The 72,089-nt window shown below is 43.5% G+C and overlaps 2 protein-coding genes across 3 annotated transcripts in view; both read right to left on the bottom strand.

The window, feature by feature from the left end:
* The window catches only part of NEK9 (NIMA related kinase 9), a 48,991-nt gene extending 21,566 nt beyond the window's left edge, over positions 1-27,425 (bottom strand). The window contains exons 1-16 of one of the 2 annotated variants that reach the window (XR_014780819.1): positions 27,043-27,425; positions 24,335-24,512; positions 22,615-22,670; positions 22,042-22,112; positions 20,748-20,853; positions 19,580-19,711; positions 16,206-16,316; positions 14,338-14,402; positions 11,185-11,235; positions 10,063-10,255; positions 6,998-7,142; positions 5,918-6,118; positions 5,756-5,802; positions 3,943-4,098; positions 2,389-2,497; positions 1,221-1,382 (exon numbers count right to left, since the gene is read on the bottom strand). Coding sequence is in view for 1 of the 2 variants with exons in the window: in XM_084791164.1 (XP_084647290.1) it covers positions 1,221-1,382; positions 2,389-2,497; positions 3,943-4,098; positions 5,756-5,802; positions 5,918-6,118; positions 6,998-7,142; positions 10,063-10,255; positions 11,185-11,235; positions 14,338-14,402; positions 16,206-16,316; positions 19,580-19,711; positions 20,748-20,853; positions 22,042-22,112; positions 22,615-22,670; positions 24,335-24,512; positions 27,043-27,258 (1,999 nt within the window). In the remaining variant the exon portion in view is untranslated. The remainder of the gene's footprint in view (positions 1-1,220; positions 1,383-2,388; positions 2,498-3,942; positions 4,099-5,755; positions 5,803-5,917; positions 6,119-6,997; positions 7,143-10,062; positions 10,256-11,184; positions 11,236-14,337; positions 14,403-16,205; positions 16,317-19,579; positions 19,712-20,747; positions 20,854-22,041; positions 22,113-22,614; positions 22,671-24,334; positions 24,513-27,042) is intronic. The other variant, XM_084791164.1, reaches the window with a different exon arrangement.
* Positions 27,426-32,091: 4,666 nt separating this feature from the next.
* TMED10 (transmembrane p24 trafficking protein 10) lies at positions 32,092-71,761 on the bottom strand. Its single transcript, XM_084791173.1, has 5 exons — positions 71,474-71,761; positions 51,076-51,187; positions 46,221-46,294; positions 35,581-35,707; positions 32,092-34,963 (listed from the first exon to the last, which is right to left on the bottom strand). Exons 1-5 carry the CDS (start codon positions 71,696-71,698, stop codon positions 34,842-34,844), a joined length of 660 nt encoding a protein of 219 aa, XP_084647299.1. The 5' UTR covers positions 71,699-71,761; the 3' UTR covers positions 32,092-34,841.
* Between the last annotated feature and the right edge of the window lie 328 nt (positions 71,762-72,089).

Genomic DNA, 72,089 nt, shown 5'->3' with positions numbered 1-72,089 from the left:
CTCACTCCTCATTCATCCAAACAAGTACGACAATCTACTTCATGGCAGGTGTTCCTCAAGGTGTCTGAGTCAAGATACAAGCCAAGTCCTTGTTCTGGTGAATTCAGTCAGGAGAATAACAACACAAGACCAACAGCTATCTCATGTTTCATACACTGGTCAGTGCTATGGAGGAAGGGGAACGGGGATGAACAGGAAGGAGATGAGGAGCAGCAGGATGGCATTTCATCATTTTAGAGAGAGTGGTCAGAGAAGTACTCTTTGACACTTGAGCAGGGATTTAGATGAACTGAGGGAGTTTTCAGGCAAGAGAAGGTTGCACAGGTGCAGCTTTGCATAAAGGGAACAAGGAGAAAAGTATGAGAGGGGCAGGGGGTAGGGGAGGTCCTGGTCATATGGGGCCATGCAGGCCTGACTGATGTACCAAACCACGAGAGGCTCCGGGAAGGAGGTACTCAAGAGGCCCTCCGAGGCTATGCTGAGAACCTACTGCAAAAGAGCAAAGGTGGAAGCAGAGAGCAGCTGATGGACTGATGAAGGAAAGAAGCTGTTGGTGTATTCTGAAGAGAGTCAATAGGACTTGCTGATGGGCAGGATAGAGGGTGCAGGACGGGGCTGGCAGAGGTAAGAAGTCTACAAAGGAACAGGCCAACACTAGAAATCTGACTCTTATCCAACTTGGGCTGGCACGCTCTCTTCTAAATGACAGGGCATGTAAGTAATGGTCGTGACAGGACAACAGACACGAATCAGAGTGCATCTAGAGTGCATGGGCTGTCTTGCCACTTTAACTTCTGCCATCCACAGTGAGGGGCTGCTGACTAAATGTCTGAAGCTCAGAGATGACAGTACAAGCTGCGAGGCACACAGGGGAACTTAAAGGAATGAGCTCCTGGGGAGAAGAGGTGAGCATTTCTACCACAGCATTTGGAAGACTGTCTGTGCGTCTTTCCACACACCCAGCCAGTGCTGATCAGTATGTGGATGGATGCTGGTAATGAACCAGATAGAAGCACTAGTTCCAGAAATATCTTATCAAAAATGTTAAAATGAAAATAAAACCGGGTAAACTTAGAATAGTATTAACTTGCCATTATCTAGAAATCGGCCTTTAAAAAGTTACTACAGTGGACATAAGAACATATGCCAGTTAGACAGAAAGCACTCTTCTAATCAAGAATTAAAACCTGTCTGGGAGGCTTGAGAAACAGCAGACTCACCATCGGTGGCAGCGATGGTGAACTCATCGCCACAGGAGACCCGGATTACTTGCTTCCCACCAAGGGGTCCCCCCAACAAGTTGATTCCCAGGCGCTTCTTATAATTTCCAACACCCAGCTGCCCACACTTATTACAGCCAAAAGTCAGCAACCGGCCTCGTTCTGAGAGAGAAGCAAAAACAAACACCTATTCAGGTGATGGAACAGAGAAGACATTGCAACGCCGACTCCAGGCACTAGAAGATATAAATATGAAGCTACCCACATGACCTTGAGATGAGGACATCTAAGAAATATGACCAACTAGAACCTTAATTTAGGATACTTAGAGTGGGTGCCAATTAGAGCCCATCGAAGCCAGATGTTATAAATATGGTGAGTTTTGTTTTGTTTTTTAGAGAATATTTATAGCTGGGTGTGGTGGTGCACACCTTTAATCCCAGCATTGAGGAGGCAGGAGCAGGCAGATCTCTGTGAGTTCAAGGCCAGTCTGTCTACAAAGTGAGTTTAAAGACAGCCAGGATTACACAGAAAAACCCTGTCCTGAAAAACAAACCAAAGATTATTGATTGACTTTATGTATATGTGTCTCTCTGTGTATATGCCATATGGGTGGGTGCCCTTAAAGGTCAGAAGAGGGCATTGGATCCCCTGAAGCTGAAGTTATACTCAGTTATGAGCAGCCCAAGGTGGGTACTGGAAACATAACTTGGGTCCTCTGGAAGACCAGTTAACACTATTAACCACTGAGTCATCGCTCCAGCCTGAAGTGTGGTGTTCTTATTAAAGTACACATTTATCTTGTATTTATAAACATAATTTTTAAACATCTGTGCTTGAATGCCTAATTTGTTACTGAGGTAACACTGAATATTAGGGAAAAGTCAGAAGCATACATGTATCATTAAGGAAGCTAATATTGACCCCAGGTATGGTGATGCACACCTTTAATCCCAGCACTTGGGAGGCAGAGACAGGCAGATTTCTATGAGTTTGAGGCCAGCCTGGTCTACAAAGTGAGTCCAGGACAGCTAGGACTATAAGAAAAAGAAACTCTATCTCAACCACGCCCCCCCACCCCCCCCAAAAAGGAAAGTTAATATTGCCCAGCACAGCACAGCACAACCTGAGCTCTGAAGTCATGCAGTGCAGCTGAAAGCCAACTTACCATCAATAGCAGCTGTATGAGTCTTGCCTGGGGCAATGGTACGAATTTTGTAAAAGGACAATTGTTTGGCCAAGGTAAAGGAGGTCGTGTAGGGAACTTCATGGTATGCCTGAGACAAGTAAAACACAGAGCAACAGACTCATGAAGCAAACAATGGTGGTGGTGGTGGTGGTGGTGGTGGTGGTGGTGGTGGTAGGAACAGGCTGGAGATGGAAAAGCTCTTACTAACAAATTCTGCTACTAAGACAGGGTGCCATAGAGCTCCCATCTTCAAAAGGGCACAAGAAACAAGCTCAACACAGACTCAGAGAGTTTGGTGTAAGAAGCAAGATTTTCTGATTATAAAATCTACATTCCAAATTCAATCACACAACACAAGAATTCTTCATCTACGAGTATAACTGATATAAAGATTGAATAATTGACATCTGTTTTGCTTATATACTCTATCTAACAAGGGCAGGGCAAAATCTCTCCAGCTTATAAAGAAACCGGTTATTGTAATCTAATTTCACCTACAAAGTAGTGTATCACAGAAATTCTCTACACACAGTCCTCTAAGTGGATAAAAGCACCACATAATTTCACAGCAAACCTGCATCTTAGCAAACCACAGAATCACATAGTAATTTTGAAGATGCCCTTCAAACAATGCACTCTCCAGCCTTTACCCTGAGTTTGTGCTCTCCTGAGACTGGACTTTAGGTACCACATACAAATTAGTTCAACTTTCATTGAGTTAGGAAACTGTAGATTTACTTGATCTTATCTTTCTTTGTTTCTTTCTGCATTTGAAGGCAAGGGGCAGAAAACAGACTTAATCTTTAGAAACGACAAAAACTCATGATACTAACACACCTGAAGACATAGAATAATGGTAATTACCCTTGATAAATTTATGTGGGACCAGTGTTTTGAAAGCAGTAAGTCAGGAATCTACACAGACACAGGAAATGCTTCTTTTCTATGGCACAACATTCTTGTCCCTGTTTCGAGGGTGACAAGTTGAAACATAAGCTCTCTCTTTACCCTTTGCAGTCCACTTTGGTGAACTGTAACTGTAAAACCCATTGCATAGCTTGACCCGCCTCTGCACATATACATTTGTGGGATTTTTGCCCTTGGCTTTTAAAGGGGTCTTGCTACATATCACAGGCTAACCTCAAACTAAAGATCCTCCTGCCTCAGCTTCCTGAGTGCTAAAATTAAAGGCATGTGTCATTACCCTTAGCCTGTCTACCAATACATTTATAAAACTACCTGTTCCCAGCAAAGAAAAATAAATATAATGAAATAGGAAAACCCCCACAAAGACCTGTACCTCTCCTCCCTGAGGCAGCCTCTGACTATTGCTATCATGTTCACTTAGCCTGTCCCTGAACATCACACAACACAATCATATACTATGAACTCTTTTGTGGCTGGCTGCTTTTGCTGAACATAATGTTTGTCACTTTATTCTTAAGTTAAATTCCATGGTCACTAACCTATAATAACAAGGAAATGCCAACCCAGAATTCTGGCAATGAGGTTAAAATCTCAAGGGCTACTCACTTCATGGTTGATGATTCCAGACATGCACTGATTCAGGCCCAGTTTGTTGAACTCGTTGAGTCCACAGGCCAGCACTTTGCCTGACTGGGTGAGCAGAAAGGTCCCGTCACAGCCACACTGAACTGCAACAATGATTAAAGCCTTTGGAACATCCACCTGCAAGGAAAAAAAAAATCCCAAGTCATACTTCATGTTAGAAATACCCTTCTGAGCTGGAGAGACGGCTCAGAGGTTGAGAACACTGGCTGCTCTTCCAAAGGTCCTGAGTTCTCAGCAACCACATGGCGGCTCACAACCATCTATGAGATCTGATACCCTCTTGTGGTGTGCAGACATACATGCAGGCAGAACATTGTATATATAATAAATAAATCTTGTTTGTTTCTTTTTTTTTCCGAGACAGGGTTTCTCTGTGTAGCCTTGACTGTCCTGGACTCACTTTGTAGACCAGACTGGCCTTGAACTCAGAGCAATTCACCTGCTTCTGCCTCCCAAGTGCTGGTATTAGAGGCGTGAGCAACCACCGCCTGGCCAATAAACACAGCTTTAAAAAAAAGAAAGAAAGAAAGAAAGAAAGAAAGAACCTTCAAGTTCCTTCATCATGCTGCCCAGCAGCTTGGAGATCACTCTTCCTAATGTGGAGTTTAAGTTTTACAACAGAGGGAAAGGCTGTAGGTAAATGAGCAGACGCTCCCTGTCAGTCCATTGTAGGAGTGGCTCCTACTTCTCTGGAGAAGGCTTCTGTAGATGCAGACAAACTCGGAACAGGGCAGATCTGATCTCTAGCTGGCTTTATGCTGAGATGGAAGGCGCCTAGAGAGTTTTACGAGAGACAACAGCCTTCCTCTACAGCTTACAGGACAGGGTTGAATAACAAAGGATGTCAGATGGGGCCATGGACATGTGTAAAATCTTGAGCCTCAGTTTCTTTTCACAAGAGGAATGGCTATGAATCTAAAGACAGTCTATGTATCATTTAACCTGGGAATATAAATAAAAATTGGCCACTGTCAATGGTCTAGTACTGAGGTCAGTGGTACTGAACCTTCCAGTATCAGCTAAGCCTGGGGCCTGAGGTATGACTGTGCTTGTCCTTCCACTGACTCAGGTCCCAGGAGCCTCTTACAGAGCTGCTGTTGGCAGTCCTGACAGTAACCAGATGTCTCCTACTGCACAACCTCTCAGCAAATACACGGTATTCAACTGTAGAAATGGAAGGTGGGGGGTGGGCATAGTGGCACACGCCTTTAATCCCAGGCAGAGGCAGGTAGATCTCGTGAGTCCAGACCAACCAAGGCTACACAGAGAAGCCTTATGGTGGGGGTGGGGGGTGGGGTGGGGCGGGTAAATAAATAAATAAATGGAAGGTTGGGGTAAGAGATAATATATGGCTTCCCACTAGATAAGGAGATTTAGCTGTCTTTAACACTTTCTGTTTTATACACTGAGTTAAAATATATGACTCCAGCCGGCCATGGTGGTGCACGCCTTTAATTCCAGCACTTGGGCGGCAGAAGCAGGCAGACTGCTGTGGTCTACATGAGTCCAGGACAGCCAAGGCTACACAGAGAAACCCTGTCTCAAAAAACCAAAACCAAACCAAACAAACAAAAAAAGATATATGACTCCAGTGTCTGTGATTTAGTCAGACGATAAGACTACATAGTACTAAATCAAGAGTCTTAGATTGGCAGTCTTTTACACAGGAAAGACTTAAGAAATAAACCCTCTGCTATAAGGAGTTGGGGAAGAGAGGTTGTCCTTTTGGAGTCTATGTTTAAGCAGGCTATAGAAGAAGTTGCTTCTCAGTTACCCTTTGTGGTGTATAGTAATCCTCTTCAGAATCCAAACCCAGCCGTCCTGAAATACAGAAGGGCAGTCATTATACCAAGGGCATTCCTCCCCAGGAAGATGCTCAAAGACTGTCACTGTGGTGAGCATCTGGAAGTAGCAGAGGGACACAGGCTTTACCTACCATACTCGCCACAGCCCCAAGAATAGACCTCCTTGTTTCGTGTGAGAGCCACCACATGGTTGTCCCCACAGGAGACCTGCTCCACCGGATTGCTGAGGAAGAAGCTCAGCTGCACAGGTTCTAGCACTTCAGGGCCAGAGACCTTGTCCACCCCCATGCAGCCGTAATAATCTGATCCAAAGGTATAGAGCTGACCCTCGTCTGCAAAAGGAAAGAAAGCCATCACAGAAAGGAAGTGTTTTGTCCAATCAGAGCAGAGCTGGATGGAGGACTACCCCGGCCAATGGTCTCACGTGAGATATGATCATATCAGAAGTCAGGTGGGCAGACCACGCAAACAAGCAGAGCTATTTGCAGTTAGGGAACCACATGGAGTATTACTGTTGTAATGAACAGTCTACATGTAAGATTGTCATGCTAAATGATCTTCAGAGTTTCCTGGAGCCTTCCCTGCAGAGATAGCTCAGCACCCTACCAGGCAGCTCACAACTATAAACCCAGTTTCAGGGAGATCAGAGCATTTTCCTGGCCTCCATAATAAGTATTATACTCATATGCACAAACCCACACTCAGACACACACACACACACACACACACACACACACACACACACACACAAAACCAAGGAATTATAAAGTAAGTAATGATAAAATCAAAACCAAGTGTAGCTCTTGATCCTGATTTTGTGACATACCAAGCCTAGAGAGGTGGGGAGATCATTCTCTCCCCAAAGGAGGACACGGAGTCTGTCCTGTCCTGTCTCACATCTTCTCTGTTACCCACCTTCTCTCCATGCTCATCACTCCTTCCTACCACAGCAAATTGGGGAGGTTCTTTTGCTTGTCTTAGTGCTGGGAACTGAACGCAGAGCCTTGCCTGTGCTGGTCAAGTGCTCTACCACTAAGCTATTCTCCCTAGGCCTGGGAATGTTGTAATTAATGAGTATATTTGCTTAATGTATTCACGGTTTTTGTTGGGTTTTGGTAGTTTTTTGCTATAAAAATCTCAACTACAATTGCATCACATTAGCACAATGTCCCATATTAAATATCCCAAGATGATTTTTGTTAGTCACTTACCTGTCACACAAACAGTGAAATCATCACCACACGACACTTGGTGGATAGCTTTTCCTTGCAACTTTTCCACATGCTTTGGCTGTCGGTAGGAAGCCTTGTCTCCATGTCCTAGCTGACCGTGGAGTTTAGTGCCTCCTTGCATGTTCTGTTAAAAAAGAGGTCTTGTGAAGTTTTAACTTTTCATGCTAAAAGCTAATCTTTAATATCACTACCTCTGAATAAAAACAGTAAGAAAAATAGAAATTTAAGGACAAAAGTAGGTAAGGGGGGCGGGGCTAAGTTAAAAAAAAACAAAACAACTTTTTTTTTTTTTGGAGACATGGTCTCACTAATATGGTGCTAACTGTCCTGACACTAACTCTCTATTAACCAAGCTGGACAATCTGCCTACCTCTACTTCTTGAGTGCTGGGATTAAAGGTGCTCATCACTTTGCCTTACTAGGATAAAGCATTTTAATGGTTAATGTAAATGCCCACGGACAGGTAAAGAAGGTTTTGGAGTACATCCAGACTCATATCCATCAGCTTTCAGGACAAGTTCCAAATTTTGTCTTTATCTTAGTGTAAGGGCACCTCATGTTTAACGATGAGTGGTGATGGGGCTCATTATAGAGTGTAATTTGATGGCTTTTTGTTCTAATTTGGTTTCTGTTGCTCTGACGACTAAAAACAACTTGGGGAGGAAGGTGTAGTGAGAATGCTGGAATTTTCTTTAAAAACATAGAAATATTATGCTTTCATTTTAATCCCAGGTGTGGCCTCATACTCTGGTGGAGGCCTGATTTTGCCAGCTGCAGATAGTTTCTCAATTGTGTGATGGTTGGAATTCTGGGGACTCTTCAGAGGGTATACAAATGCTAGGGCCTCGAGAGGCGGAGTGGGTTGTTGGTTGGTTGTGGGTCATTGTTGTTTGTAGTTTGTTAATTATGCACAAAGAAAAAACAACAACAAGAAATCAGATATCCTGACAGTGAAGATCAAACTTGCCCAAGGAACTCAATACCCCTAATCGACAGGAAGTAGTCTAAGATAACATTGCCCCCTTTCCAACGCCTGACTTTACTCAGGGATCCCTTTCCTTTCCTCTCTATCCTTTTTTCTCTCTTATCTAGTGTTGCAGAGCTGAAAGGGTAAAAAAAAAAAAAACAAAAACAAAAACAAAAAAAAACCCAAAACAAACAAAAAACAGGTTGGTGAAGGGTGAAAGAAAGAACCCACGGAGTAGCTAAAGACAAGTTACAGAGAGAGCTTGCACTTCAGAGTCCATCAGCAAGGGAAATCAGGGCAGGGCTCCACCAGCAGCAGAAGCTATCACTGCTCATTGGCTCGTTCCTAGGGCTTGCTCAGCTTCCTTTCTTAGAGCACCCAGGACTACCTGCTCAAGGGTGGCCCCACCCACAGTGAGCCACACCCCCCAATCAGTCATCAATCAATAAAATGTCCCACATCATGCCAATCTGATGAAGGCAATTCCTAAACTGAAGTTGCCTTTTCCCAGGTGACCTGCTTGTGTCAAGTTGACAAAAACTAACCAGAACATTTTCTAAATGAGTATAACCCTAAAGACCACATGAACTACAAGTTTTATAAATTTTGGTTAGCTTCTTTAAAACATAGAACAGCTAAGAAGAATATAGCCATATCAAAAAGAAAACAAAACTGGAGAGAGAGAGAGAGAGAGAGAGAGAGAGAGAGAGAGAGAGAGAGAGAGAATTTGGTTCCACCAAGTAAGTGCTATATGGTAATAAGAACAGGTACTCATGGCTCTCCAACAGTTTCTTAGAGATAGCAATACTTTCCATGCACTTACTCAAATTAAACCCTTTAATAAATAGTTGTAAGGCATTACTTTCATTACATTTCTGATAGCTACCCACAGGCTAATTCTTTAAGGGATAAGGTTTTAGGAAATAACAGCAGGTCATCACTCTGTTACAGAGGATAAGTCACTCTTTTTTTTTTTTTTAACATTTTACAATTATTCATTGTCTATTCTCTTACAATGAAGATAAAGCACTGGATAAGACAAATATAGTCCATGTACCTACTTTTAAAAAAGCTGAAGCCACTGAAAAATAGAGGAGCTTCCTCAGAGAGGAAGCAGAGGTAGGGTAGGGTTGGGTAAGAGCAAATGCACCCGCAGAAAGTACAGCAATAATCCAAGAAGCCAACCAGCACTCAGGGAGGCAGTGGCAGGCAGATCGCGGTAAGTTCGAGGCCAGCCTGGTCTACAAAGAGTGTCCAGGACAGCCAAAGCTACACAGAGCGACCCTGTCTTGAAAAACCAAAAAAAGAAAAGAAAAAAGAAAAAAAAAAGAGCCAAGAGAACATGCTACCAATTATGCTAGGTGTCACTGAGAAGTCAAGGTAGACAGGGACAAAGGCAGTCATCTTATTTTTGCAGTTTATCGGTCATTTGGCCAAGACCCATGTTAGTGGCAAGGACGGAAGCTGTCCTGCAGGGGAGTGAGGAGAGTGGGAGATCTGGAAAGGCAGAAAACATGTCAGTGGTGCACACTACAACCCCAGCACTTGGGAGGCTACAAATTTGAGACCACTCTTTGCTACAAAGTAGGACCTTGTCTCAAAAATTAAAAATGCAACAGTAAACAACAACAACAAAAGATGAATGACAGGGCAACAAAGAGAAATTCTTAGCAATTTTCATTCATAGACGAGGGGCTTGAAGGTTTCCTGTCATGGCATGTGTTTCATTTGTTTACAAAGCTATGCCATAGGTACTAGCTGCTCTACCTCAAGGTAACAGAACACCAGGGTAAACAGAACACATTGCTGAAATCATCTAGTTGTCCATGACAGACAGCCCAGTCTTCTGAACCCAGACGCAAGGCACTCATTTTCTTTCCCTCTCTCATTCATTCAGCCGCCCAAAAACCATTCATAGGTAACCACTGTGCCCTAGGGATGGAGCTACAAGCGTGACCACACAGCCCACAGCTGCTCTCATAGGAACTCATGTTCCATCACCTCACTCTGTGGCACAAGGCCAGCTAACAGAATGCCTGCACAGCCGGAGCAATGGGCCTGTAGTCACTCTACTCACCACCCAGGTGTAGAGTTCCTTCTCCACAGTGACCACAGCAAAGTGGGTGTTCCCTGCGCACACCTGCCGGGCACTGCAGCCACTCTTGATTACATCCAGTTTCTGGGGTGTGGATTTTCCACCACCCCAAACGTAGACTTCACTGGTTCGTGATGTTACCACAGCAATGGGTGCTTCAGTCACGGTGCTTGACCTGTCAGCAATCCGCAAACAAAGGCACATTTAACGTAAAGACGGTTTCAAAGAAGACTGGTGATGTAGTTCAGTGCTTGCCTAGCAGGTATGAAGCCTTGAGTTTGAGTCTTGGAGCCACATAACAAAAGCAGTGTGGGCTGCATGAATTCCTTCTTAAAAAAAAAAAAAGTCTATGCCTTCAAAAAAACCTGCCAATTTTGACATAAAAAAGTATATTCTTTCAACCCTCATTACAGGCTTTCCCAGCCAACTAAGGCTTCATCACAGCTCAGCCAGACCAGACTCCAGCCAGTCCCTAGCAGCTCCACTTTTTAACACTCATCATGGTAATAACATCTTCTTCCCTTTAGGAAAGACTATGTGGGGTCTAGAGAGATGGCTTAGAGACTAAGAGAACTGGTTGCCTTTTCAGAGGACCTGGGTTGATTCCCAGCACCAAGTAGCAGCTCAAACCCCACTCCCAGGGGATCTGATGCCTTCCTTCTGGCCCCTGCAGAGACCAGGCACACACGTATACAGACACACATGCAGACAAAGCAGCCACACACATTAAAAACCTTAACAAAACCACAAAGACACTCAGTGGGGCCTGAAGAGTTAAGAGTGGGTGCTGTTCTCTCAGAGGGCAGTTCCCAGCAGCCTTTTCAGCTGGCTCACAACCGCCTGCAAGTCCAGCTACAGGGATCCAATGCCCTGCTCTGGTCTTTGAAGGCACCTCATACACACACTGCACATAAACACATGAACACATACACAAATAAATCTTAAAAAAGAAACGACTGTCTGTGACTATGTGACATTTAAGCCAATGTTGGCTCCTAAATTGACACCACAAGCTGTGAGGATCAAATAATGCATAGACTCCAGTAAGCCTCCCTATCAGGAACTGAAGACACATAATATCCCATACAGGCTCTTGAGAATTACCTTGGTCTCTTTGTAGGAGCATTAAGCAGAGTGACTTTTTCTTCCATCTCTCTACCAAAAGAAAAATAAAGTCATGTGAGTAAAATACTAGGCACATTGCAACCATGTCCCTTTAATACATTTCATGGACTAAAATTTATAACCATATGCATGAATCCTACAACATAACAATATTTTTAGGAAAGCAACTCAAAAAGTTGAGTCACACAGGCCTGATATCGTATGACTTGTTAAATACAAGAGTAGCATTCTGAGGTCTTTGCTTTGTATATGTAAGACACAGTCCAGACTGGAATAGGAAGCCTTGAGAGACAGAACGCACACGACAGGTGCTTCCATCTGATCTACCCACTGACTCAAAAACAACATCTCCAATGCTGGGCTTGTTATCTTTCTGCCAAGCCAGCTTTTCTTTCTGATTTCTCCGTTTTTGTAACCGACACTACTCCTTCATTCTCGCTCAATCAACCTTAGCCATCTTTGACTCTCTTCTCTTCCTTTCTTCACTATGCCATTTTTTCCCAGTATGCCCATTTTTATAGATTTTACTTACACAGTACCTTTAAATTTTTCTTCTCTCCCCCTCTGCACATACGTGTGTGTCCGTGTGTGCGTGTCCATGTGTGTGTCCATGTGTGTGTGTGTGTCAGAGTGGCCTTGAACTTGTGACACCATTATACTCTGCTACTGTACTTTCCCTGCTACTCCTCTGTCCCATCTCACTCACTAGGTTCTGTGCAGGTTGCTTCCTATCTGACTCACAAACACATTAGTGCCTCCTGGCAGTCTCGCTTACGAGCATCCCAATCAGTCCTTCTGTCCTGAAGTAACCTAGCAACAGATACAAGTTCTGCTAAGTAACTTCTCTGCGCACCTCTCTCATATAAACTGTCCTCTACAAACACCTAATTCTTGTGTTTTCTTTCTTTCTTTCTTTCTTTCTTTCTTTCTTTCTTTCTTTCTTTCTTTCTTTCTTTCTTTCAAGACAGGGTTTCTGTGTAGCTTTGGCTGTCCTGAACTCTGTAGGCCTGGCCTTGTAGATCAGGCTGGCTTTGAACTCACAGCGATCTACCTGCCTCTGCCTCCCTGAGTGCTGGATTAAGGGTGTGTGCTTTTTTCTATGGTATATTTAATTTTCATTTGTGTGTGTGTGTGAGGGGGCACATATATGCACACGAGTACAGGTGCCCATAGAGGCCAGAGGAGTCAGATTCCCCAGAGCTTGAGTTACAAGTGGCTGTGAGCTGCCCAAAGTGAATTTAGATCCCCTGCGAAAGCGGCAAGTGCTTAACCCCTAAGCCACCTCTGCGGCCCTGCGCTCCTTTGTGAATTAAGCTTGGCATTCAAGAGCCCTGATTCTTCTTTTGATTTACAACCCATACTCTAGCCGGGCTGCGTCATTCTGCTTGAGTCTATGGATTACTACACTACCTCTCAGGCATCAATCATTTTTGAAAGCTCTCAAGAGAGCTTGGCCAAGTCTAAAGCCACAAATCTAGCCAAATAAGATTTTTGTGTTTTTAAGAGTATTTTATGCAACTTTCTGTATCTACACTTTTCATTGTATTATTTTTCCATGCCTACAGTATGGCATCTTATATTTTACAATCAAAGTACAAAGTATAAAATTTTTAAAAATCAATAAAAAAAATTGAAAATGTTCAGTTAAGATATTAAGGTCATATTATATTGTTGAGAAACAAGCTACATAAAAAATTAAATATACTGCCTTTAATCCCAGTACTCCAGGAGGCAGAGGCAAGCGGATCTCTGCGAGTTCGAGGCCAGGATGGTCTACAAGGTGAGTCCAAGACAGACAAGGCTACACAGAGAAACCTTGTCTCAGAAAACAAAACAAAACAAAACAAAAAAAAGGTGAACTGACATATGAAGGTGAGAGGGGAAGTGCCGGGGCTTCTACGGATGTGAAAGGGAGGAATTGGGAAAGGATATGATCAAAACATATTGGATATATGTATGAAATTATCCAAGAATAAACAGATGATATTTTTAAAATAACAATAAAACGAAGGGGACTGGAGAGATGGATGAGAGTCTAAGAGCACTTGCTGCTCTTCCAGGCGCCAGGCTTTGGTTCCTGTATCCATTCAGCAGCTCACGCCCATCTGTAACTCTGGTCATAGGGCATTTGTTGCCCTCTTCTGATCTCTAGGCACCAGGTATGCATATGGTGCATATATACATACAAGCAAAACACACATAAGATAAAATAATCTGAAAAAAAAAATCAAAACAACTAGAAACCAAGAAAAGTTAGTTATGGAACAAAAATTCTAATGTATACCAAACTAAGGAATGATTAGAAGGAATATAGGAAAAAACTTCAGGACATGGAATAGGCATGTCAGAACAAAAAATAGGTAATAAGAGCAAAAATTAAAATATGGGATACATCAAATTAAAAAGCTCCTGTACAGCAAAGGAAACAGCCTACTGTGTAGGAAAAAATAGTGGCAAACTTTATCTAATATATGAAGAATGCAAACTACTCATTTAAAAGAAAACAAACCTAACCTTGTTTTTAAAATGGTGATTTGAACAGACACTCCTCAAACATAAAAAAATGGCAAGTATATAAAAATGCTCAACATCACCATGATCAGAGAGAGCACATCAAAACCAGGGAAGATTATCTGGCCCCAATTACAAGACTATAATCAAAAAGGCTAAAAAGTAACATACTGGCAAGGGTGTGAGCGACACGAACTTACGCATTGCTGGTGGTAACATAAATTAGTATGCCATGGAAAGTGGTGTGGAGGTTCCTCAAAAAACTAACAATTGGCTGATGTAGCCTATAACCTCAGTGCTTGGGAAGCTGAGGCAGGAGGATGGTTTGTTTGATGCCAGCCTGGGTTACAGAGCAAGGCCTTGTCTCAAAACAAAATAGAACATCCCACCCTAAGGCCCTAACTGCAAATCTAAGGGTACTAATGCCTCAACTTTAGAATTAAAGAGTCCACAGATGTGGGGGAACAGAAAGCCCCTGGGTCCTACCAGGGGAAATCCAGAATAAAGCAGCAAGGAGGTACCCTTAAGCAATGAGAGTAGGCTGTTGGGGAAGGAGACAGCGCCCTTCCTTGTTACTCTCAACCATCTCTGAAGTGATGAAGTGATGTCTTTGTGGATTACCTCCTGCGTTTCCTGAGAAGGGGGAGATCCAGAAGTTCATCTGCAGTGGGTCTCTGCTCAGGATCCTAAAGAGTAAAAAACATTAGTTTTCTTTTAAAGTGAATGAACAATATGGAAACTATAAGGAATTTTATATTCCCTCAGAGGCTGTAGACAAGTTAGCTAAAAACCAATTTTAAAAAGAAAAGAGACTTTAATTTTTTAAAATGACAATTTCCAAGAATGAGAGGCCTAGATTGCCTGTTGATCCAGCCTGTCCTTTAAACATGACAGGGACCATGCACCTATGACGTCCCAATAATATGGTTGCTGAATAAGACCAGCTTAATGACACATCAGCTGACCTGCCAATGAAGACAGGGAAATCACGCATGGTCCCAGCCCCTGATGAAGAGCAACACGTAGTCAAAGGCTGCTGAACAAGGAAGAATCAGTTTCCTCCACAAACGAGCTCCCACATAGGTTGTCCAAACCCAAGTAGTCAGTCCTAGACACACGTACATACATATGTAAGATCGCAAAAAGAGTGTTGGATACCCTGGAATGGGAGTGACACATAGTTCTGAGGCAGCATGTGCATGCTGGGGGCTGAACCTATGGCCTCTAGAAAAGCCCCTGGTGCTCCTAATGCCCCAATTGTGCTATCTTTTTTTGTTTTGTTTTGTTTCTTAAGACAGAGTTTCTCTGTGTAGCCCTGGCTGTCCTAGACTCACTTAGTAGACCAGGATGGCCTGGAACTCACAGAGATCCACCTGTTCCTGTCTCTCTGAGTGCTGGAATTACAGGCGTGTGCCACCACACCTGGCTAGCACTATCTTTATATAACCAGGAATAATGCAGTCTTCCTTTTCTCCTAGAACCTGGACTCTGTAGGTTATACACACGTACACATATATGTGTATGAATGGTTACATGTGCAGATACATGTAACAATAATAAATAAAGAAGAAGGCCAGGCACATGAATGAGGATTTGTACAATGTGCCCTCCTCATCTATTCAGTTAAGGCAGCAGCTCACAAAGCCCAACACATAGGCACTGAGTCCCCTGGGGCTTTGTTCAGAGACTCTGCGGTCTGGAGTAGGGCCAAGGAATCATCATTTTCGCTATAAAACTCCCCAACTGGGTGATTCTGGTGCTACTGGCTCTCTGCCCATACCATCAGTAACACTAGAACTGAGTACACAGTAAAGAAACTTTAATAAACTACATATCCTTTATGTAAGAGTTGAAATTATACCTGACTATATTTTTTATAAAACCAAATTGATCCTCCTACAAGGTGTGATGGTGTATACCTGTAATCGCAGCACTCAGGAGCTGAGACTGGAGGACCACAGCAAGTTCAAGGCCAAGCCTGAGCTGTGTAGTGACAAACGTTGTTTAAAAAATGAAGAAACCACCCCCCCCACGAAAAAAAACCAAAACAAACTTGACCACTAAAAATGCAATACAATTTGAATGTTATAACCATCTTACAATTATATATTTTCAAAACAGAAAAAAGGGCTGAAGAGAATACCCAGCAGTTAGGAGCACTAGCTGCTCTTACAGAGGACCCAGGTTCAGTTCCCAGCACCCACATGGCAGCTCACAACTGCCTGTAACGTCAGTTCCAGGGGATCCGACACCCTTACACAGGCAAACATTCAGGCAAATCACTAATGCACATGAAATAAAAATAAATCATTTTTAAAAAGGATTAAAACTAGAATAAAGTAAGACTTTGCTAAAGCACCCAGATACCAGGAATTACCAATGCTTACCCTGAGACCAGCTTGGGAAGTGGACATGGTTTGTGTGCTTCCTATCTGTGTCATGCCCCAAATGCTGAGGCCACATGGAACAGGTGAAGACTTGAGGCCTACCTGGTCGAGGCATGCGTGTACCAGCTGGATCAGTTCCAAAGAATACTGACTGGAGTCGACCTCCATGGCCCGGATCCCCTGCACAATCTTCACACACAGATTGAGTGGGTTCTAGAAGGAAAGGAAGAGTACATTACTCCTTGTTATATAAAGGCAGCGTTAGTGCAGCCTGAGGGAGGGATGGCTCAGTAGTTAGGAGCACCAGGTACTCTTCTAGAGGACCCAGGGTTAATCCCCAGCACCCACATGGTGGTTCACAACTATGTGTCACTCCTATTCCAGAGGATCCAACATGCTGTTCTGCCCTCTGCAGACACCACACATTCATGTGGTACACAGACATACACGGGAGGCAGAGGCAGGTGCATCGCTGTGAGTTCGAGGCCAGCCTGGTCTACAAAGCAAGTCCAGGACAGCCAAGGCTACACAGAGAAACCCTGTCTTGAAAAAACAAAACAAAACAAAACAAAACAAAACCCCCAACCCCTCTAGCCCCCAAAGCAAGAAAGCAAAAAGATAGCATTGTCTGTACCAAGCAGGGGCGCATCGGTGTCTGTGACTAGTCAGGGAAGTGGCAGCAGTGCTGCAGTGCTGATTTCATCCTAGAACTCTCAGTACATGTGGGAGAGCAGGGTGCTGAAGTGCTGCTATGAGATGGAAGGACGAATTCAAAGACAGGGACCAAAACTAGGACTGTGTAGCCAGAAGGATGCGCCTTGGAATACACTATAATCTCACCCTTCAGTTGAATCTCAAGAGGGAAATAAAACAGGGCCAGGTGTAAAGGCATAGGCAAGAAGATCAAGGTCATCCCTGGGTAGACAGTGAGTGAGGCCAGCACGCTCTCCATGAGACCCTGCACACCCCACCAGCCCCTCTCTCTCTCAGGAAAAAAAAGAAGTTTCCTGTAATTCCTTTGCAGCTAATTTGCCTCCAGCTACCCCCCCCAAAATAAAAAATCACCAAGTATCTTAATATGATAAAGTAGTTAACAGCAGTGTAACAGGAAGCACCACCACCATCTTACTGCGGAACCACTGCAAGCTAGACAGCATTTTACACGTACCTTTTTATCTTTATAAGTATAATGCAAGGGAGTTATGAGCATAGTTAATTTGTACACAAGAAAAGTGGTGCTTATTAACATAAAATAACTTGCTCAAAGTCACTGAGAGTAAAAAACAGGCATCAGCCGGGTGTGGTGGTGCATGCCTTTAATCCCAGCACTTGGGAGGCAGAGGCAGAGGCAGGCGGATCTCTGTGAGTTCAAGGCCAGCCTGGTCTACAAAGTGAGTCCAGGACAGCCAAGGCTACACAGAGAAACCCTGTCTTGAAAAAACAAAAAAGAAAAACAAACAACAACAACAACAACAAAAACAGGCATCAGCTGGGTGATAGCTCACCTCTTTAGTTCTAACACCTGAGAGACAGAGGCAGAGGCAGGAGATCTCTGAGTCTGAGGTCAGCCTGGTCTACAGAGTGAGTTCCTGGACAACCAAGGCTATACAGTGAAACCCTGTCTCAAAAACAGAGAAACAAACAAACAAACCCCACCAAAAAACAAAACAAAACAAAACCCACCCACCAACCAACCAACCCCCAAAATGGAGGCATCACACATCCAAAGCCTGTTTATTCAACAAGGTGTTTTTCTTCCACGCTACTATTTAGGAGAATTAGATGGTATACCATCTAGGAGACAAGGGTCTCCTAACAGACCAGTGAGTCTGCATTACCCAACATTTATTTTTTCCATATGCACTATCAGAAAATCTTCACAGAGAGCTAGGGATCATTTTCATGTTTAGTGATGAAACAGGGTCACAGAAATGATCTATCTACATTCTCACACCTGGTTATGCCGAGTGGATGTGAATCCACTTCAGCTACTCTGAAGTGTGGCCCACAGAGTACAGCCAACAGCGGCACCTGGGAGCTTGTTAGAAACAGAGCACGGACTATGCCACCCCAACCTGCTCAAACAGAACCTGCAGTTTAGCAAGATGCCCAGGTGATTCTGAATGCAAATTAAAGCTTGAGAAACAAATTTTTTTTTGTTTGTTTTACATTAAGCTTTAAAGAAGAAAAAAGAAACCTATTTTTAAAAATTTGCTGTCCATAGAAACAAAGACGATCTTTACTGAGGGAGTGTGTGATATTTCAAATACTCTGATAGGTGTTATACATAATATGCCTCAGCTTAAGAAACAAAGCTGATGTAGCTAAAGTATAAGAAATGAAACAGTTTTTCCAAACTGTAGCATCACATAGGTGACTCTAGAGCAGTGGCTCTCAACCTTTCTAATGCTGCGTGTGACCCTTTAATACAGTTCCAGTTCGTCATGTTGCAGTGACCCCCAACCATAAAGTTACTCTCATTGCTACTGCGTAACTGTAACTTTGTTGCTGTTATGAACCATAATGTAAATATCTGATATGCAGGAGATCTGGTTTGACTCCTATGAAAGGGTCTGCCTTGGCTCACAGGTTGAGAATTGCTGCTCTAGAGACTTAAAATTATAGTCAACAAATTCAAGTACAGTACTTCAACTGCTTCCTTATTTATTTATTTCTTGTTTGCTTGTTTGTTTAGGTTTTTCAAGATAGAGTTTCTCTGTATAACAGTCCTGGCTGTCCTGGACTGACTTTGTAGACCAGGCTGGCCTCAAACTCACAGTGATCCGCCTGCCTCTGCCTCCCAAGTGCTAAGATTAAAGGTGTATGCCACCACGTCTTTGTGCATGTATGTCTGTGGATGTTAGACCTTGGAGTTACAGACAGTTGTAAGCTGCCATGTGGGTGCTGGGAATTGAACCAGGGTCCTCTGGAAGAGCAGTCTGTGCTCTTAACCACTGAACCATCTCTCCGGCCCTGGTCTATAGGATTTTAATAACATTCTATAGGGCTGGAGAGATGGCTCAGCGGTTAAGAGCACTGTCTGCTCTTCCAGAGGTCCTGAGTTCAATTCCCAGCAACCAAATGGTAGCTCACAACCATCTATAATGAGATCTGGTGCCTTCCTCTGGCCTGCAAGTGTACACACAGGCAGAACACTGTATATGTAATAAATAAAATCTTAAAAAAAAAAAAACAACTATAACCCAGGGCCTAACTCAGATGTATGTATGTTTGTTTGTTTATTTTTACTACAGGTGATTTCTGCTCAGAAAATCATAAGTTCCAGGAGGCAGAGGCAGACAGATCTCTGAGAGCTCGAGGCCAGCCTGGTCTACAAAGTGAGTCCAGGACAGCCAAGGATACACATAGAAATTCTGTCTCAAAAAAACAAAAAAAAGTTCCGGAATAAATGAAGTTGATTCACTTCAACATGTACCACATTACAAACACAATATTGGGACAATACACCAACTTACTGTAGCATCAAATGTTCTTTTTAGAGTAAGCAATTCAAAAATGACACAGCCAACTGCCCAGATATCAGACTTGAAATTGTACTTTACTCCTTGGCAGAGTTCTGGAGACATGTAATATGGAGTGCCCACAAGCTAAACAACAAAAACAACAAAAAATACACAATTAACTTCTTTTCTCTGGTAACTATGTAGTCGTTTCAACAGCTAAATTAGGGTTCAAGGTATTAGTGATAACACTCACAGAACATTCAGCAACAGGTTGCAAAAAGGTTTTGAGATAATGCTCACTCAAGAAGAAACAGTGGTGCTTAGGACTCAGCTCAGTGGGTAGGGGCCAGGCCAGCACAGCAGGAGGAACAGTATTCACCCAACATCTCCTGGGTCACTTTCCTTTTTTTTTTTTTTTTTTTTTTTTGGTTTTTTGAGACAGGGTTTCTCTGTGTAGTCTTGGCTGTCCTAGACTCACTTTGTAGACCAGGCTGGCCTTGAACTCACAGTGATCTGCTTGCCTCTGCCTCCCTAGTGCTTCCTGGGCCACTTTCTAAAGGTCAACTTTTGGTAAAACACTACGGATTCTAAATTGCACGCAGGCATGTCTTGAAATATCAGAAAACATCAGGACAAGTTAAGTCTATGAACTTACATTCCCAAGTTCTTTAGGGGCAGAGTACTGTGAAACCACAAGAGAAACACTTGGGTTTTAATGCTGAAGGTTAGGTTACTGTCCTAAAGGCCAGATTAGGTCTGCTTTTTAACTAATGATCTGTTTAAAATCAGGTAGGCTGGCTGAGCTCTTATGGCAGGCACGTGCGGCCAAGCCTTACAACCTGAGTTTGGTCCCCAGGATCCACATGATAGGAGTGAAATAGCTCCCACAAGTTTTCCTATAACCTCCATATGCATGCATGCATGTGCACTCATACAAAAGAAAATAAATCCAACAATAAACATATTAAAGGGGCTGTGGTTAAGAGTACTTACTTATAGCTCTTGCAGAGCACCCAGGTGTCATTCCCACATCCACATTAGGTGGCTCACAGCTGCCTATAATCCAATATCCTCTTCTGGTCTCTGTGGGCACTTGCATTCATGTGCTGCATATGAACTCATACATGCACACATACAAACATAAATGCTAAAATAATAATAATCAAAAGGCTATACTCACTGTCTCAGCCATGGAGTACTCAGAATTAAGTTTCTTTGCTAGGCCATAGTCTCCAAGTTTTATCAGATTTGCCTTGGTCAGAAAAATATTTAATGTCTTTATATCTCTGAAAAAGAAGATGTAATAATATACTAAGTCCCTATAGCAATGACCTTACTTCCCACCTCCCTTTTCCTGGGATCTGTACAGAATAAAAACAAGTATTGGCATCACTTAGTCTCCGTCACAGGTTGTAAATGCCCCACCCAGTGCTCACCACCAGCTTAGTGCTGGAGAAAGGGCTCAGAAAGGAAAGGCAGAGAACTGCCTTCACTCTCTAGGGCAGCAAAGGCGTGCTACCCGGATCGGTGATGTCACTGGGTAAAGAGTCAGATGACAAAACAGTGCTCCAGACAGCCTTTCTCCTATGAGGCTCACTGCCTTGCAGCTACTAGTTAGCCTTGAATTATATACCTTAACACATGCTAAGGATCAAAGGTGTCAAAGATTCAAGCAATCGGTGAAGGCAGGAGAGACTGCGTGGCTCAGGGACAACATACAAGGCTGTTAATTATCTACAGAAAGCTGCTGGCTACTTTCCTAAAGATGAACTGACAGTATATTAAACTATTTCTTTCTGGCTTCTTTTATTATGAAATGTTGAGTAAACCAGCACAGTATACTTCTTTACTTTTAAAAAGAAAGTAACAACCATGCAATGCAGATGTTCAGTAGCTTTAAAGAAATATAGTCTAGCCAAATGGGCAAAGTACTAAAAGAAACTCTAATATATTATAAGCCGTCACTAGCAATGGTCACTTGCTTAGCAAGAGTATAAGGTGGAGATGCTCTTAGCATGGTTTTCTTCTATTATAAGAAACCTTTTCTCTTCAAACTTTTTATCAACTAAAGAATTGGCAAAATCATACAAAATGAATAGGTTTTACTTTAAGTAAAAATAAAATTACAGTATTAACAACAACTGCCAACTACTCTTCCTCAGAGAAAACATTTACTGTGAATTCCCTTAACAGCACTTTCTAGGGTTATTGATAAATCAATGAACTCAACTTTAATGTACACCTAAAAGAAATAACTAAGTAGTGAGTTACTTAGCTACTCAGGAGATTCTTCCTAAATCACAAACCTAATTTAACCTTAGAGATCAAAGATAACAACCTCTTTATTCACTCTTTCCCCCTAATTAATTACCAATGAAAAAACCTTGACATGAAGATGGTAATGGGAGGTCCTTAGGGTAGAAATTGGGTTGGCAGTGAAGATTCCAATCTTCAAGTTTCTTTCTAGTCATTACCTGTGGAGGATCCCAGCTTTGTGGATACAGCTCACTGCTGAAACAATCTGGAAAAGGTACCACACCACCATCTGCAGATTCAACATGTTATCCTGGGATTAGAAACAACTCTATTTAAACACACACACACACACACACACACACACCCCAACACAACATGACTTGACAGCCCTTACTTGTAGGTTGAGTTGACAAAGAAAAGTAGTAAGGGTAAAAAGAAAATGCAGGTCATCTAAGACAGCTCCACGATCATGACATACAGTATGGTAAAGCAGACTTGTGGAAAGAACCCTAGGAAGAACGCAAAGGTACAGAAAACTGGGCATACCAGTATGCAGTAATAGAACCAGGAAAGAAAGCCCAGAGTGAATCATGGTGTGGAGGTAAAACAGTTAGGAAGCAGCTATAGACAGCTTCCTGGCTAGAGGTTTCCTTTCTCATGAATATCATTCAGAGCCTGGAAGGAGTCTGAACAAAAGGAAAAAAACACTCTTCATTGTTGGAAGAGTAAATACAGAACCAGAATGCAAGAATTAAACATAATTCTAGCTTCCTTCTACACATATGAATTACCTCTTCCTCGAACAACTTGTCCTTCTGACGAAGGATTTTGTCATACAAGTTCCCTCCTGCAATTAAACAAAAAACAGGTTGAGTTGTTCAATAAGAAAAAAGCGTGGATCCTGTATTAATAGGAGTTTTAACAGGTGACATCAGGAAATGAAGGGTTCTGCTTCCTTCCCAAAGAAAATTATTTCTTCCCTCTTGGGTTTATCACAGAGGTACTAAATTCCTTCCATTTTGTCAGAAATATTTGTCAAACATCTCGTCCCCCAGTACAAGAGGCGCAATTAAAAAAAAAAAAGCAAACTGTCAGCTTTAAAAAACACTGAGATGAAGACCACTCATGAGCCTCTAGGGAACAGCTTCAAAGTCAGCGTGCTTTCCTTTCCAGGCCCTTTAAGGAATCTGTGATGTTTTCGTAGCAATTCTGTCAGTGCGGCTACTAGAACCTGTGGGTTACACCTGTGATGCACGGGTTTTAAAACTACAGCGTTGATAAACAACTTTTTCTTTGTACTGAAAAGGTTTCCTAAAATCTAGGTCTACTCTTAGACTGCTTTAAGTCATTATTACTTTTACTCATTTCTTCCTGTGGAATAAGTATAAACTTCATCTTACTTCCTACCCACAGATCCAATATATGATTACATTTTTACAATTCTCCTCCCCTGCAATTCAGTAATGCAGAGTGAAAAAATAAAAGTACTATTTGTTCTAGTTCCTCTTAACAAAAAAGGAAGTGAATTATGTAAGGCTTGTGCTATTTCAAAAGTGACTTGTATATTTAGGGTTGTTCAGAACCAGACATAACGGCACAGTGCAGATGAACATGGGAGTGCCTCCTTCATGGGCAGCTCAGAAAAGGACTCTGGGGATTCTCATGTTAATGATACTGATACCTAAGAAGGCCTGCTATCAGACACTTGCCCAGACTAAGAATTCACTTAGTAAATCCTTAGCATCAACAAACTCATTTATGATGAGGAAACTAAGGTACCAGGGTGTTTTTTTGCCCAAGGTTAGAGAGCAATGGGACTCAGGATGTAAGGTCAGTTAGAATTTTGTTTTTAAAGGAGGCATAGCTGCCGTCTGTAAGAAAACTTGTCCAAGCAACCAGAGGCCAGCATCATTCTCACTCACTCATGACCTTTAGACCATTTGTTAGTGGACTAGCAGTAGCTGAAGTTAATGTAAGTAAATATTCCATATACAATTGCATTAAACATTACACCGTTTAGAACTGTATTATGTCTAAAACAGTGAACTAATGTCATTCCATGAGGAAACATCTATACAAAAATACAACTGAAAAAATAATTTGAAGAGGCAGGCATGGTAGTTTGTTTACACTTGAGTCTCAGCATGAGGGAGGCAGAAGCAGGAGGACTATCAGTCCAAGACCTCTTTGGGCTATATACTGACTTCTCCACCGGCCTGAGACACATCGAGACTCACAAAAATCAACAATAATAACAAAAAACCAGAAAGAACCTATTCCTACAACAAAACTCAGTAATAAGTTGAAGATGGCTGGAACTATACCTACAAGAAAGAACGTGACGATGGAGGGACACTCCCTACCCGTACTCTGAACATCATCTTACTTCTCTCAAACCCCAGAAATCCATTTAAAGTTTTGTCACTGTAAGTGTGGTCTTATCCTCTCCTCCCTCACGGTACCGTGGTCACGCGTGTCTCTCAGCGGCAGGCCCACTGAGCTCTACCTTACCATTACAGTATTCCAGCTCAATCAGCAGGGTGGTATTGTCCATGAAGTGATTGTAGTAGGCAATGATGTTGTCATGCTGCAGCAGCGCCAGGATGACAATCTCATTCAAGGCATCACGACGTTCCTTCTCAGAGAGCCGGGTCAAATCTACTTCCTTCCACACCACCAGTGAGTCATCCTACAACACAGTAGCAGGAGCATTGTGTTTTCTTCTTGACTGGCAGTGCATGGCTCCATACCCCACCTGTGAGTCTAGAACGAAAACCTCCCAGCGGGCCACAGATGACTCTTTACTTTTTCCTTTTAACAGACTGTAAAGGTTCTACAGTTATAATTTACTGAAGAACGAGGGGAACTGAAGCATTAAGGTGGTATTTCCCAGCCTGGAGGGATGGCTCAGCATGTCAGAGAGTGTACTGCTTTTGCAGAGGACCAGAGTTTAATTACCAGTGCCCACCGTGGGCAGCTCACAGATGCCTATAACTTTAGCTCTGGGAGGACCTGCGTGGGATCCCATGCCCCTGGCCTCCACTCACTTGCATATACCCACATACGGACAGTGAATTAAAAACAAAAACTAAGTCTTTAAAAAAAAAAGTTATTCTGAAGGCTGGTAAGGTGGCTCGGTGGGTAAAGGTGCTTACTGTCAAACCTGATAACTTCAATTCGAGCCCCAGAACCTGCACAGTGGAGGAACTGACTCCCTCTGACCTCCACACACATGCACAAAATAAATGCAGGAAAAGAGAAATAACACAAAACAAAACAACAACAAACTTAAAACATTTCTTTGTTGCTACCCTGAATTTGCACAGTATCAGTTCCACGGAGAAGGTCTGGTGAGAACAGACCTCAGGGATTCTTTGGAGGGATGCTCTTGGTCCTTAGGTCTGTGGTAGCGCTAGAGTCTGGAGAGGAAGGGGCCTGCACAGCAGCATTACAGCTGACGATGAATAGAAAACAGCAAGCCTGCCTGATTTCATAAGCTTAACCTTCGTGATTTCCATGTACTCTTTCTGGACAAGACCATCCTTTAGAAAATAAATTAAATCATCATAACCTGCAGTCACTTCCATACAGAGTGACCTAACCTTTACTCCATTTTGGGATAGTGCTAGTTTTTCGGCTATGGCTCCCTAGCCTACCAGCACCTACATTAACATTCCTTTAGAATATGTCAGCAAGGCCTTCCCAACTTGCTTTTGGGAAACTCTGAACCTTTTCCCATACATGTAAATGTAAGTCACCCTCTTATTCCAGTTCTGTTACACTGAGAGTCCTCTGTCCTGTTTTCACCTTTAAGATTCATTCCTGAAACCCTGTTCCTAACATGGCTGCCTGGTCTTCTCACTGAACTCTAACCTGGAGGGAAAGGGCTGCATCTAAGACGCTTTGTCAATTCAGATCTAGTGAATACTGGGTGACAGAAAATGCCATAAGGCTCTGAGAAGTGTGATTAAAAGCTAACTCAAAGCTAGCAATCAAGTTCAATGCGATGAAAAGGCAGAGACACGAAACTGGAGCATTTGGCTAAACCTTGAGTAAGCCACTTAAATATACTGACTTACATGCTGGAAAGTAAGTGATGCTCATCTTTGAGCACACGTAAGAACACAGACCACTACAGATGACATTAATCCTAACCCTGCTCATTAACGGTGCACTGGAATAAAAAAGAACACACAAAGGTATTTTCTTGCAATCCCCTTGCAGTCTTAGATATACGTGGGGGCTGGAGGTGTGGCTCAGTGGTAGAATGCCTTCCTGGTATTGGCAAAGCCTGCTTCATTCCCAGCACAAAAACAACAAACAAACAAACAAAAAACCAAAAAAAAAAAAAAAAAAAAAAAACCGCTGGCTGGGAGCAGACACTAGAATTGCACGTGGATGAATCACACCTTCTGCAACCCCAGCAAGGCCTTATTAAATATTTACCCTAAAGCTAGAGCTTTGAGGCTGTAGTGGTTTAACCCAATTTACATTTAAGTTTGGGGGAGACAATCATTATCCCAGGGTTTTAAATCAGTATCCATTCTTAATTTGGGAGTCAGTGATCCAACGTCACTCAACAGGGTGTGAACCTATGCAAGAAGGTGGGAAAAATGACCTAGCTTTCCTGGGTTCTCAAAGAAAGGGGTCCTTGTGCCTCCTACCCCCAATAGCTAAGAACAAACTACACCAGTAAAGCATTTGTCTTATACAGTCAATGAAGGAAAAGCAAAGAGGAAAAAAAAATGATAATCTTCCTTGTGATCGTCAAAAAAAAAATATCCTCCGACTGATCATTTATGGAAAAAAATAACAGAACAGCAGATTTGGTGCCAGTGTGGACCTTTGGAAGCATACACACCAACTCCCCATCCCGACCTTGAACAGGGATTTGAAAGGAGGAAAGCTTTTTACAGACCGTTCGAAATGTATAAAGCACCTTCGTTTGGATCTCAAAGTAACCTTTAAACAAGTAAATGGGGGAGTAGGTAGCTACTGCTACGTCCAATTACAAACGGGGAAACAAAATTCAAAAGACGGCTCAGTGACTCGCTCAGTTCGCCCACAGTGACAGGGTGATCAAACCAACTAACTTCCCAGAGCAGGTAACTGAAGGCGCGGTGGGGCCCCTGAGACCCCGGGACAAGCCCGGCGGGAAAGCCAGGCCGGGAAGGAGGGCGCGGGGAGGCCCGGCGGTGGCCGGAGCCGAGGGCCGCTACCTCGGTGCGGCGGTACAGCGTGGCCTCCCCGAAGGCGCCGCGGCCCAGGACGCGGATGGGGATGTAGTGCAGCTCCTCCTGCTCCGCCGCGCCGCCGCCTCGCGGCCCTGGGCTAGCGCCGGGCCCCGGGCCCGAGTCCCCGCCACCCCCGGACTCGCTTCCAAAGTCCGAGTTGATGGAGTCGCAGTGTCGCTCGTACTCGCCCAGCACCGACATGGCGGAGGCCGCAACTCCGCGGGACCCGCCTGTGTGTGTCCACGGCGGGCAGCGCCGGCCGCGTAGCGCCTCGCTCGCTTCACACGCCCGCCAGCGGCTTAGGTGGCCCCGCGGCCCAGTGAACTTCCATGGTGGCTCCTGCCCCCTGACCCGGAAGCAGTTCTCAGTGTTTCCGGCTCACTGAAGTTTTCCTCCGCCTTCCCGTGCCCACTTGTTGCTGACCCGTCCCGCACACCTTGGGCAACACTGGGCTTGGCACCAGTGAGGGCCGTGAAAGCCTAAGAACGACCACACAGTGCCCTCCGCTTCCCTGCATCCCCTCTCCGCTCTCCAAACTGCGTCAGACTTCGGAGGTGGTCCAGTCTCATCTTGGCATCTTGTTCGTCCCAAGAGCTGTGATTGTGGTAGCAAGTCATTTTACTTACTGGACAGGGCTCTTCTTTGAAGAGATATAGTCTAGATACTGTAGCAAGCTCAAACACTTGACTTCTGACATCGCCGTCAGCAGGTCTAGATCTTTCTCCTGACCACCGTAGGTCCCCTCTTCACAACTTGTAAAATATCTTAACCCTGGCTAATGCTATTCTTTTGTACTCATCTTCCAAATTCAACATTATTGGGTGCGTTTTTGTGTAGGTCTTTGACCGTCTGATCTAATGAAGCATCCCTGAAACAGTAGGTGCCAGACACTCGCCATATGTGAGAACAAATAATGGATGCTCCCTACTCTCAAGTCACCCAGGGAACTGCAATACAGTCAATAGTTTCGTTATGTTACCTTCAGCAACTTCATAACTACTATGAACTTTAACATTTAAGCCTATAAAGCTGCAGGACTTTTACCTACACCACAAGGTTGCCTGAGTAGGCACTATGCTAAAGGTTTTATTTATACTAATGATACTGTGGCCCTCAATCCTCTCAGTACCACGAAACGTGATACAGCCAGTTAGGAGGAGCTTGAAAGTCAAACCCAGCAATACGGCTCCAGAACTAGGCAAGGGCAGACGTGAGGAAGCTAAGAGGTCATGGGGGCTGGAGCGCACTGTGCATGTCAGGCAGAAGCAGAAAGTCCACTTTACATGTTTTACAGTTTGGTGCTTCCTGTGGACAATGAAAATTATTGGAGATTTAACAGATTATATGATCAGGGCTCTATGTCCTAGTGTTGCTTTTTAAAAAATACATCACTGTGTGTGATATGTATACACAATGGGAGGTGGGCTTGTGATGGTCAGAGGACAACTTTGTGGAGTATTTTTTTCCTTCCACCTACACATGGATTCGAGGGATTGAATTCAGGTTGCCAGATTTGCGTGGCAAACGCCTTTACCCACCCACAGAGCCTTCTTACAGGCTCTCCACGCAACAGTCTGAGGAAATCTGTTTATGCCTTCTTCTAGCACAGTGACTACACCATTCTTTTGCCTAAGTGCCCAGCTCAGTTATTATTGTGGTCACCTTAGGCTAAGACCTCATTTCCATTTTACAAAGAACTCGGAAAGCAGAGTGGAGAACAAGCCTGTCAGGAAGGCCATCAGTTAGCCTTCTCAGAGGTGCTGGGGCAGTATTGCCGAGGGAAGGGTTCACATTTCAGAAATCTGTCGGAGGGATATTTAGGGCTTGGTGACCAGTTAGAAGATGGTGAGGCACTCCGGACCTTGGTCTAGGGCTTAAGAGACTAGATCGGCACACACAGGAGGCAGCGAACTGGTGGTGCTGTGAGGGCCGAGTTCATAGTCTACACTTCAGTGTTCCAGTGGAAAGACGGTAACATTTCACACTGTCTCTAGATAGCGGACTATAGAACCTGTCTGGATCCAGTACTTATTTATGAGTCAATCTCTGTATTGATAAGTCTGTTTTTATGATGGTCACGCTAAACCTACCTTTCTTCACATTCAGTCTAAATTAACCCAGGCATCCCAATCTATTACCATTGCTGTTTTGCGGATGCCTAACACATTCTTATGTTTATTGCTCGTTGATATCGCCATTTGTCAGATATTTAAGCTCTGGGGGCTGGAGAGATGGCTCAGTGGTTAAGAGCACTGACTGCTCTTCCAGAGGACCTGGGTTCAAGTCCCAGAACCCACATGGCAGCTTATAACTTTGTGTAACTCCCAAGATCTGACACCCTCACACAGACATACATTCAGTCAAACCACCAACGAACATAAAAAGCTATTTAAAAAAATAATGTAAGCCCTATGAGAGCTTGGGCTGTGCTTTTTTCATTGCTATATATCATCAATATCCAGAAGCACGCTTGACCTAATAGGAGAGGCAAAAAAAAAAAAAAAAAAAAAAGTTGAATGAATATTCATGGAGTTCAAGTCTTCTATATAACAGGAAATAACCAGGCAGTAACACTTTTGTGTGAGCACTTTTAAAAGTCCAAGGTTCTAAAAAGGCATCGATTCAAGCTGAACTTGTTGGGTGTGTGAGGGGTTCTCAGAGGAATACCCGAAGTTAAGTGGTAATAGTGGTTAGAGTGTACTTTGATAATAATTGTTGCCTCTTATTTACCTGGAAACAGTAGATTTTAGGTAAACTAATTCTGTTTAACAGAATAGGAAGTTGGCATATATTTGAGCTGAAATAATGGGGGGGGGGGAGAAATATGATTACGTAAAATCAGAATTGTTGAGTTTTGTTCCAAGAAATTAAGTCTTGCTGAAGCCTAACAATCTATTTCCCTGGTCCCTTTGCAATGAAGAGCTATTTAGCTTTCTTTAACTTGACTGTTTAAAACTGTGAATGGCCTTATTTACAATGCCTACACTTCTTGTTAGTTTGTTTTTTGTTTTTTGAGGCAGAGTTTCTCTGTGTAGCCTTGGCTGTCTTGGACTGGGTTTGTAGACCAGGCTGGCCTCGAACTCAGAGATCCGCTTGCCTTTGCCTCCCTGAGTGCTGGGATTATAGGCATGAGCCACTGCGCCTTGCTTACATTTCTTAAGTTTAATTAACAGAATTTCCTTTTGCATCTTAAGAGTATACAGAAAGTTCATGTTGAATTTATTAAATTAAATTGAACTGAAATTACTTTTAATATTTTGAGACACTTTCATGTTGTAGCCCAAGCTGGCCTGGAACTATGTAGCATAGGCTAGCCTAAATTTCACAGCATGCTTCCTACTTCAGCCTCCCAAGTGCTAGGACTACAGGTGTCAAGACACAGATTGAAGGTATGCAAGCCACTACGCCCAGAGTAAAGATTTATTAATTTAATGTATATAGTGTTTTATTTGCATGTACACCTGCATGCCAGAAGAGGGCATTGTGAATCACCATGTGGTTGTTGGGAATTGAACTCAGGACGTCTGGAAGAGCAGACTGCAGAGCCATCTCTCAGGCCTCTATGTTGCTAATTTCTAATTGGTGAATGGCAAACCACAGGACCCATTAAAATTACTGAAAAAATTAAGTAAGTCACTAAAGACCAAGCCTGCACTTTTACTGTCTATTCTAGCCACTGACTCCATGCCACTACTGAGCACCTGCATTGGAGGTCCAGCTTCACACTGGACTCCAAAGGTTTTGTATTAAAATAGGAAACACGAATCACTTTTATATTGATGACATATGGCAATAATATTTACAGCATATTAAATACATTGCTGATACTTAATTCTACTTGTTTTTTATTTTTTTATTGTGACATTAACATTTTGTTATGTGTGCGTCTCATATATAGGACATCACCAAACAGAACAATTTATAAAGTATGCAAACATAACAAATATGCCATGATTTTATTGAAACAAATTCATTTCTAAGTTTTCTTAAAGATTTATCTTTATTTCACGGTATGAGTGTTTTGCCTCCCTGTGTGTATACCTGTGCCCATATCGGTCAGAAGAGGGCACTCCTGGGATTAGAATTATTATGTAGGGGCTAGGAACTGAATCTGGGTCTTCTGCAAGAGCAGCAAGTGCTCTTTACCACTAAGCCACCTTTATAGCCTCTGTTTACAAGTTTTGCTGAACTCACTAGGCTCTCTAAAACATCAGTGAGAAAACCCTTTGCTGTATGTGTGTGTGTGTGTGTGTGTGTGTGTGTGTATACATGCATGCACTTAGAGGTTACAGGTCAACCTGATGTGTCATTCCTTGGGATCCATCCATCACGTTTTTTGAGACATGGTCTCTCACCAGGACTGAACGTTCAATCGTTAGGCTAGGTTGACAGGCCAACAAGCCCCAGGTGTCCACCTGTCTCGGCCTCCCCAATACTGGGATTGTAACACAGGCCTCTTATAAGCACATGCCCAGCATCTTACATGGATGCTGGGAATCAAACTCAGATGCTCATGTTTCTGAGTCATGTTCCTGTCTTGAGATATCTTCTCAGCTCTCACCAAACACTTCTTGATGTTAAAACACACTTGGCCAGGCAAGGCTTCACCCTTTCAATCACAGTACTTGGGAGACTGAAGCAAGGGGACTGCTATGAGTTTGAGGTCAGTCTGGCCTACACAGAGATTCTGTCTTAAAACAACAAACAAACAAAATCTGAGAAGGAGAGTTCAGGAACAGAAATAACGGGAAACTCTGGAGAAACCACTCCAGTGGTAGCTTCAAGAGAAGCTGCTACAGAGCAGCTTACAGCTGATATGTTCTCTTTGAGGACATACAAATAATGATTAGTGACATAAGAAACACATGTATGTAAGGGTTTACTAGTTCACATATAAGCCATATCCATCTGGAGTAAAGACAACATTTTTTTCTTTAATTCATCAGGTTTCACTTACTGTAATTTAAGAAGTAACAGAGCAACCATTGCTAACCCAAAGAGGCACTGAAGAGTAACAGAAAAGCACACCTCGAATGGTTTCTGCTGGCCTTTATTTGTGACAGTTCACACAGAAGTCTCCAACAGGCAAGCCTGTATAAACCCCACATGCCTTTTGCCATTAACAGAAGATGGCTCTGATAGGGATTCGCGATAGTGGTATATGTGGTGGTTTGTAAGAAGGCTTAGTGAAACTATTATTAAATTATTTTGAATATGCTGAAAATGGAGGGAGGGAAGCAGATAACATACCTGTTTATAAAGCTGTCAAAGGCAGATGCTCGTCAATTAACTTTTAAACTGAAAATACAATGTCCAACTTGGTTGTTCTTGGCATGGCTCAAAACGAAAGGACTGAAAGAATTTCAGTTCCACAAAGTTTAAGTTTAGAGTTGTACTTGGAAACAAAAATATGGACAAATACTTAATCTATTTTCTACTTTCTTTGACATTTTTCAGAACAGAAAACCATTACTAACAGAGTAGCTGTCATTGCTCCTTAAAGGGCGGGAAGAAGGCACAAGTCAGAAATAGGAGGTTCTCTCAGGCTAATGGTACAGACTACAGTTTTGCATTGAAAAATCTACAGATGGATTTTGACCCAAAAGTTTGCCTATTCTTTTCCTGTTTGAACTGTTCCTCTATCGCTTGATATGAATGTTACAGATTTCTGAACATCTGCGGACGCAACTGTTAAGTTCTTAGAAGCGAGTCCTGTCACTTCTCAACAGCAGATGGCACTGTTGTACCAGAGAATACTTTATGCCATGCAAGACAATCACAGGACAAAGGAGGGTTTTGAGTTTACATGAACTGGAACCTTAACAGAACAGCCTGAGACTTTAACAACATAAATCATCCCCTTTCACCTTTGGACTTCATTCAGGTCAACTTAAGTGTTCTCTGATAATTTCAATATCCCACTTCTTTACTGCAAGCTTCATGGAGCTAGCTCCTGTAATTCTCAGAAGTGCAATTAAGACAAGGCTTGTGACAGGTCAACGGGGTTAAAAGATTACAGAAAGGATAAATAAACTCTTACCTACTTTCCCTGGAGAACTGGGAAAGATGTCAGATGCTAAGTGGGCATTTTTCCTATTTATAAACATTTGTACCTACTTTCCCCCTAGTGCGGGGGATTATTAGGCCCAGAGCCTTCCATGTTAGGGACACACTCCACCACTGAGGTACCCAGCCCCACACCTCTTCTGTACATTAGAGTTGCCTTGAGGTACTTAATACTGTCACCAAGTGAACCTTAGCTTTGCTTTTACAACATGTATCCCATATGTCCAACTTTCAGAGATAACACAGAAGGGCAGGAGTTAAATCAGTGACTGGCCATGCATGAAGGGTGGTAAAATTTACTCATTTTTCCCTGGTAGAAGTTCTATGACAAATTCAAGCAAGCATACATCTGATAAAACACAAACTCAAAGCAAACAAATGACCTAAGTAGAAAATGGGCAAAAACCATGAACAGACGTTTCACTGACAAGGACATACAGATGGCAAATGACAAGCACATGAAAGGATAGTCAACACTAATTGCCATTAGGAAAATGCAAATTAAAACCATAATGAGCTATTACAGGCACCTATGCAAGGAGCTGAGTTAGCACAACAGTGATAAATATTAAGGAGACTGTGGAAATGCCACATGCTCCAGCCTCTCTAGACAAGAGCAGGGAAGTGTCTTTCAAACTACATGAGCTCCCCACACACACAGCACAGCACTTATCCCAGAGTGATGACAACTTACATTCACAGAAGAACTTTACTGATTAAGGGCCAAACAAGCACAATGCAGCAGCATCCATGGCCCGGGGGTAGTATTAGCAACAAAAAGACACAACTATCAGTGTATGCAACTATTTTGAGGGGCATTTCATGGGCATTATGCTGGGTGGAAAGTCAACCTCCAAAGGTCACACTCTTGATGATCCATTTACATAACAGAGTTACAAAGTTGCAGAAATGGTGAGCAGATTAGGGAGCCAGAGGCTGAGGGTAAGAAGGGAGTGACTAGGACAGGGCAATATGAAGACCACGTGATGGAACTACTCTACCTTGACCGATCACCAGGATCTACAAGTGATAAACTTGGACAGAACTACACACACATACACCAGGAGTTCAAGCAGTTGAGCACAAATGCTTTAATTGTCTAAAATGAGATTTTCTTTTAAGAGATTATCTACAGTTCAAAGCTCACTTTTTTATGTGTCCCATCCAAGACCCTTTTAGGAAACATAAAATTATGAAGGATATCACCAGAAGCTGTGTAAACATTTTATCTAAGGGTCAGGAGAAAGTTGAAGGTGTTTTCACAAGGAAACTGAGGAGGACAACTGATACGAAACAAGCTGACCATAGCCATAGAAATATGGGGAGAAGAACTACAGTGAAAGTTCAAGGCGATGAGCAAGTGGGAGAAAAGAGCAAACAGCTCAAACAGATGACGGGAGGAAACCCAGGACGAATGCTGGCTTTGGCATTATCTAGGTAACCCCTGTTTTTTGTTTTGTTTTGCTTTGTCCATAGGCGACTTTAATAATCTTGTTGCAAAACCAGTCCAAATCCTACTACATTAAAAAGAAGTCCTCATTAATTTGTTGGGTGTAGGTGGTGCCCCATGTCCTCCCACACCAAAAGAAATCAGTTCTGGCAAGAAAGTTCCACTGTGCCTTGATGGTACTGTTGGTAGCATGGCCTTGGGCTAGGCCAGGCACGCCCCAGCGATGTTCTGCTGGCTGAGATATCAGGAGACAGAAGACTGAGCCTCATTACTCTATCAGCTTCTTGGCCTTGAAGAAGCGACGCAGGTAGAAGACCTGCCAGGTGGCTAGTCCAATGAGGCAGAACATGGAAAAGATGCTGAAGTACAGGACTCGGGTGTTTGTGGACTCTAAAGAAACAAAACAAAACAAAAGCACTGTAAGTGGAATGAAGCAAGCTGTTTCATTCAGTTGGCTAAACAACGGCCAGGGAGAAAAGACAATTAATTAACCTCATTCTGTCCCTAGGTCTTTAGAGTTCAAACAACTTAAGAAAGAAAGCAAAAAGGTGGGTGTTGTACTATACCAGCACTAGACTCAGCACTTGAGTCTTAAGACCCGAGAGTCTTGAGGTTCAGGCCAGCCTGGGCTACATAGCAAGGCCCTGTTAGAAGCAGCTGCTGGAGATGCACCTCGGAGGTACACTACTTTCTTAGCACGCACAGGCTCTTAGTTCAATCTCCAGTACTGCTTTAGTTTCTTGTTTTTAGCCCCATTGAAAACATTAAAAATTACAAGTTGGTATCACTTTGTTACAAGCCAACCAAGAATATGGTCATAAAAAAAAAAAAGAAAGAAAGAAAGAAAAGAAAAAAGAATATGGTCATTACATATCACAGAAGAAATATTCTTCTGAAAATCTAGCCAGCTGACTCACTTTTCAGGAACAATTCTACCTCCCACACTGAGATGGGCGTCCCCTAGGAGTCTGTGTGCAGCTGCCTCCGTTACAGCCCCCCCGACTCACCGTTGGTGTCCCGCATCTCCTCTTCCCGCTTCTTCATGTAGGCGAAGTCATTCACAATTGACTCTGAAAGGTCCTCAAGACGCCGTAACTCCACCTCCAACGGTTTGAGTTTCTCGACTTTTGCAATCTGGAAAAGGTCAGAATTAGGACCCCACTCCCTGAACAAGCTGCTCAAGTACAGAACACCAACCACAAAAACAAAGTAAGACATCAAAATGGGAGGGTTTGTAGGGCAGGAAAGAGGCCAAGAGAAGTGGGGAGGCTCCAAACGCATTTATACCCATGTAGGAAACTGTCGATATTTTTAGAAGTTTATCACATTCAATTTTTCTTCTGTCAATCATCCTAAGATATTTCAAAATTCGGCTTTCTACCTTTCTCTACCAACTATATTTTCCCCCTTAGATTTAATTTTGACTGATTTCTTTTTCTCCCCTTTCTTTCTTTCCATTCTTTCTTTTTCTTCTCTTTTCTTTCTTTTTGTTTTTGTTTTTTTTATTTTTGAGACAGGGTTTCTCTGTGTAGCCTTGGCTGTCCTGGATTCACTTTGTAGACCAGGCTGGCCTTGAACTCACAGTGATCTGCCTGCCTCTGCCTCCCCAGTGCCGGGATTAGAGGCATGCGCCACCATGCCTGGCCGATTAAGATTTCTTTACAATAGGTGTAGTAGTGGTACATGTAAAGTCAGCATTCAGGATGCAGAGGCAGATGTCCAGGACAAGGTCAGCCTAGAAAAGACAGACTGTCTTTGAAACCAGGCTAGGGAGACTCTGTAGGTGGCTCAGTAAGATCACTTGCTATGGAAGTGAGAGTACCTGAGCTCATCTCCTACACCCACAGTTTTAAAAGCTGGCCATGGCGATGCACTCTTGAAACTTCAACTTTGCATCATGGGGTGAGGGCATGCAGAGGACAGAGCTCAAAGGCCTGCTAGCCTAGCTGAAATAGTGAGTTTAAAGCTCAGCGACAGATCCTGTCTTTAAAAAAAAAAAAAAAGCCAGAGAGCAATAGAGGAAGGTGCCCAATGTCTTCCTCATGTGCACCACTTACACATCAAACAGAACAACCCACTTCTCTCTAGATATAGTACAATGGAAGGCTGCTGTAAAGCAAAATACTCTTTCTCCAGATTCCCGACTGTAATAAAGCAATTTACAGTAGGCAACAGTCATCCATCTTAGGTCAAATGCACACAGAAGAAAGCATGCCTTCCTACAGCATCGTGAGTAACTAAAAACAAACAAACAAACAAACAAACAACAAGAAAACTAGAGAACCCTGTTGACATATGTAAGTTATACAACACTGGGCTTAATTACAGTTCAGAACCAAGAGAAATCCTACACTTGCTCAAAAAAACCATCCGAAGATTTTTCTCTTTCCTTCTTAAAATGATACAGTCAATTATCAAAATCAATCTCCAAGGACTCCTTGTATGCTGAGGAATGAAAAATGGAAGACTAATAAGTAGAGACACATAGCCCATAAGCAAAAATTCAATTTTAATGTTTGTTTCTAATCACCTTTATTTTTTCTTTTTCTTTTCTTTTTTTTTTTTTTTTGTTTTTGTTTTTCGAGACAGGGTCTCTCTGTGTAGCCTTGGCTGTCCTGGACTCACTTTGTAGACCAGGCTGGCCTTGAACTCACAGTGATCCACCTGCCTCTGCCTCCCGAGTGCTGGGACTAAAGGCGTGCACCACCACGCCCGGCTTTTATTTTTCATTAAAAAAAAAAAAAAAAAAAAAGCCAGGCATAGTAGCACACTCCTATAATCTGTATGCCCCAGAAGTGGAGGCAGGAGGTTTAGGTAATCCTAGCCTAGCTACACAATGAGTCTGAAGCCAGCCGGGACTTACATGAGACTCTGTCACAAACATGTAAATATTTGTATGTGTGTTCAAGTAGCTGAGATCAAGGCACTCAGCATGCCTGGCTCATGATCTATTTCCAAGCAGAACGACAACGACTTACCTCCCATCCCCTTCCCACCCCGGAGACAGGGTAATAGAGCACTGGCTGCCCTAGACTTACTTTGTAGACCAGGCTGGCCTCGAACTCAGAGATCTACCTGCCTCTGCCTGGGATTAAAGGCCACCAATGCCCAGCTCAAAACAAACATTATTAAGTATAAAAATATAACAATTCAAAACTTTAAAAGAAAGCAGCTGTTAGGCAAGGGCAGAGAAGCTGAGTTTCCATGTGAAGTGCATTAGAGTGTGCTGCTGGGTTGCTGGTGACAGGCACCTGAGTCTTCACTGGATGCCTAGCCTCTTCACACTGGAAAAGTCTGGCTGCTTCACACAGTGCCTGGAGGCTACGAAAGATTTCACCAGAAGTTAGATGTTCTCTGCTAAAAATCTTTCATTACTCTGAAACAGAGAATAAAACCCAAAGTCTGCTTCGACAGCTCTTCAGATTCCCTTCAGCCCCCACACCCCTTTCAGAGGCAGCTATCCTTAAAAACTTAGCATGAGCTTTTCCAGACCCTACTACGAGATATACAGTGTTTACACATCTGTAGCTCTTCTAGCTGAGGGTCCAGGGCTGCCATTAACCTATAGTATTTATCTCCTATTTGACTGCACACAAAGTTTCAGAGCACAAAACTCCCCAAGGAAAGCTGGGTGTAGGGGCACGTGTCTTTAATTTCAGCATGCAGGAGGGCTGTATAGTGAGTTCTACTTCCCCCTGCTGTGCTTCCCCATCCAAAGCTTCCTGAATGAGACAGAGAAAGGCAATGGTATGAAACTTCTTAGACATCAATTATTTAAGGGTCCCCAAATAGAAACCTGCAAAGCGGAACTGGAAGTGAAACTGTGGTTGTGCGCTGCCAGCTAGATGACAAAAGCCGAAGGCCTAAAACTCAAAAAGCACCGACATCAACTGTGGGCTGTGTAAATTATGGCTGCTCCCAATCTCTGCAGCACTTACTTCTCAACTGCATAAGCAATGCATGAATGCTCTCCCCTAAACAGTGTTCATCACTCTGAAACACAGAGTAAGAATCCAAAGTCTGACAGCTCTTTTTTTTTTTTTTTTGGTTTTTCGAGACAGGGTTTCTCTGTGTAGCCTTGGCTGTCCTGGACTTGCTTTGTAGACCAGGCTGGCCTCGAACTCACAGCGATCCGCCTGCCTCTGCCTCCCGAGTGCTGGGATTGAAGGCCTGCGCCACCACGCCCGGCTTCTGACAGCTCTTTAGATCCCAAGTCCCCACGTCCCTTTCAGAGCAGCTATCGTAACAAAGTTAACACTGTTTTCTAGACCACGATGGAGGACATACAGTGGCTACGCTTTTATGTGTATGCAAGTATACCGCCAAACCTGGAATAAAGTATATTTACAGTGGTCCATGCTATGCAGTGTTCTATGTCTCACTTTTTCAACCTAGAAAGATCTTTTCAAAAAGCATCACACTTTGGATGGATTGATTTCCTTCTTTTTAATGGCCACATGGTGTTCCACACTGCTTACTCAGTCGTTCAGATCTGCAGCCCTTCTCTAGTATTGGGCTAGAACTTCTTATGATTGTCCTTAACTAAACAGTTCAATTATGATTTCCAATTTGATTTTATTTCCTCAGTGAAATCTATATAGAACGCCCATCCTCTGTCAGAAAATTATTTTCAGGCTATTATTAGTGTGATGACTTCGTTAAAATTTTTTTTTAAAAAAGATCTATTTATTTACTATTTATATGGTATTCTGCCTTTATATATGCCTATACACCAGAAGAAGGTGCCAGATTTCATCATAGACGGTTGTGAGCCACCATGTGGTTGCTGGGAATTGAACTCAGGACCCTTGGAAGAACAGCTAGTGTTCCTAACCTCTGAACCATCTCTCCAGCCTGGACTTCATTAAAATTTTTAAAAAGCATGATTTTTGCTGAATAACAACTTTCCTCTTGATATTAATATAAAATTAAAAATATGTAAGTTTTTGTGTGTGTTCATATATGTGTATGAACAAATATATAAATAAAACCTGCTGAGTCAGTTAAAAATAACAAGCAAACAAATAAATTAAAATACAATTCAGAAACCTTATGAGAAACCCCAGGAAGAACCATTTGTTGAGATGGGCCATGCAGGAATGGAAGAAATAGGGGCAGAATATGTACAAAGTACAATGGCATACATTATAAACCTGTCTTACAAAATTCGTTACCTTGTATACAACTTACAAAACAAAACAATAGGGATGGCAAGGTGCAGGTTATGTTCAAGAAGCACACTACACATAAGTAACCAGATATACAAAGCTGAACTACAAGGTGTGTATTTATACACATACCAACATGTGCACCCTTAGAGGTGGGTGACTAGATAACAGCATAAATGCTCGAGAGTAGAGCTGAGAGCTAGCTAGGGACCGCTCCTTGGAAGACTGATGCAGGAGACCTTCCTGGGCTAGAGCATGAGATCAAGGCCTGCCCGGGCAACTTAGCGTAACATGCACTAGGCCCAAAGGTCAGTCCTTAGTACCAGAAAAAGTTAGGGAAAGAGAGGGAGGAAGAAAGTGGTAAGGAGGGAAAAGAGGGAAGGAAGAAGGCAAAGGGAGAAAGGCTTAAGCTAGACTGGGGATGAAAAAAGCAACATGATTAATTAGCCCATTAACACATGTTCAGAATGGGTGATTTTACATTTTACGGTATCTTTCAATTACAGAAAGTACTGGCCTCCCATGTCGTCTTCAGCAAAGGCACTGCGTCTCAGAGACATTAAGTAACTTCAAGGTCTCACAGCATGGTGGAACCGAGACAGTTGTAGCGGGGTCCATACGCACTCTGTAGGTTCTAGGAGTGTGGTGAGATTCGTCAGATGGCTGCACTAGGACACTCCTGATCAAACGTGAAATAATAGCAGCTGTGCAACCTGCAGTGCTAGTACTCGGGACGCCAAGGCCAGAGGCTTGCTGGAGGTAAAGGCAGAGGCTCGGAGGCTCCAGGGCAGCTTGCCTACCACACGGTGAATTTGAAGTGAGCCTAGACTACATGAAATGACTACTAAAACCACACAAATAAATGGATCAAGCACCTTCCCTCCAAATTATACCAGGCCAGAGGAGTCCAGTTAAGTTTTCAGACTAGTAAAGCTTGAGAACTTTTCCCACTGAGAAGTTTTCCTATTGTTACTATTCTCATGTTTGTGGGCAAAAGAGTAAAACTTTAAAAGAAATTCTCCAGAAGACTCTTTTCACTTGCCCAGGACTAAGCACCAATGACTTTATATCACCAGTCAGTACAAATCTAAAAAGAGAAATCTCAAGGCTGGGAGGTAGCTGGACTGGTGGAATGCTTGACTTGCATGCATGACGCCCTGGTGCTGCAAATAGTAAAATTAGTACTTGTTTAAAAGGAAATGAAAACCTACCACCACCCCTAACTGCTGTCCTGCTCATCTCAATGCCTGACTTAATGCTCCAAGACTCTGGAAGAGCACCAGGTTATATGTTTCATGAAGACAGACTCATATTCTACTTTTTCTTCTAAGGCTGGAAAGAAGGTATTATGCCCACAGCTTGATAAAGGCAGGCCATGACAATGTATAACACAAATAGTCCACTAGGGGGTGCCACTCTCCTGATATGTTGTATGTAGCCAGTAAATAATCATAGACTATTAGAGGAACAAGGTACTCACTTTATGAGTCCCTCATTTTACACAGGAGGAAACTAAGCATTCCACAGTCACTCAGCCTTTTTAGTGGCAGACTGAGAGTTTCAGTGGCAGGCCAGATTAGACTAAAATGATCTCCTGAATCTTTACCAGGCGCAGGCATTATTGACCATCAAAACTGCAAAGCTTGGGTATAAAATAAAACCCAACATCAGAAGCATACACTCTCATTCTGCCCTATCCTACTTACTGGCAAGTGTTAACCATGAAAACTCCTTCAGCCACCTCTGTCCATGGCCGAGCCCAAGTCCTAACGCCAAAAGCTGTGACTGACACGGTCAACACTCTCATGGTGTCATCATGCATCACTGCTTTGACTTGGATCTCAGGCCTGAACTCAAGAGCTCACCTAGTAAGAAACGTGGCCCCCTTAGCAAGCACTCGGTGTGCGAAGAGCCCTCTTCACCTTTCTTCCATAGAGCCCACTGCCCAAAGACCACCCTCCATCCCTCAGTATCTACCACTCCAATGTGACTGACTAGTCCATATTGCTTAGAAAAAACTAAAGATCATGCGGCCTTTCCCTGTCTATGCACCTTCAGAGCATCAATAAATTAAGCTCTTCCTAAACTGCACCTGTATCTGGCACCATGATGATGACTTGAACCAAAGAGTTACAGACTTATCTGTGGTGATGGTGCTGAGAAAACACCTTCAATCAAAAACATTAACCTTCAACCGAAACTAAATAGAACAAATAAACTCAGCCACTTCAAGATCCATGAAAAAAGTGTCTTGCTACAGCCAAACTCAGTCAAAGTAATTTGCTGCCTTCATGCCCCTCCTCAAAAAAACAAAATCATTTCCCCTAAGCACCGAAGGCACAGCAGTTAGGTGCAAGGGGCATGCAGTCCAACACAAGGTCACGGTATAGAACAAGAGCCAAGGACCAGTCTCCTGGCACAGGGAGGCGCACGAGTCACGAGCCCATTCACAGCAGTTCAGAAGGCCAAGAGGCTGTCAAACCTCAGTTCAGAGAACAGTGCCAACCTCAGGCACGAAAACTTGAGAGCTTTTATTTCTGTCGTGAGCATTTGGTAGTGTCCAGGATGGCTAGAAGGAAGGAGGGGAAACCCTGAAGCTGATCAGCCACGGTTCTTTATAGACTTGCTCATGTCCTGTCCTTTAACCTTAGACTGTGCAACTGCTATATGAAAACACAGTTCTTCCTTCCTTACAGCGTTCAGAACACCTGGGAAGTCTTCAGCTGTGGCCCCAGCTGTGTTTTAGGACAGCTACTGATAGAGTCTAGCTTAAACGTGATTTCCTCATGTTGAAAATTCAGACATCCACAGTAAGAAAGGTCATATACAGCTCAGGTGTTATGGGACAAACTACCTCCGCCCCGCGCCCCGTTACACAGTCAGGGGGGTCTATCCCTGCAAACAGCTACTCCAGTTCATAGAGAACAAGTTGTTTAAAACAAGTTAGAAAACAAAAAGGCTAGATTCACCTACTGACTCTAAGAGACATTGCTGTCTAAGGGACAGAGGCAAAGTAGTAGCACAAGTCCTCAAAATGCAAAGGACAAAACACTTGATTTCTGTGCACAAATGCTCTTTTTCTTTACATTACAGCAAGTATTCTGTCTCTCAAATACATTAATACTATATAGCAATTTCACTAATTAAGTCCTTCATAAGATTTCAAATAGGGGGCTGGAGAGATGTCTCAGAGGTTAAAGGCACTGACTGTTCCTCCAGTGGTCCTGTGTTCAATTCCTAGCAACCACATGGTGACTCACAAGCATCTATAATGTGATCTGATGCCCTCTTCTGGCCTGCAGGAGTACATAATAAGTAAATAAATTGTAGAAAGAAAGAAAGAAAGAAAGAAAGAAAGAAAGAAAGAAAGAAAGAAAGAAAGAAAGAAAGAAAAAGTTTGCTGGGCGTGGTGGTGCATGCCTTTAATCCCAGCACTCGGGAGGCAGAGGCAGGTGTATAACTATGAGTTCGAGGCCAGCCTGGTCTACATTGAGTCTACGACAGCCAAGGCTACACAGAGAAACCCTGTCTCGAAATACAAAAAAATGAAACAAGCAAACAAACAAAAAACATTTCAAATAGGTTAACCTGCTCCTTGGTCCCACTATTAAGACACTAATTAAGCTGGGCGTGGGCTGGCAGTCCTAGTGCGTAAGAGACTGAGATGAAAGGATTGATGGTTTGAACTCAGCCTGGGAAGCCACATAGTGAGTTCCAGGCCTGCTTGGGCTACATGAGGAGATTCTGTCTCAAACAATAAGGAATTACTGGATTTTACAGGACAATAGATTTCAGAAGCGAGTCCACATTCTTAAGATGTTGGACAGGAAGAAAACTAAGTATGCTGCCTTCTTGATACCAAATAGCCCAAATCCTTTTGAGATAAAGGTCTCCAGTATCTCTAGGGCTTAAAATTAAATATCTCAAAACCTCTAAATATGCTCAGTGCCCTCTAGCAATTACCTAGGGAGCAAAATGCTTCTGTTATTCTAATCTCATCATGGAAGTTATTAGCCAAGGACAAGTCACAGCTATTTCTAAGCAAGGTCCAAGGAGTCTAGTAGGGACTGATTTTGGCCTGTCATAGCTACTCTGCCTTTGCCTCAATCTGCCCTGCTGTTAGGAGCTGGGAGGGAGGAAGTCATTAAAGAAAGTGTTGGGGAAGAGTTTGTGGTTAGGAAGCAGAACCTTGGAGCTGTGTTGTAATCATGTACGTAAAAAGCTAAGAACACGCCAGACATCCAAAGCAGGAAACAGGCAAAGGAAGCGATGTAGTTCCTTTCTGCTAGGGATTCCCCTCTTATGTTAAGGAGAAGGTCAAAAAAGATAAAACTCCAGCCGGGCGCAGCAGCACACACCTGTAATCCCAGCACTCTGGGAGGCCGAGGCAGGCGGATTTCTGAGTTGGAGGCCAGTCTGGTCTACAGAGTGAGTGCAGGACAGCCAAGGCTACAGAGAGACCCTGTCCTGAAAACAAAACAAAGCAAAACAAGACATGAAGTGAAAAGACATGTTTGGGAAGGTCTAGGGGGATCAAAGTGAAGAGAGTAGGGGAATGTGGTCAAAATACACTGTGTACATATATGATTTCTCAAAGAATAAAAAGAGCCACAGTTTTCTTAGTATTTATATTTTACAACAACAGTTTGACATACATTATCTTGTTTCAGTATAATTAGGGTTCTCAAGAATCTTGACAACTTAAGATCTCACCTTTGCCAGGTGCTGGCGGTGCGCACCCTTAACCACGGCACTTGGGAACAGATTGACAGGTAGATTTTTGTGAGTTCAAGGCCAGCATGGTCTACAGAGTGAGTTCCAGGGCAGACAGGGCTCCACAGAGAAACCCTGTCTTAAGAAACTCAAAAAAGGCCGGGCGTGATGACACACGCCTTTAATACCAGCACTAAGGAGGCAGAGGCAGGTGGATCACTGTGAGTTGGAGGCCAGCTGGTCTACAAAGCAAGTCCAGGACAGCCAGGGCTACAGAGAAACCCTGTCTCAGAAAAAAAAAAAAAGGTGTGTGTGTGTGCTGGAGAGATGGCTGCTCAGTGGTTAAGAGCACTCACTGCTCTTCCACAGGACCTGGGTTCAATTCCCAGCACCCACATGGCAGCTCACACCTGTCTGTAACTCTAGTACCAAGGGATCTGACACACTCATGCTAATGCATGTTAAAAAAAAAAAGGGTTTCGCATTTAAACTCATCAAATAAAAAAGTTCTCTTGCTTTCTTTTAATTAAACAAGCCTGGGGATACAAGCAATTTAGCCTCTCCTGGGAACCATCTTCTCTTCATTACGGTATCACTTGCCCACTCTAGCTACTTCTTCCCAGCGACTCTGGCTTCACTCAATTGAATATGTGAACAAGAAAAAAAGAGGAAAACTCTGTGGACTTATAATCATTATGCTACTACTTCCTGATACACAAATGACCAATCACTTCTGTCTGCTTCCGTTTTAGCACATTTTCCTTCCCAAAGTCTTGACAGAGCAATGTCTGATCATCATTCCTAAATTTCTAAATCACTTTAAGCAACTTTTCTTCATTTATTTAGATACACAAAAATGGCCATTTCTGTTATTTTATAATACTTCCTAGCAGAATAAAATTTCTTTCTTTGAGTTTGAGACAGAGTCTTGCAATACAGCCCAGGTCGATCTAGAACTTGTTAGGTAAGCAAGGTTGTCCTCACACTTGTGGTGATGCTCGTACCTCTACCTCTCAAATCTGGGATCACAGGTACACACCAAGAACCGCCTTCAAATCTCTACTCATTATTCTGGTCCCTTCTCTCTTGCAGTTTTTTGTACCATCTTGCCTTCTTCCTAAGTCTGAAATTAGTTTACCTGGAAGTTAGTTTTGGCCACTATTTCTCAAAAACAGCACAGCTGTTCAAGAATAAACAGCAATGAATCTAACCCCTAAGATATATACCTGCCTGTTGGCTGGGGGTGGGGGTGTCTTAGGAATTTAAAAAAAAAAATCCTTCTTTTGACTGAATTCTAGTTTTAAAAAATTGTGTGAGCCAGGTACTGTAGTGTATGCCTGTTGAGGAGGCAGAGGCAGGCATACTCTGTGAGTTCGAGGCCAGCCCGATCTACAAAGTGAGTCCAGGATAGGCAAGAGAAACCCTGTCTAAAAAAAAAAAAAAAAAAAAAAAAAGACAGGAAAGAAAGAAAGAAAGAAAAATTGTGTGTGTATGTCTTCTGTTAATGGCATGAGTGAATTTTTTACCATAGTCACACACATCTGTACAGACAACTGGTTCAGCCTACTGGCTATAAACACAGCCAGAATTATTGTTCAAGTCTGTTAATACAAGCTATTGTATCACTGGGACCATAGCTGGTTGTCACATGACTGCTGAGAAAACCACAACCTTCTGTCACAGTGCAGCCCATTGGCCTGATTAGGTCACATAAACCTCACAGCCCCGCATGCTACTCCGTCTGTGCCTGTCAGAGCAGCACATACCTCTTCATAATTTTTCGCCTCCACTCCATGCTTCATATCTAGAATCACGAGTTGGTCAGGTATCCGCCCTGTTCCTGAGAAAGAAATCAAAAGATTCATTGTGCAGAACACTTAAAATTCCGGGAAATCACCCACTCCCCCACTCCCCCTCCCTCTCCCTAACTCTATCTGCTCAATAGAAGGAAGCAGTCCTAACTCCTCCCCACCATTCTGCAGCAGCAAGGCCCTGGCTAAAATCACCAACACTGCAGACAAAGCCTCCGTCTGTGCCGGGTGCGGGAAAGCAAGCAGAACATGCTGCTGGCAAGCATCTCTGAGCAGGACACAAGAGACCGACTGACAGAGGGCAGATTTGGAAAAAGAAACCCACAGCCTCGCTGGACTAAGAGATCCTCAAATCACGACAAATCTGAGTGGCAAGCAGATCAAAAAGAACTGAGCAACATTTCTTTCTTTCTTCCTTCCTTTCTTTCTTTCTTTCTTTCTTTCTTTCTTTCTTTCTTTCCTTTTTGTAGACAGGGTTTTCTCTGTGTAGCCTTGGCTGTCCTGGACTCACTTTGTAGACCAGGCTGGCCTCGAACTTACAGAGATCCGCCTGCCTCTGCCTCCCAAGTGCTGGGATAAAAGGCGTGCACCACCACCGTCCAGCCTGAGCACCATTTATACATCTCAAAAACAACGCTCTACCAAAGGTCCCTTATGACTACTGGGCATACTAAGTTTACATTACTTGAAACAAATCTCAGCACTGAAAATGTAGGTCTTATCTAATATTCTACTTTGATTCAAACATTTTGACCAAAGTAAGGCCCATCTTAATAGGTGAATAAAAAGTTGTAGGGATAGTCCCATTAAGCATCTGAGAGAAAAAGCAAAAAAAGCAAAAACAAAAGCCAAATTTAGTCTGAGTGTAACTCTCAGGGATGATTCTTAGAAGGAAATGTCTATCTGGGGTAAAAGGTCCAAGCAATACAGTAATTATAGTAGAAAAGCCATTTGATTTAGCTCATTTGAATTAAGATGCTAAGCAGGAGAAAAAGAAAGACTCAAAAATCCCCAGAAAACTGTTGACAATTTCCTGGGTTTTTTAATTTATAGAACTAAAAACTGCCTGTATGAAATTAGAAGCCTTAGGCTAATTGGGTGTCGTTTAAGTGCTGGGCTTTCTTGATGTCACTAGCAACAGAGAATGTTACTGTGCCCTTTACTGCCTCAGAGGTACTAGAGTTTCTGAAACTGACTGAAGTCAACTCAAGCAGTACTGATGGATGTAGGACAGACAGACAGACAAACACACAGACAGACACACAGACACAGACACAGACACAGACACACACACACACACACACACACACACACACACACACCAGTTGTGGTTAAAATGTGAAACATTGTAAAAGTTTAAAACCAATCCCTCCCTAACTCAGATGAATCCCAGCTGTGGAACAAAGGGTTAGGGTTAGGGAGAGCTCTTGGCTGACACTGAGAAGCTGCTAGCAAGCATCTGAGGGCGACACTGAGCCAAACATTCTAGACAAAAGACAAAGTGCAGGTTCAGATAGAAAATAAGCACAGCTTTATTTTTTAAAAATATCTGTATTAAGTGGCTGTGTCTGTGTATGCTACATGTGGAAGCCAGAAGACAGCGTCAGGTCCTCTGGAACTAGACTGACAAGTGCTTCTGAGTGGCTAGAAACACAGCTCAGTTCCTCTGAGAGACGAGCAAACACTGTTAGCCAATAAACCATCGCTCTAGCCTCCACTCCTCCTCGGTTTTTTGAGACAGATTTATTTCTCTGTGTAGCCTTGGCTGTCCTGGACTCTTTGTAGTGAGATCCACCTGCCTCTGCCTCCTTGAGTGCTGCGATTGCTGGCATGTGCCGCCATGCCTGGCTCCTCCCTCCCTTTTTACACAGTCTCATGTAGTTGAGCCTAGAACTCACCTACGCAGATACTAAATCTGACTGTGACCTCCTGATTATCCAACTTCACTTCCCAAGTGCCCTGACTATAGGCACGAGCCAAACATGCACGGATGAGTTTGTTTAAAAGACAATAAAGAGCAGCTTTAGAATTACTAGAAAAATCAACTGGCAAGCATAGACAGTATAGGAGAGATGCTGTGCAAACATGAAGAATAGTTCAAATTACCAGAACCAGGTAAAATCCAGTCATGGTAGTACATATCTGTAATTCCCATGGGACTAAAGGCCAGATCAAAAGAACCCTTAGGAGCTCTCAGCGCACTAGCCTGGTGTACTCAGCAACAAACAAGGTGGAAACAAGGAAGGACTGAGACCTGCCGTAGGAGCTGGGCGAGTGGTGCACGCCTGTAATCCCAGCACTCAGGAGGCAGAGGCCGGTGGATCTTTGTGCTTTCCAGGCCTGCCTGGTCTACAGAGCAAGCCCAGGACAAGGCTACACAGAGAAACCTTGTCTCCAAAAATAAAACAAACAAACAAACAAACAACAACAAAGGCTTGTAGTGGGTTGTCCTCTGATTATGCATGTGCTGTAGCATGCAGATCCCTGCACTTACAAATACTCAGGGGGCGAGTGCGCGCACGCACGCACACACACATACATTCACATACGCACACAAAGGCACACATACAGAACCACATATCCATGCAAACAAACACAAAACAAAACCCTCCAGAACTCAAAACCCTACAAGTCAAAACAAACTAAGACAACCACAGGTGCTTTCTGAATATAATCTATAGTCAGGGCAGCCAGAGCAGCCTCTGCCCAAATCCCATGTGTACTCCTGAGAGTGACACTATGCACAGATGTGACACAAATCTTTGCTTTCTTCCTCATGTAGAGGGACAAGAGACCGCAGGAATGGTGATGGGTCAGTAGTTAAGAGCACGCATTGCTCTTGGTTCCCAGCACCCACATGGTATTTCACAACCATCCTGAACTTCAAGGCCCTGAGGATCCTATGACCTCTTCTGACCTCCTCAGGCAACAGGCATGCATGTGGTGCACGTACACACGTTAAAAAAGTTCTAAAAATAAACAAACAAGTAAAGACCCAAGAGGGTGCTGTCCTGGTTAGTGTTTTGTCAACTTGACACATCTACAGTCATCTGGGAAAAGAAACCTCAGAAGTGCCTTCATCCATGCCTGTAGGTAGGTCTTGGGGCATTCTCTCAGTCAACAAGGATGTGGGGAAGCACACTGCAGGTGGTGCCACTCCCGGGCAAGCAGTCCTGGGTGTTATAAAAAAGTTGGCTGAACAAGCCATGGAAAGCAAGCCAGAAAGTGTCATTCCTCCATGGCTCCTGCGTCAGTTCCTGCTCTGGCTTCCCTTTAAGCTGTAAATGAAAGAAACCCTTTCCTCCTCAAGGTCATTTTGGTTGGTATTTTATCACAGCAGTGGAAAACAGGTAGGTTATAACTCAATGGTAAAGAACTTGCCATTTGGGCTGGAGACATGGAGTGGTTAAGAGCATCAGCTGCTCTTCCTAAGGTCCTGAGTTCAATTCCCAGCAACCGCATGGTGGCTCATAACCATCTATAATGTGATCTGGTGCCCTCTTCTGACCTGCAGGTGTACATGCAGGCAGAACACTGTATACATAATAAATAAATCTTAGAAAGAAAGAAAGAAAGAAAGAAAGAAAGAAAGAAAGAGAAAGAAAGAAGTTGCCATTCATGCTCAAAGCTCTGGGTTCCAGCCCCTCACACTGAAGGTCGGGGTGCAGGAATGGTGGTACGCACTTATGCCAGCACTCAGGAGGCTAAGGCAGAAGAATCCCTAGGAGTTCCAGACCCGCCGGGCCATACAGTGAGACAGACCTAAATAACTTAGTCTTGCTTGGTCTAAGTGATCAGATCCTCTCTTTCTTGGCCTAGGAATACAGTTCTGTGATAGAGTACCACCCAGAAAATGCAAGGCCCTGCATTTAATCTCCACTGTGGCAAAAAACCCAAAAAAACAAAACAAAACAAAAAAACAAAAAACAAACCACCAACAACAAAAAACCGCCTACCTCTTCTCTCCTATTTCTGTTTTGTTTTTAATTTTTTTAAATATAGTTTAAAAGATGCTCTCAAGCTGCAGCTCAGGATAACCTCAAACTCAGAGTAATCCTGTGGCCTCAGTTTCGTGAGTGCTGAGATTGTGGGTGCAAGTCACTCTTCCTGGTTCCTGAGTATTCTCTGTCTACTAAAGTCTTCCATCTCTGTGTGTCAAACACAGTATATAGCATTAGCTATTTCCCAAGCCCAAATAAAATCACAAAACCATGGGCCTCTGGCTGATCTGAGTATACACTATATAATTCTTGTGCAGAACAGTTATCCTATATCTTTGGCTGATATGACGGTCTTAAAGCATCTTTAAAACTTGTCAAACAAACAAACAAACAAGCAAACAAAACCTCACTAGTAATATTTCTCTCTGCATTTGCCTAGCAAATGGATAATCAATGTTTTTGTTTTCCTAGATTTTATTATAGCAGATTTAGGTTCACAGCAAAACTAAGTGGAAAGGTTTCTTCAGTTTGAGGATCTTACCATTACACAGCCTCCACCATGCCCAGTATCTGCTATGGGAATGACCTGTGGATGATGACCCTACACTGACACATTATCACCCATAGCACTGAGATGGTGGAATAAATGTACCATGATACTTACACATCATTATAGTACCAGACAGGAGGGTCCACGGCCCTAGAAACCACCCAGTCCTTTAAAAGATTCATAAAGGCTACAAGGCACCAGGTCTCTGCTTGAGAACAAACAGGAACCAAATGAGCGAGCATTAAGAGCCTGCTGCAGCAGGTAGCTCTGCGGAGCTGGAGGAGAGGATCCATGCAGGGAAACCATTGTGACTACTTACCCTTGCTCTCAAAACACACTTCAAACATGTCGTAGTCTTCTGTGGTAAAGGCAAACTTCCCCTTAGTTGCATCCTCCTTGGCATACAGAATATGGTTAGCAGAATCTGTGATCTAAAGAAGAAATTAAGAACAGTTATTGGATAATCAACTCTGAGGAAGGGCAATTATAGAAATGGGGGAGACAGAGATACAAGATAAAAAGATAGCAGATAGTGAGGGGTTGGGTGTTGAACTGAAAAGGACTTATACAAAGCCCTGGGCTTGATCTCCAGCACCTTATAAAAACTGAGTGTGGCAATGCACACCCATAATCCCAATACTGTCCAAGTGGATGAAAGAGGACTACAAGTTCAAGGCTATCCTTAACTACACAGAGAACTCAAGACTAGTCTAGTCTATATGAGACCTTGTCTCAAAAAGCAAACCAAACTAGAAAGGCAGTGAGTGTCTGGAGAGATGGCACGGACTGCTCGTTCAGTGTCCAGCACTCATGTCCAGTGGCTAACAGCCACTGTAACTCCACCTTCAGGGATCTGCTGCCTCCAGCCTTCTAGGACACCTGCACTCATGTGCACAAACCCACCCCACCCACCCACACATATACACATAACTAAAATTTACATAACTTTTAAAAAAAGACAAAGACTGGATTAAAAATAAAATACCCCATTTATTAAAAAATAAAACAGTAAAAATTTATTCATTCAAATACCCTACAGGCTAAAATCTGTTTTTTTTTTCCTTTTTAAAGATTACTTTATATATAGCGTCCTGCCTGCATATATGTACACGCACCTCATGTGTGCCTGATGCCAGGTATTAGGTCTCAGGCCCTCCACAGGTAGAAATGAGCTCAAGCTGGTGGTTAGATAAAGGCCAGCATTCCTCTAGAACTTGTGAAATGGATTTTCTGCCCCCCAAAGCGAAAAACCCTTATAATTTATATGATTTGTCCACCCCACACTCTCTCAAGATAGCCTTGGTCATGTCCAGCCTGTTTTTCTTTCTCTCTGGTCTGGACTCATCCAGACACCTCTGGATACTTTCTCTCTCTAGCCCATCTTTCCCCTAACGGAGCAGTCATGGTGGCAGTTTCCTTACTGTGACCCTCAGATACACCAGGAGGTCAGAAGAGGGCCACTTTTATTATATAAAACAAATCTTGACAGGGCAAGGTTGGAAGAGAGAATAGACTTAGGACACTTGACTATACAAAAGGAAAAGCCATGTATGCACATGATCTTTTTCTGCAAACATGTTAATTGCATCATGGTGGCTGGAGAGAAGACTCAGAGCTTGAGAGCACATACTGTTCTTTTTTTTTTTTTTAAAGATTTATTTATTTATTTATTATACAGTGCTCTGGCTGCATATACACCACAGGCCAGAAGAAAGCATCAGATCACATTATAGATGGCTGTGAGCCACCATGTGGGTGCTGGGAATTGAACTCAGGACCTCTGGAGGAGCAGTCAGTGCCCTTAACCTCTGAGCCATCTCTCCAGCACATACTGTTCTTACAGAGGACATAAGTTAGGTTTCCAGTATGCAGTCAGATGGCCCTCAACCACCTGGAGCTCCCTCTAGCTTCAAAATCTTATGCCTCTCCCCTCCTCAAGCACTGAGCTTGAACACGAACACACAGACACACAGACACACACACACACACACACACACACACACACACACACACACACACACTCTGAATCTAAAACGGAAAATAAATCAAACTTTCTCCAAAAAAAGTGGCTTCCTTAAACTTGATATGCTAATGTCGTTTGTTAAAATGGAATTCTTAGCTAGTCCTGGTGGCACATGGCTGTAATTCCAGCACTTGGGAGGCAGAGGCAGGAGTTCAAGGCCAGCCTGATCTACAAAGTGAGTCCAAGATAGCTAAGGCTACACAGAGAAGCCCTGTCTCAAAAAAAAAAAAAAAGATTTCTTAGCTAGTCCCAGTGGCACACGGCTGTAATCCCAGCACTCGGAGAGACAGAGGCAGGTGGATCTCTGTGAGTTCAAGGCAAGCCTGGCCTACAAAGTGAGTCCAAGATAGCTAAGGCTACACAGAGAAGCCTTGTCTGAAAAAAAATTAATTAAAGATTGGAATTCTTTCATAGCTGAAAAATTTTAATATAAAAATCTCCCTACCTAGCCCTGGAATTCACTATGTAAACCAGGCCGGCCTTGAATTCCGAGAGATCCGCCAGTCTGAGTGCTGAAATTAAAAGCATGTGCCAACATGCCCAGTCCAGAGGTGAAATTTATAAAGGAAAACTGAGTTGGGCAGTGGTGGTGCACGCCTTTAATCCCAGCACTCGGGAGAAAGAGGCAGGTAGATCCCTGTGAGTTCGAGGCCAGCCTGGTCTACAGTGCGAGTACAGGACAGCTAAGGCTACGCAGAGAAACTCTGTCTCAAAAAACCAAAAAGAAAAAAAAAAGAAAAAGAAAGAAAAGGAAAACTGAGTAGCACACATTCAGTTTTCTGTTGTTTTAAACCAGGGGTCAGGTAGCTCAGGATGTCCCTGAATTTGACATGTAAATGATGGCCTTCAATTCTTCATCCTCCTTCCTCTTCAACTCAGCAAGTATTGAGATTACAGGCGTTTAACTCATATACACAGCCTATTTAAACATTTATGCAAATGACCACTCATGCCATTTTTTAAAAATTTATAAATGTAGGGCTGGAGAGATGGCTCAGAGGTTAAGAGCACTGTCTGTTCTTCCAAAGGTCTTGAGTTCAAATCTCAGCAACCACATGGTGGTTCACAACCATCTATAATGAGATCTGGTGTCCGCTTCTAGTATGCAGGCAAAACACTATATAAATAATAAATAAATCTTTTTTAAAATGTATAAATGTATTTAGTATGTTGCAAAACTTCAACATTTTTATCCATTTCCCAAGGAAATTGTGATTCAACACTTTATTTATCTGATAGAGTCTCCCTATATAACACTGGTGATACAGATCAGGCATGTCTTCAACTCACAGAGATCCACTTGCTTCTGCTTCCAAGGTACTGGAATTAAAGGTGTGTGCCACAACACCTGACCCAACACAGTCTTTGTATTTGTTAAGTGGATAAATTAAAACACCTCCATAGTTAAAAAAAAAAAAAATAGCCATGCCTTTGTGAGACGAGAGACTGGGGGGGGGGGGGAGGGGTCCAGGGCAACCAGGGCTACACAGAGAGATCCTGTAGAAAAAACAAAACCCAAAACTTATTTGGTGCTGGGAGTTGAACCCAGGTACTCTGGAAGAGCAGCAAGTACTGTTAACTGCCGAGACAACTCTCTAGCCCCAAGCACCTCATTTCTTAAGTAATTGATGTCTTACCATAAGGAAACACACAGCAAATCCAGACTCAAAGTACAAAGTCCACCTAGCCAGCAACCACCACTGCTGACTATTGAAGACCGCAAAGTCTTCTCACGCCTTCCCTACAGTGGCCTCGACAGCTCCTAGGGACGTGCAGATCCTCTGCTCCAACATGGAGCTGCAAAAGCTGCACAAAGGGCTCCAAGACAGCCACGGAAGAGATGACCACACGACACAAGCCTTCTTTGTTACCATCTGGTCCCTTTCGTGTGCAATGATTTTACATATTAAGTACATAAAATATTGATATATTTTTTTGTTCCACCACACACGGAGGCAAAAGACCTTTTTCTGCTGTTGTTTTGAGACAGTGATTTTGGCCATCCTGGTCCAGGCTGGTCTCAATTCACAGGTATGTACTACCATGTGCTAAGTAGAAGCATTTGTTTGTTTGCTTTTCTCGTTTTTTTGCGACAGGATAGCCCTGGCTGTCCTGGAACTCTCTTTGTAGACCAGGCTGGCCTCACTGTGATCCACCTGCCTCTGCCTCCTGAGTTCTGGGATTAAAGACATGCACCATCACACCCAGCAGAAGGATATTTTAAGAGTAGTTAATTCTGAAATAGTAGGACTTCCTCGTTGCATGCACATCTACTTATTTATTTTGTTAAGGGTGGGGCCATACCACACATGTGAAGTCAGAGAGGGCAATTTATGAAGGTTGGTTATCTACTGTGGGGATTCTGGGAATTGAACTCAAAACAGCCTTTTCAAAACAGCCTTTTAAAGAAACGGCCCTTCTTTCTTTTCTTTTCTTTCTTTTTTTCTTTCTTCTTTTTCTTTTCAAGACAGGATTTCTCTGTGTAGTCTTTGCTGTCTGGACTCGCTTTTTAGACCAGGCTAGCCTCAAAGTCAAAGAGCTCACCCTGCCTCTGCCTCCTGGTGGGATTACAGGCATGCACCAACATGCCTGGCTCCCCTTCTATTTTTTTTAATTTTCTACAAAGGCATATGTTACTTAGCATCAAAAATAATAAGCTGTGCTTGCTTCGGCAGCACATATACTAAAATTGGAACAATACAGAGAAGATTAGCATGGCGCTGTGCAAGGATGACACGCAAATTCGTGAAGCATTCCATATTTTTTTTAGAAGGATCCAGAGGGTCCTAGAAACCTACAAGAAGAACATTATTGATAGGCAGATTTGGGCCCAGGGGTCCTGCTCAAACTATGGCACCAGCCAAGGACAATACAGGCCGTAAACTTCAAACCTCTACCCAGATCTAGCCAATGGACAGGACATTCTCCACAGTTGAGTGGAGAGTGGGGTCTGACTTTCACACGTACTCTGGTGCCTCATATTTGACCATGTCCCTTGGATGGGGAGGCCTGGTGGCACTCAGAGGAAGGATAGCAGGTTACCAAGAAGAGACTTGATACCCTATGAGCATATACAGGGGGAGGAAGTCCCCCTCAGTCACAGTCATAGGGGAGGGGAGTAAGGGGAAAATGGGAGGGAGGGAGAAATGGGAGGATACAAGGGATGGGATAACCATTGAGATGTAACAAGAATAAATTAATAAAATTAAATTAAAAAAAAGAAAAATGTTAATGCCAAAAAAAGCTGTTTTATTTTTGAAAAATTATAACTAAAGAAAGTTAGCTTATTAGACAAAATTGAAAGGATATCTTAATAAAAAACTCCCAAATTCTCTAATAACACCAGTTAATATTAGCTCAGTGCTTCTGCCATTCACATCATCCATTAATATGTGAAACATTTAAGATTCTGAGATCTGTGGTTGCTGGGTGAGGGGAAGGGTAAGAAACAAGAAAAATTCACTATACATTTATTCATTTATTTATTTTGCATTTTCTTGATGATTAATGATGGTGGACATCTTCTTGGCTTTAGGTATGAGTGATGAAATATGCTAATTAACTTGGTATATCAAAGTACCAACATTGTATATACAACTTCTATTTCACCAATTATACCACAGTGCAGCTGCAAACAAAACACAGGAAGACAGTGCACAAGACTATAGTGCACCAGAGTGCTTTGGGAGAATAAACTGAAACTTAAAGGATAAACACTGACGAAGGAAGAAGAGAGGTAAGTGAGTCAGGGCAGCTGACAGTCCTCTCAAATGCCTCGTAGGGCTGCTCCTCTGCAGTCACGCCTCAGAGATCAGCAGACATGGGTAAAGATCTTGGCAAAGGAGCATCTGGCCCTGAAGATTCAGTAGATATTTTTCCTGAATTATCAGCAAAGGAAAAAAATGCAAGCAAGCAAACTACTTGATGACCCTCACTATATACATATTATAATGCACAAAGATCTGGAAGTAGTTAAATCCCAAACTAATGCAGCTAATATGGTACCAGACTTCCTTTCTTCAGAATCAGTTTACCCACTAAGCACCCACTTTTCTACTGCCAGCCCCCCAAAAGCACACCAACGAGTCTTAAGGAACATTTAAAAAGGCAGACTGAAGAGATGGCTCAGTGGTTTAGAACACTTGCTGCTTCTGTAGAGGGCCCGGGTTTGACTCCCAGCACCCACATGGTGGCTCACAACCAGCTATAACTCTCTACTTCCAGAGGATACGATGCCCTTTTCTGACTTCCTTGGGCACCGGGCACACATGTGATACGGCACACATACATGCAGATAAAATATTCATACATATAAAATCAATTTGAATAAAAAAAGGCAGGCTACAGGAACAAAGCCACTTCAAAAACAACAATTTGGATTAGTCTCCTATGAATGATGTCTCATACAACACAAAATTTTCCTAAAGTGAATTTGGGTAAAAGAGATTTCGTTATTGCTGATGCCACTGGCTTAACGCTAAGGGGAGAGGAACTGAGGCTGCTAAGATGTGTTCAGTTGTAAGAGAACCAGTAGAGGACAGTGGGAATAAGCCTGCAGCGGTGACCAATCAGATTTCATCTTCTTCATACTCAAACAGGGAGGGAGACCAGGTCACCCCCCCACCCCAAGTCAAACACCTCAATTTGACACTGTTTACAAGATCTGGCACAAACGCCCACCTATTTCCTAGAAGAGAGATTATGATCCCCTTACTTTCTCCTAGAATATTAAAAATGTCCTTCAACAATTTTTTAAAAATTTAACAAAAGGAGCCTTTCAAGGTTGTAAAAAGGAACTTAAATGCAGGTCGTAAAACTTACTAAAACACGGTAGCAATACTGCATGGAGTGATTTGGTACATAAATTAAAGCCTCAGTCGTGTTCCTCTGAAGGACTCCACAGTTCATGCCTCGAAATGGTCCTCAGAGGAGTGAATGCTGTTCACATTGGTCCTCCATACTGTTCTGAGAAACTTACAAGCATGGAAGGACCAGTTGCTCCGTCCGTCTGCTCCACAGCATCTGAGAACCATTAGAGCTTAGGTCTGCTCTAGAGCAAAGACTCAACTGCATTACTAGATGAATAAAGGACCCGCCTTTTTCCCTTAAGTGTTGTTTTAAAAAAGATTTGTTTATATGTATGGGTGTTTTGCCTGTATGCCTTGCCTAACGCATGTGTGCTTAGAGGTCTGAAGACGGTTGCATTATTCCCTCTGAAACCGGAGTTACAGATGGGCTGTGAGGTACTGTGAGGCTGCTAAGACTGAACCCAGGTCCTCTGCAAGAGAAACAAAGGCTTTTAACTGCTGAGCCATCTCCTCAGCCCCAACCTGTAGAGGTTCCAGCTTACAGAAAGCACTAGAGGAACCAGTCTTGTTAAACACAAAGGCCTTTTTCTTAGCAGGAGGGAACGACACCTGTTCACCTGGAAGGCAGGGGTGGGCACTGTCTAACAACCTGGTGGTCTTTCACTATGGAGTCAGCCTGAACCCCCCAAATCCTAAGCAAGCCTCTCAATCAACAGAACTCACCTTTACACTTATTACTACGCCCTTGTCCTCAATGCTGTGGATCAGTCAACAGATCTCATTTTTATAGCTAAGGTACAGGTGCTTGGCTAAAGAGCTGAAGCTATGGCCGGGAGGCAGAGACAAGTGGATCTCTGTGAGTTTGAGGCTAGCCTGGATTGCAGAGCGAGTTCCAGGACAGCCAGAGGTCAGAGAAACCCTGTCTCGAAGAAAAAACAAAACAAACAAAAGACCGAAGCTATGCCTAAAGTGTTGTGCTCATGTGGAAACTTACCCCAAAGTTCTACTGTGTTTAAATGCGTTAAAACAAAACAAAACAAAACACACACACACACACACACACACACACACACACACACACACACACACACACACAAACCCTGCTTTGTCAGACTCTAGAAGTATTTGACATAGCACTGGCTAAGTCATGCTGACCCAAGTTTCATATTTACCTCATGAGGATTATTTCCCTGCCAGCTGTGACACTTGCGGGGACCTGGATACCAACTCCATCCAACCCACTGCCGTTTATCAGCATAAGTATCGCCTTCTAGAAATAATGTGTGATAATGTTTAGTGTTCCTTTGTACATCACAGTTCCATCCTCATCACCTTACGCTGACCCAACCATGCGAGGATATTTATTTGGATGCTTGGAAATAGAAGCGGCTTCATCATTTCAGCCCATTGACTTCGTGGGCTCTGATTAATCGCTGAGTTTGGTCCAGTTTCCTATTCCTTAATTTTAGCTACCTGCTGGTTTATATAATGAGGTTGGGGTTATGAGATTTTTTTTCCTTTGCAAGACTTAATAGCATTGCTGTTAAATAACTGCACTTATTAGTTCTTGATATAAAACTTGCTGGTTTTTAGGGAAATATTAGATCTGTTAGAATGCCTAGCACTTTGTATGAGTTAGTCCAACCTGCAAGTTTATTTGCTTGGACTGTGGCACAGTGTAGCACTGGATGGCCTGGAATTTGTGGTAACCCTCCTGCCTCAGTCCCCTGCCACAGTCCAAGCAAATGATGCTGTTTTTGTTTTGTTGTTTCAGTTTTTCAAGACAAGGTTTCACTGTGAAGCCCCAACTGTCCTGGAACTCACTCTGTAGACCAGACTGGCCTTGAACTCAGAAATCTGCCTGCCTCTGCCTTCCAAGGGCTAGGATTGAAGGTGCGCACACAAAGCCAGGTGCAAATGATGTTTTTAACGTTCCTTTAATTACAAAATGTTAATTACATATCACCTGTTTTCCAATAATTAGGATGTTTCTTTTCTTCTTAAATTCTACAGAATTACTTAGGCAACATGCTAAACAGCTGTTGATTTTGCCTCTTAGAATACTAAATCCTTAGGGTTTGCTGCTGCTGTTTTGAAGGCAGGGTCTAACTAATGTGGCCTCAGCTGGGCTGGAACTCAACTGACATCAAACTTGGGTGATCTCACGAGTAGATCCTACTCCTGTAGCCTGCCTCCTCAGTGTTGGGATCACTTGTAGTAATTCATAGAATGCTTTGGTTAAACAAAGGTAATATTAAACTCCAAAATTGGTTTGTAAATGACATCATGGAATAGGAAGTAATAATTTCATTTCTAGATAACAATTTCTAATGAAAAGCAACCCAAAATTCGCAACTTGAAAAGAGAGGAAAAGGTGTTGATTACATAAGTAGAGTAATTGCTGTCAACACTATGTGAGCACTCACACTGAAACAGTCTACTAAGTAAAAAAGTGGGTTACTGGGGAAACAGACTCATCTAGAATTCTCTCTCCTTGGATTTGTCTAAGCAGTGGCTAGGAGCAGGTTCTTGAGCTGGTCCAGAAACCTGCCTGCTGACCACCTCCATTACCAAACATTCAAGATAACACCCTGCCCAACATAGAAGAACTCTAAGTAGCTTAGGTCAATAAAGCTCTTAGGGATAAGCCAGAATAGTGCTCACCTGGAGGAAGGAACAGGGAAGTGTTAAGAGCCTGAAGTCTGTATGGTACATTTTCCCTTAAGTCTGCTTGAAATTGAGATTAAAAGACTGGAAGAGAGGCAAACTGAGTTATGTATGATTTGTTTAGTGAGGAAAGCCCACAAATTTATCTCATGAACAATTTATCAGGAAGGTCCCTGTCATTTTCAACCACAGCCTTCTAAAGACACAAATAGAGTTCACATGGATGCTCTTAGTGACCTGACCTTCTGTACTGATGATGACCAACTTCACACAGTACTACACCAGGACCTAGAGGAACCTGAATGTCCCTAGCCCTGGGCTCCCTGCCTGCTTGGTCCCCTTACCACCATGACTCTTTCCCATCCTAGCCCACTTGTGTTCACAGAACACCGGCCTTGCTCTAGAATTCCAAGGATGGCACTATGTGGCCACCTGTTGTTAAACTGTTGTTAGGTGAGGGCATCGGGAAAAAAACTTATTAATTAATAATACTATCTATTCTAAAAGACAATCCAATAAACAAAAACAAACAAACAAACAAAAACCCCTTATGGGGATCCTGGATTCTAGGACCAATCAGAAAATATACATGATCATGGTATCTTATAATGCTAAGACGTGAAGGAGCCCTCAAAGACAAAACATCAGGGATGGGAGTATGTGAAAGGGACAAGCCCAAGGAAGCTGCTCTGAATAGCTCAAGCTGAAAACAATTTTATCAGCAAAATAAAGTAGAAATGGATCATAATCTGAAGTATGTAGTAACTATGAACTCATGCCTGGTGAAACAAATAACTGAAGGAGAAGAGACAAATCTCCTGAGACTAATGCCACACTCTCAAGGAAGCGACTCTAACTCCCCACTCCCTGTGTGGCTGGCTGCACCAAATGACTTCATCCCAGCACAGTAGAAAAAGAATAGCTACAGTGGAACAGCCCGCCAAACACTAACTCAGCCAGATGATCTGTGACGAGTCACGCTGATATGTGATAAGAATGACATTTGACCTCAGCAGTTTTTCCCCACCAAACCCAGTTTTATCACAAGAAAATCACCACACAAATCCCATTAAAGAGTCATCCTAGGGGCTGGAGAGGTGGCTCAACAGTTAGGAGCACTGGCTGCTCTTCCAGAGGACCAGGGTTTGGTTCCCAGGGCTCACACAGCAGCTAACACCGACTCTAAGCGCAGTTGCAGGAGATCAGGTGCCCTTCACACTGGCTCCTACTACACTCTTGTCCTCTTCAGGTTAGGCTGAGCCTAAGGACAAGCACCATGCTTGTGGGCCCGGCCTAGACCTAGTACAGAATAAAAAGACTCAACAATGACACCTACTTTCTTTCTTTGAGAGACAATACAAGATGTTGGTAAAAATGAAAGATTCTAGGCTGGAGAGATGTTCAGTGGTTCAGAGAACTGGCTGCTCCTGCACAGCACCATGGTTCAGTTCCCAGACTCACATGATGGCTCACAATCATCACTGACTCAGGGGTCCAAGGTCCTTGAGAACCAGACATGAATGTGGTACACAGATATACATGCAAGCAAAACACCCATACATGTAAAATAAAGTAATTTTTTAAAAAGTCAGGCTTTGGTAGCATACATCTGTAATCCCAGCACTCAGGGAGGCAGAAGCAGGCAGATCTCTCTGAGTTCAAGGACAGCCTGGTCTACAAAGTTAGTCCAGGACATCCAGGGCTACAGAGAAAAGCCCTGTCTCAAGCAAACAACAACAAAAGATGGGAGGTTCTAAGCTGGGCATGGTAGCTCATGCCTGCAATCTCAGCACTTGGGAAACAGGGACAGAGGATCAGGAAGGAGTTCAAAGCCACGCTAAGCTACACAGAGTTCATGGCCAGCTGGGCTATGTGATACCTGGTCTCAAAAAAAAGCAAAATAAACAACAAAGAGAAGAAAAATGATGAAAGGTTCTAACTGTCTGGTCTATGCTCAGATCATAGCTGCATCACTTACTGGTTGTAAAGCCTTAGACATGCCCCTTAACCTCTGTGCTTTATTCACAAAGTAAGGGCACAGTGTGCTTACTTCCTAAGATCACTGAGGAGGCAAGGCTTGGAACAGCACCTGTCACACTAACACTCAGTGAGGTGTTACAGTTGGAAGGGCTAGGAGTACTATCACAACCGTCTGTAGTCCTCACTCAGAACTCCCCAAACCACCACGTTACCTCATGCTCCCCCTGAACTTATTTAGGAGGTGGCAGAGTAGTATACTATGTTAGCCAAACCCAAGGACGATTGGGGCACAAGTGGTCACTGAAGGGGAATAAAAACAACTAGTCCCATCCTGAGGGAAACAGCAGGGTATTAGAAACCGTGAGGCACAAAAGCCTAGCAAAGCGAGTATGCCACCCTTTCAGACGACAGAGGGAGAGTACATGAGATGGGAGTTTTCTGCCAACTTGACAGGAACTAGAGTCTATTTTTGGAGAGGCAATCTAAGACAGGGTTTCCCTGTGTAGCCATGGCTGTCCTGGACTGGATTTGTAGACCAGGCTGGCCTTGAACTCATAGAGATCCGCTTGCCTCTGCCTCCTAAGTGCTGGGATTACAGGTATGCGACACTGTACTCAGCTAGAACTAGTCTTAAAAGAGGGTGATTCATTTGAGAAAGTGCCCCCAACAGATTGGCCTGTGGGCAAGGCTGAGGGGGCATTTTCTTGATTAATGATTGATGTGGGAGGGTCCAGCTCCACTGGGGGGCAGCCGCACCCCTGGGCAGGTGGGCTTGGATAATATAAGGAAACAAACTGAGCATGCCCGTAAGCCCCACTGCACCATGATCTCTGTTTCTGCCCTGGACTCCTGGACTGTAAGCTTTAAGTAAGGCCAGGTTATTTTTGGTCATGGTGTCATGGTGCAATAGAAACCCTAACCAACACAGTGGGGAGCCCAGGGTTAACTCTCGCATTTCTGGAATGTGGTTTTTAATCTGATAGGGAATAAACTACAGGAATAGTACAGCAGGAAGCTAGGGCTGCTGGCTCATGCCTGTAAATCTAGCACTCCTGAGGCAGGGGAGGATCACCTTTGAGAACAGCCTCAGACTACAGCGAGTACCAAGGCAGCCAGGGCTTCCAGTAAGACCCGATCTCAAACGAAGTAACTAAACCAAACAACCCCAGTAGTTCTAGTCTGGAGAAAGAACGACGACACTTTCAGAAGGCTATAGCCCGCAAGATGGTTCTACAACTACGAGCGCCTGAGGACAAGCCTGATTACCTAAACTCAACCCCGGAACCCACACAGTAGAGAGAACACACACACACACGAACACACACACACACACACACACACACACACACACACACACACACACACTCACACACACACACTCTCACACACATACACACACACACACACACACACACACACACACACACACACTCACACACTTGTGTACACGCAAGCGCAGAGCCAGGGTAGTAATCCATACTATGATTCTAACATTCGGGAAATAGAGGAACAACAGAAGAGTTATCTTCCAAGCTTACATACCAAGTTTAAGACTAGCCTAGGCTTTGTGACCATCTTAAGATGTGCGGTGGGAGGGGGAGTCAGGTTACCTGAGGGCAGGGACTAGGTAAAGTGAATATTCTAGAAGTTCTGAGTTCAACTTTCTGAACAAAGAAACATGAAACCACAAGTTGCCACTGTATCTAAAAGCAAAGAACAAGGACAGAATTTACTGATCTTTCTTTGCTTTCAAAGATTTGCTTTTATTTTTAATTATGTATGTTTGTGTGGAGGTGCAGGTCACCCCAGAGATGGAGTTCTGGGTGATTGTAAGCCACATAGTGGGTGCAAGGAACCAATCAAGTCCTCTGAAAGAGCAGTACATGTTAATTCACACCCACTTAGCCATCTCTTGAGCCTCACCCTGACTTTTCAGTCAAGAGCAAATACACAATCTGTCAACTCTGTTTCTAAAGTCAGAAGATCACAGAGCAAACTGAGGACTTACACAGCAAGCAACATCCAGGGCTAAATCCTTTCACATTTCCCACCCAATCCAATGCCGACCAGCACAGTACGCCCACTGCTGCTTAGGCTAATAGGATCAAGGAGGGGGTTTCTGTGCAACTGTTGAGAGTCAGCCATGGCACTCTCCAGGCACTGTGGGCTAGCAGGCTGATGCGCTCTCCCTGTCCCTCTCAGCTTGCTACACTACTAACCAGACACAGGCGCTAGTCAAGCTTGATTGGAGGGGGTGGGCAGCAGGGAAGACAGAGGAAGAGGAAGGGAAGGAATGAGAGGAAAGCCCAGCTGCTGCCCTGACAACACTGCTGCGGGGGTGAAGCCAGATCAAATGTTTTTTTTCATACTGTTCCAGAGTTATTTACGGTAAAAACCTCCAGCATGACCCTTTTAGGCACAGACAAAGCTTTGTTCTCTTTTAACAACTAGTCCCTTGATTTCCCACACATTATGTTGAACAACGAAATTGGGGTGCAGGATAAAGCAGATGACATCAACCTCGCTCAAGTCTGAGGCTTGTTTGGGAGCCCAAATTCTGGTCTGTGGCCAGCTGGATGATTTCACAGAGGGCCCTACTGTCTGGGCAGCATATGAATCTGGGGGCAGTGGCTTAGCATCATCCACCAGTCAGCACCCGACAAATCAAAGCCACTGCACCCCTCCAGGCTACCTTTATAATCTGTTCTACTTCCTGAAAACTGGACTCTGTCTTCAGAAATAATCGCTAATTTCAAATCTAAGCAGTCCCCTTTTCTAGATCAGCTCAGAAGACGCAAAGATGTAGACAACTGGCCACTGAGTAAGAGTTCAATGATGAAATATTATCCTTCAACTATTATGAAGAAAGAAATACAAGGTCAGAGCTTAAGTAAAAGCTAGAAGATTTCTATGTAATACAAAAAGAAACTAGGCTGTAGTGTGATCAGATGTTAATGTACCAATCAGCCCTCGGTAGTTACTGGTCTGGTTTTAATCCACTGATAACAGTAACATTAAATATCAATTTAAAAGGCCATATTTTCACTAAAGAAAAAGGTGAGACAAGTGAGGATTCACATAGTGGTTACTGATAAGAATGGCTTCTTCTGAGAACTAAGCAACATGTGCTCTATTGTTTTTCCTCTACAACACAGAAACAGTCTCAGCACAGACACCAGAAAAACAAAAACATAAACAAAAACAAACCCTGGAAACTGTGTGATGTATAAGGTCTCTTCCTGTTGTCCAGCATAGGTGTTCCTGTCTGCAGTACCTACATGTACGACCATCAGTTCCTACAACAGGCTCTTACTAGGACCTGAAGTAGCAGTGTAATATCTGTATTAACTATGGAGGGTAAGGGAACACTCCCAGCTTCAAATGTGGGTAGCAAAGTCTTTATAATCTATTACTAAGGATGGTTTAGGCTCATTCTATGCAATGAGTGAGGAAATCTTCAACACAAAATGTGTCTGAAACACAAGTCTTTGCATGAGAATCCCACACACCTCATGGCTAGCTATCCAGAGGGTTGCTCTGGCCACATGTATTTCCCTCAGCAATCAAATTCCTCCCCTACTGTTTGACTTTCCAGAATACTTTTCACTACCTGACACCAAGTTTTTTTCATATTAAGGAAATATTTTTAAATAAATAGAAGAATCACAAGCAGAATACCCAGAGCCCCTTTTATTAAAACATTCCATATTGTTGGACAGCAGAGACCCATGTCTTTAATTCCAGCAGTTGGGAGGCAGAGGTAGGCGGATCTCTATGAGTTTGAGGCCAGACTGGTCTACAGCGAGTTAGAGGAAGGCCAAGGCTACACAGAGAAACCCTGTCTCAAAAATAAATAAAGAAGTAAACAAAACAAAACATTCCATATCATCTGGGGGTGGTGGCACATACCTTTAACCTCAGCACTTGGGAAGAGGAGGCAAGCGGATGTGAGTTGGAGGCCAGCTTGGTCTACCTAGTGAGTTTTGGGTTACAGAGAAACCCTGCCTGGAGAAAACAAAACAAAATAAATCAAAACAAACAAACAAAAAGCCCAAAACAAAGACGGGTGATGGTGGCGCACGCTTTTAATCCCAGAACTTGGGAGGCAGAGGCAGTGGATCTCTGTGAGTGTGAGTTCCAGGACAACTACAGCTGTTACACAGAGAAACCCTGTCTCGAAAAACCAAACAACAACAAAAACAAAAAAACAAACAAAAACCATTCCATATCTGGTCACTTCAATCTCATGCGGTCAGAGACCAATTAAGTTTTCACTCAGTGGATCAAAGTACAACAGGTTCCCTGGATACAGAATCACTCAGCTCAGCCCCTGTAACTCCTTGAGCTACACCAACTACCCCTTACGTGAGGGCCTAGAGATGGAGTAAGCTAGACCACACCCTGTAAGGAGTGCACCTGCTAACATTCTAATCCAACGCTGTGAGTAGAGGTCTGGATTCTCTTCATTCACGATTCTACAGGGATGCTGATGCTCCCCTGCAATCCCAGAACTTGGAAGGTGGAAATACCCTAAAGCCAAGAACGGGCCAACTTAACAACCCATAGGCTGACCAAAGAAAGACCTGACCTATGGCCTGACATGTAAGCAGGGCTATGTGTTGGGAGGTACTCTTCTAAAGCTGAACTAGAGCACTTTAGAACCCCTTGAGGCAGAGTCTGAGCCAATAAGTACATCTAAGTGATTTGCTACTATAGTTGCAAGCTACTGAGGGGCTTATAAGGAAATATAAAATACGTATATTGCATAGAAGTAAATGTTTAAAATTCCACTCTGAGAACTGTTCATTAAAAAGTATAAAGTCAATGATGGCTAGATCTGAGCCCAGGGATTCTGCTTGATCTAAGGCACCAACCATGGACAAAACGGGCAGTCATCATCAAACCCCTACCCAGATCTAGCCAAGGGACAGAACATTCTCCACAGCTAAGTGGAGACTGGGGACTGACTTTCACAGGATCTCTGGTGCCCCATATTTGGCCATGTCCCTTTGTGGGGGAGGCCCAATGGCACTCGGAAGAAGGATAGAGGACTACCAAGAAAAGACTTGATACCCTAGCACCATATTCAGGGGGAGGAGGTCCCCCACAGCCACAGTCATAGGGAAGGGGGATTGGGGTGAAAGTGGGAGGGAGGGAGGAATGGGAGGATGCATGGGATGGGATAGAAAATGAGATGTAATAGGAATTATTTTTAATTTTCAATAAAAATGTGTAAAAAAAAAAAGTATAAAGTCAGCTGGGCGTAGTGGTGCACGCCTTTAATCCCAGAATTTGGAAGGCAGATCACTGTGAGTTCAAGGCCAGCCTGGTCTGCAAAGCCAGTCCAGGACAGCCAAGTCTACACAGAGAGCCCCTGTCTCAGAAAAATAGAAAAAAGAAGAAAAAAAAAAAAGGTATAAAGTCAGGGCTGGAGAGATGGTTCAGGTTAAGAGCACTGGTTGCTCTTCCAGAGGTTCTGAGTTTAATTCCTAGCATCCACATGGCAGCTCACAACTGTCTTGAGTTTGAGGCCAGCCTGGTCCACATATCAAGTTCCAGAACAGACAAGACTATGCAGAGAAACCTTGTCTGAAAAAAGAAAAAAACAAAGACAAAAACTAGGGCTAGAAAGATGGCTCAGAGCACTGATTGCTCTTCCAGAGAGGATCTGAGTTCAATTCCCAGCAACCACATGTTGGCTCACAACCATCTATAGTGTGATCTGATGCCCTCCTTTGGTGTGCAGCTGTACATGCAGACACAACACTGTATACATATTAAATAAACCTCTAAACACACACACACATCATAAACTAAACCAAAACCAGAAAAAATTCTCTGCTTCTGACTTGAAAACCTCCTGCCTTCCTCTTCTCTACTTCCAGCCCACAGAGTACACCACAGACTACTAAGTCTAGTGTGCTCTTTCTAGCCATTAGTATATAGTAACGTATTACTACAACACTGGGGCCCTAAAATCCATCTTCGCAGATGAGGAGACATGGAAAGTGCCGTCACGCTCCCTGAGCCCACATGACCTACCCAGCAGCATCCATGAGGTGAGCAGACTTCTTTCTCAGGATGGGGGTCAAAGCCAGTGTCTGGACCGTGAGGTAAGTGCTCTCTCTCTACCAAGGAGCTACACCCAGGCCCCATACAGCACTAGCCATCAGGTACCCACACCAAAAAGATAAAACTGGATCTGATTATGTATTTATTCCTTACTCCTTGACAAGAAAAAGGGGGGAGGGAGCGGCCAGGTGTGGGGGCCGGGGAAGCGAGGTCCGCTACAGGAGCAGGATTTGTTCTTAAATGTGAAGCCAGTTCTCTGGCCCCAACAAATGTTATTTTTTAACAAACTAGTTTTAAATAGGTCTTTTTTCAAACAAGTTGGGTATTTTTAAATGTTTTGTTGTAATTTATTGTGCATGCACACATTATGCACAAGTGTGCATGTGTAAGCTACATGACAACTTTTGGGAGCTGATTCTTTCCACCTACCACGTGGGCTACAGGGGTTGAACTCAGGCTTAGTGACAAGGGTCTTTATCTATTGAAGCATCTCACAAGTCCACGAGTGGTGAGCTCTTAATATGTTCTAGGTATTACATTAAGGAATCATGGGATCTTAATGTGCTTTGTTTGGAGAAAGGGGTCTGAACATAGTAACCATACAGGTCTCAAACTCATGTGCTTAAGTGACCTCACCTCAGCCCTGTTTTCACTATGTAGCTCAGCCTGGTTCCAAATTCCCGGATTCAACTACCCCACCAACCTCACTCTCTTTAGGATTACAGACACACACACAACCACACACAGGCCGGAAGCACTGTAGTCACGCTCCTAGTTTCCAAGACATTCAGGCTGATGTCGACTGGCCGGAAACACTACTATTGGTAATTTCAGACAACGGAGACGATTTAGAGTAAGACTAAACAAGTGTGGATTCTGAGTAACTGCAGACGCTAAGCAATGCATGAAAATGGATGTTCTCTCTGACAATGAAAACAGCACTGCCAAAGCAACTTGGGCCGGTGATAAAACTCAGGACTTTGACATCAAAATTTGCACTTTTTATTTCATCTGAAAAACTAGATGGGACAAAAAAGCCCCCAGGTTTGCAAGGCAAGTCTCTTCAAGCGCTGAGTATTGCCGGGAATTCTGGCACACAGCTGTAACCCCTGCACTTGCGAGACTGAGGCAGGACAACAGAGGAATCCAGGCCAACCTGGGCTTCCAGGAAGGCCTAAGACCAAAAATGAGGGGGGCACTGGCCACTCCAAATTCACCTTCTCCACCACTGCCAGTTAACCTCCATTTATCCTCGCTGCTTCCCAGTTTCCTTGTCTCTTTAAATATCTGGCTCCACTCGTTCCTATGTGTAACTTACTTGGCATTTGGGTTTAGGATTCCAGTAGTCCAATTAAGCTGGTTAGGAGCAAGGACACAGCAGACAACGGGACAGCAACTATCTGGTGTTTGGCGAGATACTAGTGAGGAGAAGCACCAACTCTGGCGGGCGATGCCCCTTCAGCTGCCCCAGCCTCAGTTCACACTCTAAGGTTGTAGATGGTTCCTGGCTTCACCCAACACTTGACACCCAATCCCTGCCCTTAGGAAATGACTAATAGCTTAATCAGGGAGAGAAAGGACAGGCAGGAACAGCTACCGTGAGTCCTCTTTAGGAAGGCCCCATTTAGAAGACAAACTGCAAACAACATAAGCAGCTTCAAGACAGCTCTCATGAGGAGTACTACTGAGCATGTCGGGAAACATAAACTACAGAGAGGCAACAGGGAGCCTCTGAAGGGCTTTCAAACCCAGGACTCAAGGAGAGACAGCGATACTCAAGAGCAAGGCCTCTTTGGCTGCTCAAATTCTTTTGACTCTGGGTACCACTTCTCGTCCACTCTCAAGACCCAGCATTATCAAACCCCAAACGCTGTACCTGTGTCTTTAAGATGTACCATCAACACTTTCTTGCGTAGACAGTGCAATAGAGTATAATAAAAGACGAGACACAAGACAATAGCCCTGAACATAGTTTTCCTCTCCCAAATAAAGTTAGTTACGTTATCACTAGTGTGGTCCAACGCCTTAAACATAAACAATATATTTGGAGCCTGTTAAACGTAAGCTGTTTCAGGCATGGGAGATGGCTCAGAGCGTTAGATCACTTGTTGCTCCGTCAGAAGACCTGAGTTGGGATCCCAGCGCCTCTATGGTAGCTGACAACTATCTTAAACTGTGATGCCCTCTTCTGACCTCCACAGGACCTAGGCACCCACATAGTATATACACACATGCATACATGCAGGCAAAACACTCACATGTACACAATACAATAAAAAACCCCAAGTAAGCTGCTTCTATTTATTTAGCTTAAGAATGTTAAGTTTTCATTGTTAAAAAGGAACGAAATTACCAGTGCTTACTGTGAATGAATACAATTATTGGAACACCATCAACTCAAAAATCTGGCCAAGCAAAACTCCACTCAAAACTTGAGACCAAATGGCATTATGAAAAGTAGCTGTCCCCATCTAAGGGTCTAGCTGACCCTGGTGTAGCTAGAAGATGGGACTATGACCATCTTGTGACCATTAATAAATCCCACGAATTACAAATTTAAAGTAAAAAGGAAGACCGTAGCACTTTCCTGTCAGTACACTTGGCTGGCCAATTCCGTCTGCAATCCTTGGTTCACTCAACTTGGGCTTCAGTTTCTGTGTTTAGATAACGTGGCCAACAGTTCCCATCTGTTCCACAGGGTAGGATTTGAACTGAACGCCCAGGCGTAAGAGGCACAGCAGAAGCTTTACTAACAAATTTTATTAGCCACAGTCAACCTTGCTGCCTCCATTATTGTTAGGTGTCTAGGGGGGTCTTATCTCAGTCCCCACTGATCCCCTACAAACCTCTCAGGAAAAATCACGTTACTAAGCTCAAGATTCCTGAGACCTCACAGACACAGGACGCTAACGACAGCCCAAAGTCGAAATGGTCCTAGCTCTCCGGACATGCGATCCGCCAAAGCCTCACCCCGACTTTGGCGCGCAGCCCCGCCCCGCGAACCCCAACGCGCGGGTGGAAGGGGCGGTCCCCACCGCACGTCCATAGAGATGGGGGCGGGGAGGCCAGGCAACCCCCTCCCCCCCCCCCGCCCGCCGGCCTCCCCCCTACCTCGGCCTCCCCCGGGGACTACGCCTGCCATCTTGCCGCCCGCCCCCGCGCCGCACCTTGAGGTTGGTGCGCAGGCCGCCAGCGCCCCCAGACTGATCGGTGATCTCGTAGGCGCCCGTCACTAGCAGGTCCTTGTGGATCTCCTCGCGGAGACACTTGCGAGAGTTCACGGGCAGGTGGAAGGAGATGGCGAGGACTGAGCTGGGGCCGAGCAGGAACAGAAAGAGCAATGCAGATGGGAAAGGGCCAGGCCACGATAGTGGGCCAGACAAACCAGACATGGTGTCGGAGCCTCGTTCACCACCCGGGGCCTCTAGCGCGCCGGAACCGGGAGGACCCACGTGACTCGCCTCTGACCCAGTGATGCCGTCGGCGCCATTTTGGAGATTGGCTAATAGAAAAAGAATGTAAAGCAGATAAGTTTTAAAAGGAAGAAAAGACAGGATAGTATAGCATAAACACGGGATTAAGGGGCTAGAGATGAGTTCCCAGAGCTTTTTCGTACCAGGTTTTATTTACTGTTGAGGTGAAAGGCTGCTGAGCGACCCAAAGTAAGTATGGGCAGCTCCGGAAGTAATTTTCTTTCAAATCCCCGGAAGTGGTTCGTGCGAGGTTTTAAAGTCGGTGACACCATAGCAACCAGGCTCCAATAAGAAACAGCCACAAGGCCTT

The sequence above is a fragment of the Acomys minous genome (genome assembly GCF_964271855.1).
Source record: "Acomys minous genome assembly, chromosome: 8".
NCBI classification, from domain to species: Eukaryota; Metazoa; Chordata; class Mammalia; order Rodentia; family Muridae; genus Acomys; species Acomys minous.
The sequence above is the reverse complement of the archived record's forward strand: the minus strand, read 5'-3'. Positions and strand labels throughout refer to the sequence as shown.

What these genes read in the sequence shown, in the direction of transcription:
- TMED10 (XM_084791173.1), bottom strand. Translation starts at nt 71,698, where the DNA reads ATGTCTGGTTTGTCTGGCCCACTATCGTGGCCTGGCCCTTTCCCATCT. An exon ending in AGTGTGTTTTGAGAGCAAGG is followed by an intron (nt 46,295 to 51,075) that starts GTAAGTAGTCAC and finishes TTTCTTTCTCAG; the next exon opens with GAACAGGGCGGATACCTGAC. An exon ending in AGGCGAAAAATTATGAAGAG is followed by an intron (nt 35,708 to 46,220) that starts GTATGTGCTGCT and finishes GACCTTTTCCAG; the next exon opens with ATTGCAAAAGTCGAGAAACT.